The 72,089-nt window shown below is 36.8% G+C and overlaps 5 protein-coding genes and 1 pseudogene across 5 annotated transcripts; 2 read left to right on the plus strand and 4 right to left on the minus strand.

Moving 5' to 3' along the window:
• Window positions 1-15,695: 15,695 nt before the first annotated feature.
• LOC18036481 (multicopper oxidase LPR1) lies at window positions 15,696-19,168 on the plus strand. Its single transcript, XM_006427003.2, has 3 exons — window positions 15,696-15,920; window positions 17,484-18,941; window positions 19,051-19,168. The coding sequence occupies exons 1-3, from the start codon at window positions 15,696-15,698 to the stop codon at window positions 19,102-19,104; spliced, it is 1,737 nt and encodes a 578-aa protein (XP_006427066.1). The 3' UTR covers window positions 19,105-19,168.
• Window positions 19,169-22,685: 3,517 nt separating this feature from the next.
• Window positions 22,686-26,419, minus strand: LOC18036958 (aspartate carbamoyltransferase 2, chloroplastic). Its single transcript, XM_006427004.2, has 6 exons — window positions 25,695-26,419; window positions 24,022-24,609; window positions 23,797-23,936; window positions 23,450-23,623; window positions 23,068-23,304; window positions 22,686-22,989 (listed from the first exon to the last, which is right to left on the minus strand). The coding sequence occupies exons 2-6, from the start codon at window positions 24,578-24,580 to the stop codon at window positions 22,882-22,884; spliced, it is 1,218 nt and encodes a 405-aa protein (XP_006427067.1). The 5' UTR covers window positions 24,581-24,609; window positions 25,695-26,419; the 3' UTR covers window positions 22,686-22,881.
• Window positions 26,420-29,797: 3,378 nt separating this feature from the next.
• Window positions 29,798-31,448, minus strand: LOC18037645 (berberine bridge enzyme-like 17). The gene has a single exon (XM_006427005.2). The coding sequence runs from the start codon at window positions 31,446-31,448 to the stop codon at window positions 29,829-29,831; it is 1,620 nt and encodes a 539-aa protein (XP_006427068.2). The 3' UTR covers window positions 29,798-29,828.
• A 4,988-nt stretch (window positions 31,449-36,436) lies between these two features.
• On the plus strand, window positions 36,437-40,941 carry LOC112096886 (annotated as a pseudogene).
• A 2,941-nt stretch (window positions 40,942-43,882) lies between these two features.
• LOC112096887 (thionin-like protein 2) lies at window positions 43,883-44,319 on the minus strand. The gene is made up of 2 exons (XM_024181088.1): window positions 44,058-44,319; window positions 43,883-43,947 (listed from the first exon to the last, which is right to left on the minus strand). The coding sequence occupies exons 1-2, from the start codon at window positions 44,317-44,319 to the stop codon at window positions 43,883-43,885; spliced, it is 327 nt and encodes a 108-aa protein (XP_024036856.1).
• A 7,688-nt stretch (window positions 44,320-52,007) lies between these two features.
• Window positions 52,008-55,508, minus strand: LOC112096888. The gene is made up of 3 exons (XM_024181089.1): window positions 54,668-55,508; window positions 53,692-54,557; window positions 52,008-52,271 (listed from the first exon to the last, which is right to left on the minus strand). Exons 1-3 carry the CDS (start codon window positions 55,506-55,508, stop codon window positions 52,008-52,010), a joined length of 1,971 nt encoding a protein of 656 aa, XP_024036857.1.
• Window positions 55,509-72,089: the final 16,581 nt, after the last annotated feature.

The raw sequence follows: 72,089 nt of genomic DNA on the forward strand, positions 1-72,089 counted from the left end.
GCTCGAATACTAATCTAAAATTGCTTTTCTTAGATTGATAGATAATACATTGAACCATGAGCTTTAGAATAGTGTTTCCTGAAGTGAAATTTCTAGCCGGTTGTTGGTGCCCAGATTTTCTTGAAATCTTGCACTGGGTCTTTTCTTAACCGGCTAATTCTTTCTTTACTCTTGTAAGCAGGGTTTAAATCTTAGACTTCTTATTTTTAATATTAATGAATTACCAACTTAACTAACAGGTCTTTCCTTGATGTATCCTCTGTGTTTTTCAGATGCGTTGGGTCTTATCAAAATGAAGTTCCCATACTTGACCAGTTCCAGTTAATGAATGATTACATAAATTTTATCATTACGAAATTTCTAGATCTATTTTTCGGGTGGTGTTTTTGCATGCAATATGGGCTGAAGCCTGAATATGATGAAAAATTTGGGTGTGGATCTTTTCGAAATTTTCTAGTGGGTATGTGCCAGGTCAATAGTCATGAGGCCTTAAGCAAAATTTTCAAAATGGGCCTTTTAGATAATTATTATTTTATAAACTGAAAAAAAAGGTTCTATTTATTACTCGAACAAAAATGTTTATATGGATTTCAGTCATCTGCTAACTTTTTGGTATTTCAAAATTGATAATTAATCAAACTTTTTGTATTCCAAAATTTGATAACTTTCTTTTAAAAAAAAAATTAAAGAATTTCTTGAGAGATCCATTTCGATATTAATTAATTTTTATTTATTTTACTGAAACCATATTTGCTTTTCTTATTTCTTTCTTCCAATAAAATTTTGTTCCGAATTGCATGCTTAGAATTATGATGGATTCTCAAATTACCATTCCCTTCTGATACCAACACGCAAATATAAAATAGAAGTATAGGAGTAGAACGATTTTTGTCAATTGGTTTTTCCATTCATCATATATCAAGTAAACACAAACTTTTCCAAATTCTAAGACGGGTGGAATTCTTTGCATATCTCCGAACAACCATCCACACAGCCTCCAACATTCTCTGCATCTAGAACAAGAATAAATGAAAAAGTAAATACAAGTCCAAATGAATAAGAAAAAGAGATTAATGGGTCCACAAAGAGAGAGAGAGAGAGAGAGTACTTACTAGGGTTTACAACATTGGAGCACAGAGAAATTACAACCAATATTGCAGAATAACTGGGGATTTGAATGATTCTCTAGTGGAGTGAGTGGTTGCGTTCAAGCAATCATGAAAACACTTGTTAACGCACCCTTGAGCAGGCTTTTTTGCAAAAACACATGGAAGAAGACAAGCTCTTCATCATTGGCTTTGTAATAACAATTCCAATTGTAGAATTTTGCCCTAAAACCAATGCCAGCACAAAGCAAACGACCACAGTTGACCAAAACTTGGACTCCATTTTTGTAATCTCTTTTCTCTGGGTAATAATAAGGAAATTAGACATGTGACGACCGAGTTAAGATTGTATTTCCTACACTTTTACATAGGATAAGGTTTGGTAATGGTTGGCGAATAATGATGCAATATTTACTTTTAGCTTTTGTTAACACATGCTATAAATGGAAATTGAAACAAATGTGGAAATTAATTGAAATAAATGAAAGGGATTTGCCAGAGAAGAAAACATAAAAAGTAGGCTCTAAATATGGAAGGCGTAATTTATATATTCTTTGTTAATAAGAATGGTCGAGAATATAACTCAGTGCTAAAGACCATTTGTTTACCTAATAAAAAAGATTAAATCTTCCTGTCAAAAAAAAAAATTGTTTAAATTTGTCAACGATGCCAGAGGTGAATCCAACAAATTTTAAAACACGAGAAAGAATGATTAATTTTACCAAATAAATGGAGGCTTTGCCTAGAATGATCAATTTCGTAAAAAAAAAATGGAGATTTTGGTTATCCTAAGTGATGATGTCATTTATCTTTGAATAATTTATTTTCATAAGCTATGAAATTACTTATTTAACTCTATGCTTTGACACAATTGATGAATGTCGTCGAATAATAAATTCTTTTAAAATATCATTTGAAAAATGTATCATTACTCTTTTATCTAATTACACTCTTATTTAAATAAGATAATTTATATAAAAAATCTTTATAATTTTCTTAAAATTCATTTAAGCAAGTAGTCAATAGGGACCCATACATAGTAAAATATGGGTCATCCGATCCATAGTAAAATATTTACAAGCTTTATTGTCTCTCCCTTACGATGACTCTCTTTGAACCAAAATCCTGATTCCGCATGCCATTGTCACTAGGAAGCCATACAATTGAGATAATCCATATAATATAGTAGAACTCCACATTTAATTGTAAGAGTAAAATTGACGCTAGGAAATATATAGTACGTAGAACGATTTTCAGATAAATAGATTTTATACTTTCATTAATATATCAACAAGCATCCATTTATTGCTTGCGCTCAATTACAAAAGCATACCCAAAACATTTAACCAAACAATAACATGCATGCCCAACTAAACCCAAACTTTTCTTAATTAACTGATGGGTAAAATTTGTTGCATGTCCTGAACAACCATCCGCACAGCTTCCAACATTTTCTGCTTCTGGAACAAAAATAATTGAAGAAGTAATTAAGTAGAGTCCAAATGAAAAGACAGAAATTAATGGATTTAATTACCAATAGAATACTTACAAGGGTTTACAACATTGGAGCACTAAGAGTAATCACAACCAAGGTTGCAGAATAATTGGGGATTTTCATGATTCTCTAGAGGAGTAGTTGCATTCAACCAATCATGGAAACACTTGGTAACGCACTCTTGAGCAGGCTTTTTTGTTATAATACATGGATTACGACAAACCTTTAAGCAATCGATAATTGGCTTTATAAAAAAAAAAAAACCACCTGTAGATTGCCCTGCAAGCATCCCCAGCACCAAGAAATAAACCACCACAGTTGGGCAAATCTTTCTTTGCTGCTTCATCCTTTTGATCTCTATTTTACTTGGTAATAAGGAAAGATACGTGAATGTGACGGCCGAATTGACTTTGTATTTCCAACTCTTTTGTATAGGCTAAGGCTGGTAAGAGTTGAGGACTAATGATGGAATACATATGTGTTATTTTAATTAATGTTAGCTGTATATGGAAATTAAATTAAGTTTGAGATTAATTGAAATAATTGATTTTGCGAGAGAAGAAAACACAATTAGCAGGCTGTAATATGGGGCATTATTAATGTACTCTGGTTTTTGTATTTTGTCCTTGAGCATCCAACTTAGCTACAATGAGATGTAATAAAGTGGGGTAGCTACGTGGGGCCCATACCTCCGGCCAAATATACCCTTAATAGTTGAAACTTGAAAGCAGTAGGGGAAAAAATTACTCTTGTACGGAAAAATTAAATTCGGATTTGTAATTATAAAACTTCAACAATAACATAACAATAGGGACGCACAATTGCTTAAATGCAGTGCTAAAACTAAAGAGAATACATATGAGACCACCCATAAGTTGCAGGGCTTATTCAGTAATCACAATGATGGTCATAATTTCAGCAAAATAAGCAATAGTCACCCCTAAGGGCATGCCAAAACCACCTAAATAAGCCTCGTCAGTTCTAGAAGACTGCACCACAAGCAGTATTGTTAGGTTTACTTTCGAAATAGCCATTTGAATTTTCCTTAACGCAGCCAACTAGAAGTGAAAATAAGGTGCCTGATATTTGTTCAAAGGCGTTCGACAGAATGCCTCAATGAAGTTATCTTTCCTCTTAGAGTAGCATACTTTTCAAGTTCTAGGGTTCTATATATCCCAAAGAGGGGTCCGCTTATGTAGATAAGCCAAAAATCAAAACAGCCAAAATTCACCGTTTTGGATTTTGCCGTATCTTGTTGGATTTCTTCTCTCACCGAGTTTTGATAATTGCCCTGCCCAGGAAAAAAATGGAGCAAAATGCCTGGGCAAAGCAGCATTTTCGTAGAACATTATTTAATTTTTCAAAGTCATTTACAATATATTTAAATAAGTTATATATCTCAAACATTTCAATCAGAAGCATATCATTTTTAATTAAATACCTAAAGATTATTGGCCAGCAACCCATAATTCTTGAGATATACCGAAGGATGGATGGGATATAACAGATCCAAGTTGAACATAAACAAAAGATACTCTGAGGTAGATCGTTCTTGTAGCTAAAAGATAAGCTTCAATGCTGATTTGATTTTTGTGTTGACTTTGGGCGAACAGCCGAACCCTTGGAACATACAACAACCGTAGGTGGCGAGGAGACAACATGGAGGTGCAAACCCTTTCCGTCAATGTGAGCTCTTGGGGAAAATCGGCATGTTATCTCTAGAATAATTTCTAAAAGTTTGTGATTAGTTGGTTGATAGATAAGGATATAAAGGTAATTAAATCTCAGCTTGCGGATGCTTATTAAAACATCAGCTTTTGATCTAAATTCAAAGGATTAAACTCCTGTAATGTATAAACATTAGTTTTATTAGATGCTACGGTACATATGCTTCAACAGGCATTTAAGTAGAAAGGGCTAATTGGGCATTGCAACAGCTACTCGTCAGCAAGTGCTAGGGTGCCCGGCATTTCCATGCTCTTGGAGGAGGCAAAGGAATTGGACGACAGTGTTTGAAGATGCACTTTGCACACTTAGCGCTGCAGAAATAATGACAGAAATAACCAGGGACTTGGTGGCTTACGCATAGACAGTCAATATAACAAGTTCCCTCGCAAATCTCCCAATCCTTTAGAGAGGCAGTGGAGTGCCCTGTAAGCACACTAAGCAGTCCCATAATCACCAACCAAACAATCAAAAGCCTTAAATTCTTTCTTCGCTCTATCTTCTTTCTCTCTTTCCTCTGGAATACTGTCTCAAGTTTTATAAATCACAAAGAGGGTCTGCTTATATATTTAAACCTTACTGTCCTTACACTTATGTGAACAAGAATTATAAAGTTTAGGTAAGTACGGACTAGTATTATCTACCCCGAATATATACAAGCTTCTATATATTGCAATGCAAACAATTAATGAGAATATATACAAATTTCTATTTATTGCATGCAAACAATTAATGAGGTCAGATTTTTTATAGCACAAGTAAATCTCTGAGATCAAAGAAAAAGAAAAAAAAAAAAAGAGGACAAATGTGCTAACAAATGAGAAATTTAATTAAAGGAAAATTATCAGTCATATATCCTTAAATGATACCCGTATCAAATGTGCTACAACACTTTTTACGTATATTACTCGTATACCCTAAGTTGACAAAACACTTTTGCCGTTTGCAAGCGCTGACATCATAAGAGTAATCTAGTCTTTTAAGATGGAAGAAACTTATCAGCCATATATCCTTAAATGATACGTGTGTCATTTAAGGGTATATACTTGATAATTTTCCTTAATTAAAAGATGAATGATTTATTTTAATTAATTTATCATATGTATAGGGATCATTATTCTATTGATTTGTATCCCCGATTTTTTCCTCAATTTTGTACTTTTATCATTTTTCTTAAACATCTAGATCCGCATGATTTTCAGTCATGTGGAAATTTGCGTTTATTATGTGCTATAATTAGGTGCTAGCGTGATTTTGCCCATCTTCATAAGATTTTTGGCTCGTGTGTATTTAGTTATTTTCTTTTATTTTTGTTCTAGAGTTTTATACAAGAATGACACACAATTGGAGAAGAGTTAAATACACTAGAAATTTTCTATTGTTTTTTTTTTTGTTGGTAATTGATGTTAAAATCAAATGGCATAAGAGGGGAAAACATAAATGCTTAAAAGCAGTGCTAAAAGAATACGTATGAGACCACTTATGAGCCGTAGGGTGTTAAGGAAGCTCATGTTGCAGTCAAAGGATCAGCTTAGTCAGCACGTGTGAATTAAAGCAGAAATCAGCAGAGTCTGTTAAGAAGCTTTGCCAGCTCAGCAAGTTTGTTGTAGCATGCTTTTCATTCTGTTTTGTAGTTAAGCTTACTTAATAAGTTTAGCTCTCTTATTCTAGCTTTTGTATATAAGCTAATTTTGATTTACTTCTGATTGTAATCGAGAATGAAACAAAATAAACTTCAGAGTATTCCTTTCATTTTCTTAGTTCCCAAACACATTTTACAGTTGCAAATCTTAACTTTCAAACACAGGGCCTATTCAATAATCAACATGACGGTCATGTTATTAGCAGAATAAGCAATAGTAACTCCTACAGGCATGCGAAAACCACCTAAATAAACTCCATCTGAGTTCTAGATGACTGCACCACAAGCAGCGTTAGGATTTACTCTCGAAAACTTGAATTTTCCTTAGCCCGGCCAACCAGAAGTTGAAATTTGGTGTTTGATATTCGTTCAAAGCTGTTCGACTGAATGCCTCAATGAGTTGGCCTTTCCTCTAAATACTTTTCAAGTTCTATAAGTCCCAAAGGGGGTCTGTTTAACTCAGTAATGTAGAATCTAAGAGAAAAAAAAAAAAAAAAACAGAGAAGGCCAAAAACTAAAACACCAAAACGCACCGTTCTGGTTTTTGCCTTCTCAGTAAATGCGGATATATTTTACTGGATTATCTCTCTCACCGAGTTTTGATATTTGCCATTTTGCCTTGTCCAGGAAAAATTTGAGCAAAATGCCCGGGCAAAGCAACATTTTTCTAAAACGTATCTGATTTTTCGAAGTAATTTAAATTTCTTCAAATAAGTTAGATATCTCAAGCATTTCGACCAAAAGCTTATCGTTTTTAATTAAATTATCTTTTGTTTGTGTTCAACTTGGATCTGTTATATCCCATCTACCCATCATTCTTGAGACATATAGAAGGATACATGGGATATAACAGATACAAGTTGAACACAAACAAAAGAGACTCTGAAGCAAATCATTCATATAGCTAAAAGATAAGATTCAAAGCTAATTTGATCTTTGTACTGACATTTTAAAAATTTGTGATAGGTAATTAATAGATGAGAATTTGAAAGATAACTAAATCTCAACTGACAAGAGCTTAATAAAAGATCATCACAAGATCTAAATTCAAAAGATAGCACCCCTGAATTGCATAAATATAGTTTTATTAGATGATATATGGTTTATACTTCAACAAGCATTTGAGCAGAAAGGGCTAATTGGCAATGCAACAACTACTAATCAGCAAGTGCCAGGGCTTATTCATGGCATTTCCATTGGCTTCGAGGAGGCAAAGGAACTGGATCACAATGTTTGAAGAAGCACTTTGCACACTTGATGGTGCAGAAATGATGACAAAGGAAACCAGGGACTTGGTGGCTCACGCATAGACAGTCAACATAACAAGTTCCCTCGCAAAGCCTCCAACGCTTTAGAAAGGCTGTGGACTGCCCTGTGAGCAGTCCCAAAATCACCAACCAAACAATCACAAGCCCTAAATTCTCTCTTCGCTCCATGGTCTTTCTCTCTCTCCTCTGGAAATATTATTTCAAGTATTATATATAAATCCCAGGCAGGGTCTGCTTATATACATATATATATATATATAGACCTTACACCTATCTTGACAAGAAAGCTTAGGCATGTACAGACTAGTATTAGTTAGGTATGTACAGATAAGTATGAGCTACCCCGACCATATATAAACTACTATAGTACTATTTATTGCATGCAATTAATTAATGTGGTGCAATTTTTATTAGCACAATTAAATTTCTGAGTTATACATGCACAAATGAAGAAAATTGGGACAAAAAATACTAACAGGCAAATAATTTATGTAATTAAGTTTATCATATGCAATTATTCTACTGGTTCGTTATCCTCGATTTTGTCCTCATTTTTGTACATCTATTAATCTCTAGATTTGTTTGCTCTTCAATCATGTGAAAATTTACATTTATTATATGCTACAATTAGGTATCACTCTTTGGAGTTTTGTTCATCTTCATACGATTTTTGTCACAGTGTGTATCGATTTTCTTCGGTTATCACTCTAAAGACGTGCAAATGACAAACGCTATTGGGGAGTTTAAATAAACTAGAAGTTTTCATATTCTTTTCTTGTAAGTAATTAAGATGTTGGTGTTAAAATTAAGATTAGTTGAATTAGAGATGTTACTCAATTTATTAAAACCAATGGACAACTGAATTTGTTATAATTTCAGCCACAACTAAAGCTGTGCGTCGATATGGTAATTGAACTACAATGTTGATTGGTTTATTAATTTTACAGACTTATTCCCCATTTGATTCTTATTCAAATTTTGGTCGGAGCACAGGTGGCATCCATGCAAGAAGGGCCAGTCATCTATATAATATATAATCTATTATATTACATATTTTAAAATTTTGAAACGTCACATTTAATTTGTTAGAATATATAAATTATTTGTAAATTTAATTGGAAATTTCTGTTACAACAAGGCAGCTCTAGAAATGTCATGCTTTATTCATTTATGCAAGAACATGACGAGATAAACTGATTATTTATCGGCAATTATGCTTTAAAATCCTTGGTGCATGCCTTTGAGCAACTATCCGCACAGGCTGCAATTTTCTCTTCATCTGAAACAATAACAAAGCAAACAAAGGCTATGAGTGGTGAGTCCAAATTAACATTAGAAAGACGGAGAAGAGAAATAGAGGGATAAAGAGAATTACTAGGATCTTCTTCAGCGGCCAGGCTGGTGCATAAGGAGTAAGCACAGCCAAGCTTGCAAAAATAAAGGGGATTTGATTCGTCTTCTGAAGGAGGAGATGCTGATTCCAACGGTGAGCGGGCGGCGGCGGATTGCCCGACGAGCATTCCAAGCATCAAGCTAACCATCAGAGCTGACGAAATCTTCTTCATTTTTATTGCTTTTGCTTAGTAAAAGAAAGATATGTATTAGTGTACATAATGTGGGCTGAGGGAGTTTATATTGACTTGGTCATAATTAAAAGATAAATTACTGAAGATAGAAGAAATAAATAATTAATTAATTAACTAGAACCCAAAATGGCGAAATGATATAAATGCAAGAGTTAATTTGCCACACTAGATGACACATTTGAAATTAAATGGGCCAGCTAATACATATCTTCTTTTTATTGCATACAATAACTCCTTGAGGTTTTACTAAGACTTGATGATAAGTCTTACTTGTATATGTGTGAACAAGCATCACTAACTTGAGTATATATTTATCAAACTGAAGTATATTACACCCACTAAAGTACAATTTGAAATTTTGAAAACAATTAATACGTTTCATATCATTAATTTATAATTAACTAAAATAAATTTGATTAAGTTAAGGTTTAGAAATTTAAATTGATTGGTTCATCACTTTAAAAATGGAAAAGAATTTTAACAATATTGCAGCTAATTAATTGAAGTCATGTCATTTTAACTATAAATTTTGTAAACGTAACATTATATTATTTATAATAAGGACCGTTTCCATAGCATTGCAATTCCATTTGATAATCGGAGGTAAAAGTACTGGATCATTGTATTTGAACAAGAACTTGCCACACTTAACCGCAGAAATATGGACAGAAAGAACCAAAGTCAATATGGTGGCTCAAGCATGTAAACAGTAAATACAATACTTAAAGACATGTTCAATATTGAGAGATGCCATAACTTTTAACTCACAACTGTTGTAAAAAAAGAAAATTGTAGACATGGTAAAAAAGTTAATTGTGCTTGGCAAGTATGACTCACAAATAACTATTTTTTTTCACAGAATTATTAAATTTTTTTGTCAAATAATTATGAGATAAAATAAATTAGGCTAAAAAAGTTACAGCTGCAACTTCCACAGACTTTGTATCAGTAGTTTCTAAGTTATAACTAGCTAGCCCACGGCAGTATCTAATATGCCCTAAAAACGGGACACCCAAATGCCAAAAACACCGAGCAAACGATTGCAAATGAGAAAAATTCTTTCTTTGAGGTTTAACCACCTAAAAGTTCCGAAAATTGTACTAATTAGTTGGACACACGTCACAACGAATCAAATTATATCTACAAAGTCAATTTGCAATTTAACCAAAAAAAAATCCTTACTAACTATTTGTTCATGCGTAAGCTGGTAGTTAATTAGTTCAGCTGTACGGTTTACTCCAACTTAATGTTGTTTGGAGAGAATTAAAAGGCTCAAATTTGACCATTAATTTTATCATTTTCCTTCTAACGACAGCTTATATATATATAACACAAAACTACCAAACTGAAAATATACACGTATGTACGTGCCTTAATTAGATTAGACTTCTCTATATAAGTTCAAAAGTATCGGCGATGAATTCATCAAATTAAAAATTGCATCATTCAATTTGCAGTTCGACGCATAAGATGAATGTGTCCACGGGGATGATTGTTTTTTGCTTTAGCATGCTTCTAGCAAGCGCATTGCTAGTAACAGATGCAAATGCAGTGTGAGAAAATAGCTATGTGGCTGTTCAACGTGATTCTAAGCCAGCTTATAAAAACGAGCCTGCGAACGAGTATAATAGAGGATGCAGCCACATACATCGATGTCGTGGGGGGCACTAAATAAAAACAAGATATAAGTGCTTATGATCACTTGAAGACTAATTCTCGTGCATTGAATTTGGAATGATTAATTTTATTTATTTTATTCAAATTAATGAATTATTGAAATGGTAACCTCTTCTCTTCTTATCCATATGCATTATTCATGTTCTAATAAAATCATTTTTATTATTTTTTAAGTAATCTCTTGTATTTTAACAATTTCATCTGCACTTCAAATTAATTCTAAGCATTATTATTGTTATATTTTTCTTTTTTCAAAAGGCGCAATACTTCTCCAAACACCATAGTTTGGCAATTTTTCAGCAAAAGACATTTGATTAATAATCCCAACTAAAAGCAATTGACAAGCCCAATATATAACACTGTGATATATATATATATATATATATTCTTTTTTTATTCATATTCAATAAAATTATATTGGAGGCTTACAAGTGGCATATAAAACAGTAATATGTATCCTTTGATGGTCACGACTAGCACCTCTTTGAGCATGAATCCCAGCAGCCTTTCACTTTCTCTTCAGCTGATAACAAACATTAAGCATAAAAATGATAAGATTGTGTATTTGAGAGAGACAGTGAGAGAATTGAGATTTAATTAATTAATTACCAGGATTATCTTGATGCTAAAATGGGTGCAAGAGGAAGAAGCACAATCAAGCATACAATTAATTCTTTCTGGGTTGGTCCAGATCCAAATGGTTCATCGGGAATATGCAGTCACCCATTCACAATACTGCGCATCCAGGCAAATCTCTGGCACTTTCAAGACATAAGTAGAAGCAACCATTGTCGCAATGATTAAAAGAGCCTGAAGCAACAAACACTAAACAGAAAATCAACGCATTTGAATGAACATATTTCTGAATTTTCTCCATTTCGCTTTTATTTTCTTTCCTGTGGCAATAACTAAGATCTAATAAGAAGTTTATATTAAGAGTTTGTAAGTGAAATGAGCGAGTTGTTTTGCTTTTTAAGTGAAATGAGTAAGTTGTTTTGCATCAAGTTCATATCCATATTTTAATGCGAAATTAGGGTGCATGTATTACTCATGAGTAAATTTTATCAACCGCTACAAATTGCTCTATATTAATAAAATAGTCAAATTTTATATATCGTTTCTTCAAATGAATCAAATATTGAACAATTGTGAGCTCTGAAAAAGGTTCTAATTTTAATGCATTCCTGTGGGGTTAATTTTATTAGGGAAAAAAAAGGGTTAGTTGTTATTAGTGTTCCTATTTTCCCTTTTTTTTTTTTTTTTTGGTACAATAACAAGCCTATCTAAAGGCTAAGGCAAAACAGAACGAGAGTATGAAACCCCAGTACAATCATGCAGAAGCCATAAATCAGCCCCTGAAGGAGGAGAATTGAAAATGTGCAGACCAACAGGTAAGGATAGAGCAAAGTTTGCAAGGAAGTCAGCTGCAAAGTTAGTTTCTCTGTAGGCATGTTTGATTTGCACTTGCCAGCCTCTGTTCAACAGATCCTTGATGCTCCTGATAAGCGAGGCATACGCATTTGGCCTAACACTTTCATTAGCCACCAATTCAGTAACGCAAATACTGTCAACATCAACTTGAAGCTGTCGAATTCCTATATTCCAGGCCAAGCATAATCCCTGGTAAAGGCCCCATAACTCAGCTCCAGTTATGAAGCCAACACAAATATCCATGCCAAAACCAATTATCCATTCTCCATGGCAGTTTTGAATTAAGCCCCCAGCACTAGATAAACCAGAACTTTTATGGGTTCCATCTGTATTAAGTTTAAACCACGGCCAGCTCGGGGCCACCCATCCAAAATGTTTTTCAACCTTCATGTCAGCAGGAACAAATAAGCTCTCGTTAATCTTCTGAATTTCCTCAGTACGACACTTAATATCCATCACTATGTTGCTCATTCTGTTGGTTACACCATTGTGAAGGTTTTGATTACGCCAAAACCAAAGCCTCCAGATTGTGACTCCGAAAAGACATGTCCAGTCAAAAAACCCTTCATACTTCCACAAGTTCTTCAAATTATATAACATCAAATCTCTGAGATTCAGATTAAAAAAATTGACACCGGGGCAGTCTCTCAAAGCATGAAGAGTATTCAGTCTATTATGTCCGACCACCCACAGAAAGGTTCTGATACGTTGGGGTCCTCTCTTGTGCCAAACAAAGCTCCAAAAGGAGTCCTCATCATTAACCGTCATTTTTGACAAAGCTACGTAGGCTGATTTAGTTGTGAATTCTCCTGACTTGGAATAAGCCCAGTACATTTGATCATCCTCATCATTAACGTTGGGAGACTTTATCGCAGCAATTTTGAGAAGTAGATGATGAGGCAAAAAACTGGCAAAAAGCCTCCAGTTCCAAGCTCCCTCATCAGTGGTAAACCTCGCTACACACTCATCTACCTGCTCGAGAGGTATCGGCTGTAAAGCGAAGGCATGCAAAGGGTAATCCTCTGTTGCCCAATTATCCCACCAAAATCTAACTCTGTTGCCATTACCAATATCCCATTTTATCCCTTTTAAGACCTCCGGCCAGATTCCTCCCACAGCCTTCCACATGTATGATCCATATTTCGTAGGTGGGACGTTTGGGAGCGAGGTATGATCAAGCTCTGCCCATATTTTGACAAGAGAACTTTGACCCATAAACTATTCGGGGCAGAAATTATGCCCCACCCGATTTTCATAAGTAACGCCTCATTCATCAAACTAAGCTTCGTAAGGCCAAAGCCTCCGCAAAGCTTTGGTTGGCATATGTTATCCCATTTAACCAAGCTAACCAAGCTATTTTCCCTTTTTATTCCCCATACGTTATTGACGCCACTAAATAGTTAAAAGAAATAATAAATATGGTATACGTATAGAATTTTTAATGCACAAATTTGCATTATATTTTGTGATTTTACACTCATGAACTGAGATAAATTTCACAGACCTTCCAATATGTGCAGACATAAAATAATAATAATAATAGTAATTTCCTCCAAAGTTGCATTGCAAGGGAAATCGATCCCATGAATAATTATCCTTCAACCTCTTCATGCTTTTTCGGGGACCCAACTGTATGGAAGAGAGATAGGGAGATAAAAAATGAATCTTTGGCCTTAAACGTATGAATGTCATAAATATGTTCAACGTATAGATAACGTATAGATAACGTATAGATAACACGTCATTAAAATACACAAAAATTAGTAGACATGTCATTTTCATTGACAAAATAAACATGACATATTGTAAGTTTACCATTGCACCTGAGTAAAAGTTGGAATAAAATTTGTAGGACTTGTCATTATAACTTCATAATTTAGACGACTTCGTGTACAATTTACGAATATACGTGGAATATTGTTTGATTTTTCAGCATATAGCAAATATGTTGCAACATTTTACCCTGAAGAATACATTGTATAACGTGTCATTTATAAGTTCATTACATCAATGACATATAAGAACGTTTACAGATCATGTATGAAATATCGTTTATATTTTTACCAAATAATAAAAAAGAAAAATAGAAAATCATGGTTGAAATCCTTTTTTTTGTCTTAAACATGAGGTATCCTGGGGGTCTTAAACACGAGGTATCCTGGGGAAGGCTCCAACTGTAGGAGGCACCTTTAAGCCCGTACCACAACCCAGACTAGAAGTTCTTGCTCAAACCAGGAGGCACAGGTTCTCCCAACAAAGGCGACTTCCCTGCGACTCGAACTAGGGAGCAAACCCAGTCAAGCCACTTAAGGAGACTCTATTGCCAGTGGAGCCAACACTTTGTTGGTATAATTTGGATACATTAATAACTACAACACTTCCAACACAATTTATCAATCTGAGATAATGTGTCATTTGTCCACTCACAAGTGAAACTAATAATGAATTTTTACAAATTATGAAAATTGATTACTCAACAGATGAATTTAAGCTTAATTTATTTAAGCTTTGCATATGCCTACATGGGATGAAAATATATGTTGATATACTACATCAAAAATTTAGTAAATAATAACTTGAATTTTAATAGAAAAACTTGATTGGCAGAACGAGCCTCCTACATCATTATGTCAACATGACGGGACTATCATATAGTTGTGCGATTCACCGCTTGAAAGCAATGGGTTCTCCTCAATTTTGAAATGATAGGTTGTAATCTCTATTTACCGAGTGAATTATTCAATAGTTGGGTGTGATCTTGTTGAAGTAGAAAGTATTTCAAGCCACGAAAAATTCCAGTCTTCTTTATTCTTATTGACCACTTTCGGTAATTAACTCAAATACTTCTAATGAAATCTGGACTAATTACGAAACAGAATCTTACAAAACTAAAGAAAAATATTCGATAGAATTACCCCCATCATTTTCTTGATTTGTTTATTTAATACCTCGCGTTTTAGTTTCTAGGGGCGCCACCCTATAATCTCACGAACATTTTGCTCTTCAATTTGACATATAGATAGACATATTAGGAACAAGTCCAATTAGAAAAAAGTGGCCACCTCATATATTAAGAATCATTAACTTGGTATACTTTATTGGAAAATCATGATTCAGAAAAATGTATAATGTCAATGTCCAAATCATATGAGAAAGGACAAAGAACAACCAACACTAGAGAGAGAAATATTGTAGAATATGCCAAGCAAGTTGTTAAATAGATACTAATAATTTATAAATTACTGTATCTATGACGTTACAATCGTTATTAAGAAAACTAATAGCGTAGCTATCAAGAAAATTCCGCAATATTACTTGTCCAATTAGGATCCTATCAAGTTTGACTTAATGAAATTATAGAATATTTGTAGTGTTATCAAGACCATACCGCAATAGTACTAGTCAAATCACGATCGTACCTTCTAATTTGAACTCACCCAACTTTTTAGAAAACTTTGATTTATTTTTCGGGTTCTTTCTGGACAGATTTAACTGCTAATCTTTCATACACGGATTCATAAAATAAAATAAGCGCAGTAAGAGCATCAGCAAACTACGTTAGCAAATAATAGCCACCGTACGAGAATTACGCCGCGTTTCATTCTCATCAACAATTCCCTTACGTAATATTCAATTATTCTACTCGTTCACATTCTTAATAGTTATTTAAAAGGAATAAAATAAAAATAAATCCTCTCTCCCCCCTTCCTTTATATGTTCTCTCTTTCTTTCTCTGCTTGCAACCAAGAGATTAATTAATTATGCATGGCTCTAATGGAGAGAATTTTAGTGATTCATTTGATGTTTTTTGCTTTGTCAAGAGTGGTGGTAAACTCAGCTGCAACGACAGGAGGAGGGCTAATAAATCCATTGAAATTAGAGATGTTTGTTGATGAGCTTCCAGATATGCCTAAAATCAAAGGGTATTATGCTGCAAATGGTGTTGTAAAGCCAAAGAAACTAGAGATTGGTATGTTCGAAAAGAAATGGGTAAGCACAATAAATTTCATCATTTTCATTCTTTCATCTATTTTCTTTTGACATGCCAGTTTCTTGGGTACCAGCTAAGCTATAGTCGGCCATTTCCTTTATAGATTTCGAGACGTACACTATGTGTTCATCAAGTACTATTGGCTTTTGTGCATGAATTTATATGATATTACATCACTTGGTTTCTAATAAAAGAGTTAAGAGTGTAAAAGAATTGAAAAGCAAAAACAGAAAATCATAAACTTGCAATATATTTGTCTTTGTTCGGCAAATTTGGTTATTCAACTTAGACAATTGCTTGCTCGCTGTGCAGGTAAAAGTTAATGTTTAGTGGATGATATTTCTTTCAAAATATATTAGATATTTATAAATTCTAATATTGATTAATATTTGAAATTTTTATGTGTGTGTGCATATATATATATATACACGTATAGTTGTTTGTGATATTTTATATATTTTTTAAAAAATCACTATATGATAGTTTCTATATTGATGCTTTTAAATAATTCCTCTCCCTTTTTCCCCCTCTAATTTAGATAGATAGTTCACTTAATCAGCTTTTGGTGACACTGAAATAAAACTATTTTAGATCTAATTTTCCGGTTTTTAAAGTAATTAGCAAAGCATTATTTTTTTTTCCTAAAGTAAAACTTCAAATGGCCCATGCAGGACACAAACTTGCAAAGCAAATTTAAACCACGTTTTTTAGACAATCGTCACTCATTTAATTCACGATAATTTTACAAGTATAATATATGCACTTGGGGACCATTTGTGATTGTGAATTACAAAAAAAAAAAAGTGTTGGTTTTTCATCTCCTTTCTTTGTGGGGCTAATAAAAAAATTAAAAATCACCCAATCAGCAAACTATCCTTTTTTACTGGCTTTGTTAGTGGCTTCCCCACTACTACAAGTAGGTTAGGTTTAAGAGCTCTTCCTACAAATCTATAAATCCAAAGTTGAAGCAAATGTCCAATTATGAAAAATTAATAAAAGAAAAAAAAACAAAAAGCAGAAAACAAATTAAAAAGTGCCCTCACAACGTACACGAGAGACTCGAACACTCATTTCACTAAATAATTCATTACCCTCCAATTTCTATAGTCATTGTTCTACATGGACGACTTAGATCGGTCTCATGATCCGACGTTTTTTTTTTTTTTTTCTTAACAAATATAAAAATATTTAAATATTAACCATACATTATCACAAAAAGAAAAAATGTAACAAAATTTTTATAATTAAAATTTTAATTAAATAATATAATTTATTATTCTCGACTTGAAGTTAGCGTGCAAGCTATAATATAACTCGATTGATTAATATTTGTATAGTTAATAAACTTTTCTTAGTGGCAAAGCTATTAATTTATTAAATTAAAATATTTGCATATTTAAAATATTTTTTTTACTATTTGAAACTGCAAAAAGTTAAAAAAGTAAAAACCATCCACTTTATTACGTTTTAGTAAACAAGGGTCGTGACTTATGATGATGTACACGACGTCGCTTGATAGTCAAAATGAGTTTATTCTTTTTACCCTTTTCTTTTCTATACAGAAATTCCACAGAGACCTCCCTCCAACACCAGTGTTTGCCTTCGGTACATCAAGTCTCACAGCAAGCGTCCCTGGTCCAACCATCGAGGCCCTTCATGGCATTGACACTTACGTGACGTGGCAAAATCACCTCCCTCCAAATCACATACTTCCAATCGACCCAACGATCCCAACTGCCATGCCAAGCAACAAGAAAGGTGTCCCTACTGTGGTGCACCTCCACGGCGGCATTGATGAACCTGAGAGCGATGGATACGCAAAATCATGGTTCACCGCTGGATTTGAAGAGAAGGGACCCACTTGGACTAACGAAACGTACCATTATCACAACATGCAGCAGCCGGGGAATACGTGGTATCATGATCATACCATGGGGTTGACTAGAGTCAACCTGCTGGCTGGCTTGATTGGGGCCTATATTCTCCGCCATCCTGATGTTGAGGCTCCGCTTAGACTCCCAAGTGGTGACGTGTTCGATCGGCCGTTGTTCGTCTTCGATCGAAACTTTCTTACCAATGGTTCCATATACATGAATTCCACTGGAAACAATCCCTCGATACACCCACAGTGGCAACCTGAGTACTTTGGTGACGTAATCGTGGTGAATGGGAAAGCATGGCCACGTATGACAGTACGTCGTCGTAAATACAGATTCCGTATCATCAATGCCAGCAATGCGAGATTCTTTAGATTCTTCTTCACCAACGGTTTGAGATTCATCCATGTAGGATCTGATTCAGCGTATCTCGGAAAACCCGTAGTGACCAATGACACCGTCCTGGCCCCAGCTGAGATCGCTGACGTGGTCATTGACTTTTCAGAATCAACGTCTGATGTTGCTATTCTAGCAAATGATGCACCTTATCCTTACCCAGCAGGTAACCCGGTCAACGATGCTAATGGTAAGGTGATGAAATTTATCATATTGAAGAACCGCGAAACCGACCCTTGGCGCGTGCCCGAGAAGTTGATAGAATACCCTTCAGCGGATTTATCCGCTGCTTCGACCACACGCTATATTGCTATGTACGAGTACACGAGCAACACTGGTAAGCCCACTCATCTTCTAATCAACGCAAAAACATTAGAAGATCCCGTGACCGAGACACCTAAGGTGGGGACCAGTGAACTGTGGGAAGTGATAAATCTTACGGGGGATAATCATCCGCTGCACATTCATCTAGGGTTGTTTAAGACGTTAGATCAGACGGAACTTGTGAATCTAGAAGAGTTTAAGGCCTGCATGAACAAAATAAACGATGCGATCAAGTGCAACTTAAGCAAGCATGCGTGCGGCAAGAAACAAGCCGTGCCCGTGCATGAACAGGGTTGGAAAAATGTGTACAAGATAACACCCGGTTACGTGACAAGAATATTGGTGAGGTTCTCTTACGTACACGCGAATGCATCGTACCCTTTTGATGCAACTGCAGAACCTGGCTACGTGTACCATTGCCACGTAAGTAAACCTTCATTTTTTTTTCTTCCCCGTTAATTTGTCTTCAGTTTTTTATCCGACTAATTTTGGTTGTAAAGCTATTGCCTGATTTTCCATTACTCTTATGCAGATCTTGGATCACGAAGACAATATAATGATGAGACCTCTGAAGCTTATCAAGTGAGAGCTGGAATGAAGTCGTGGCCGGTTTTGGATTCTTGTGGGTTATAAAATAATAAAGTTTGGTTGTGCCGATGAAAAGGTGATCAATTGGATAAATAAAAAATAATTAAGTGTGTGATCAACTGTGCAGTTGACAGCGATGTTAGTTTTAAAAATAAAGTACACGTGTTTGTAAAATATCTTATTATCAACAAAGTGTTGTTTTGTCCTAAAACGACAATAATTGCTAGAAATTTTTATACCTGTTATTAATTCTGCTACCAGTAACAATAGCTTATGACAAATAAGCTTACGACCAATTCCCTCAAGTCTTTTTCAACTTTTTGTTGGTGGGAGCAGGCGGCTAAAAGCTTGTAACAATAATTTATATTGTATTTACATTGTTAAATAATTGTGATTATTATATTAGTTAATGATTGAAACCCAGCAACTTTATCGGCCTCCGCTGTTTAACTCCGCAACTCACTAGTCATCTACATGCAAAAATTAACTGTAATTCGGGCTTGTCACATTTCATGAATATTCTAGCACACTAATAATAATAAATGCTTGCTATGCGCCTGTCACCAATTCTTGTCGTCTCAAAAATGAAAGCTCTATACAGCACACACTACGAAAGATCTTGTTCCCGAAAAAATTTAATGAATTTTTATGGTCCCACTGACCTGACCCTTGAAAAGGGCGTAATCCATTGGACATTGTGAATAAATAAGCCCAAAGCCCATTAAGGGATACAAAGGACCGACTAGGCTAACACATACGAAAGGCCCTTAGAGATTTTAAAAGTAAATTTATTGTGTCAACGAAGGACTGGTAATTCCAATTTCATTATGGCTACGGGGATTTGTATCTGATTAAGAAATTTCTCTTTACTATTATAATTGTTCGGGGCAATCTTAGAATTTTCCTGTATTCAACCTGTTGATGCGAGATTCTGGTTACCCTCTCGATCACGATCAAGATCTCTCTTCAACTAACTCTACCACGACCAGGATCTCTTCTCGTAATGCTTCTTCTCCAGAAGTTCCTGCGTACATAGAAACAGGTCAGATATTATTATACCTGTTATTAATTCTGCTACCAGTAACAATAGCTTATGACAAATAAGCTTACGACCAATTCCCTCAAGTCTTTTTCAACTTTTTGTTGGTGGGAGCAGGCGGCTAAAAGCTTGTAACAATAATTTATATTGTATTTACTTTGTTAAATAATTGTGATTATTATATTAGTTAATGATTGAAACCCAGCAACTTTATCGGCCTCCACTGTTAACTCCGCAACTCACTAGTCATCTACATGCAAAAATTAACTGTAATTCGGGCTTCTCACATTTCATGAATATTCTAGCACAATAATAATAATAAATGCTTGCTATGCGCCTGTCATCAATTCTTGTCGTCTCAAAAATGAAAGCTCTATACAGTACACACTACCAAAGATCTTGTTCCCGAAAAAAAAAAATAATGAATTTTAATGGTATCCTGACTGACCCGACCCTTGAAAAGGGCGTAATCCATTGGACATTGTGAATAAACAAGCCCAAAGCCCATTAAGGGATAAAAAGAAACGACTAGGCTAACACATACGAAAGGCCCTTAGAGATTCTAAAAGTAAATTTATGGTGTCAACGAAGGACTGGTAATTCCAATTTCATTATGGCTACGGGGATTTGTATCTGATTAAGAAATTTCTCTTTACTATTATAATTGTTCGGGGCAATCTTAGAATTTTCCTGTATTCAACCCACAATTAATGCATCAGAAAACCCCAAGTATGCAGGTAGTAAGAATCATTGTCATTGTAACACGCATAATTGCGTACATGGTAAGAAATCGTAGTAATTATAGATTAATGAATTTTTTATTTGCGATCATTATTTTTTTTTCATTTGTAAATCACTGATGAATCTCTTTGTATAAGTTATTGAAGTCAATAGTTGAAATGAAATATTGTAAGAAATTGTAAAGAATGGTTATTATATAACTAAACATAGTTATATAATTACTTCTCACGGTAAGAAAATTTAAATTTTAATATATTGCGCGACGTCGTATACATCAAACGATCATTGGGTGGCTCTATTTTACTGATTTCTTTTAGTTACTTGGATACAAATGAATATTTCCTTTCATTTACTCTCATCCCAAACACTTTTAATTAGTTCGTCACACTTACAAACACTACCACTAACATAATAATAGATGATTTCATTGCTTGATATTAGGAGTGATTACACTGGCTTGTGCGTCTTTTGGATATGATAATATTTGTGATCATGTTTTTAGAAGTATTCGTTGTCAGATTCACTCAGTAGCAAAGATTGTTGCAGAAGACATGGTGGATTGTTAAGTGCATGTTCCCCATTTTCAACCTATGACGTGGGTTCAGCTTTCATGCATTCAGCCACGACCTACCAGCTGGATGCATAGTTGGAGTACTTGTCGTTTTACAGGTTATTTTCTAGCTCAAATTTGTATTGAGTAGTGAACATGGGGAAGATGTAGTCTAAAATCCACCGTGCTTTTTGTAGAAACACTTTTTGCAGAGTGAATCCCACAAAAGGATTCATTGGAAAGCAGCAAAGCCGAAGCTTTGCTTGTGAGCTTTTCGCATGTTGATCGTTTCGGACGTTCCCTTATAGCAAGTTGATTCGTATCTACTCTAGAGGTATCAAGAAAAGGTTCTTCCATTTCCATTGATTATTAAGTACTCGGTTTCATGGACAATGAGATCTAAATTGGAAACACGCCATATTTATGTTTTCGGCAGATTCTAAAAGTTGCAGACACGTTCCCAAAACTTTTGAAAATGCTTCATGTGTCTTTTGATTATCACTATTTTTTCATGTAAGTCCAAGTTTTAAAGAATTATTAAGAAAGAAAATAAGCACATTTAAATATTTATCTTAATCACCAACAACCCCTCGGTTGGGTCAGTTAGCATCTTCTCTCTTTCAACTATAAAGTAGAGAGTTTGAATCTCCTCATAATAAGACAGTTTATCATTCTATTGGATTTCGGTGAATTACATTGAATGAACTTTGATATGTCAGATTGATTGTATATTTAAAAGAATTTTATTATATTTTATTTTGATTGGATTTTATATAATATTAAATTAAAAAAGAAAACAAAATCATATCTTGATCACAACTAATACAATCATATTACATATACAATAGTTGGCTTAATGTTAGATAAGAAAGTAAAACGTAAAGTTGATATCCAGTTCTATTAAATTGGATTAGCCTATATAAACATAATAACAGATTGATAAATATAACTATATAAAAATTCACTTAATTAACGATACATGTTTAATTTCAAACAATAAAGTTCGTTATTTACGATTGCTATCAAAATCATGTTCTTTTATTCACTCTCGGGATAGTTAGAAATCCCTGGAATAATGGTTTTGCATGAAATGAGTTCAATGCCTTATTGCTTCTTTATTAGATAACGGTGAATATTCTCTCGCCCCTTAAATGATGAGATGTTAGAGCAGATGATATAATATTGACATTCAGCTGGCTGACAATGCTACAACAATACCAAAGCGTAAATGTTGAAAATGAGGGTATCGAAGACATAATTTGACCTTTGTTGGCCAGAGAATATAAGAAATATAAAAAATCTCTTACAAATTTAAGCCTCTGAGAAAAAAATAACATCAAACACAATATTCTCCCAGTTGTAAGAAAATGTTAACAAGGAAAAGAAAAAAAAAACTTGAGCAAAAACAAATGCTTCAAAATTTCGAAGTGTTGGCAAGGCATTTGTCACCACCCAACAAGCAATAGTTTCAAGAGAGCCATCCGAATATACAGACCATTCTTTGCTTGTCTAAAATAGGCAGCCCTAGGATCAGCATCAACGTCTACTGTTATCTGTTAGCATAAGAAGCCATATTAGAGAAAACATGAGAAGGGCCACACCAGCATTCGTGACAAACAATGGTTGCTTACCTCATCAAGCCTTGGGAGAGGGTGCAACACCACAGCGTGCTTCTCCATCACTTGTAATACATTCTGATCCACAATGTACTTGCCTCGAGCTTCTTCGTAAAGGTCAGTTCTCTCTCCAAAGCGTTCCCGCTGTATGCGAGTTTGATACACCACGTCACATTTCGAAGCCACTTCCATTAAGTCTGCACTTTCTTCCCATTCTACACCTTGTGATGTAAGATAGTCTTTGATATCATCCTGAGATGGGCAAAATAAATTGAGCAACCAAACTTACAGATTTCTGATTCAAGTTCTAACGTGTCATACCCAATATCTAACTGATCCATGTCAATTTATTTCCAAATCACGTCAGAGAAGCCCAATTGGTTAATCAATACACTACCTTCATTTTTACTACACCAGGAGAGACAAAGTAGATCTTCACATCTTGGTATTTGGCAAGCAAGTAAGCAAGCGAGCGGACTGTTCTTCCATTAGCTAGATCTCCCACAAGCCCAACTTTAATGCCATCCAGCTTGCCTATTTCTCTTTCAATAGTATAGACATCTAAAAGAGCCTGTGTTGAGTGTAAAAGCAAGAGCAGAGCTTTGACTCAGTTTACTCCCGAATAGAAATCAACATAAGGAAAACTCTAAGACATCAGGAATAGAATGCTACATTTTATTTATGTACCAAAGGAAAACTATAACATCTCCCAAACAGATGCATTAAGGAAAACTCAGTGCATACCTGAGTTGGATGCTGTCCAGGACCATCTCCAGCATTTATGACAGGAATGACAGCTGTTGTTGCAGCTCTTCTGGCAGCTCCGCTTTCAAAATGCCGCATAACTATTATATCAGAGTACCCCTCAACAGTCCTTATAGTGTCTGCAAATCAAGCAACTATATCAGAACCACATTACAAGGAAACTACTTAAGGGAATCCTGGATGAATGATCAAAATGATATTTACCTTCCAGTGTCTCCCCCTTTGCTGCAGATGAAAATTCCCTAGCATTTTCTGTAGTCAAAACTTCCCCACCTAACCGCTTCATAGCAGACTCAAATGAAAGCCTAGTTCTAGTAGAGGGCTCATAAAACAGAGTAGCCATTAGGTAACCTTTAAGAATTTGGCTTCCAGGTGAATTCTTTTCTATCTTCTCCATTTCACGCGCAACTTCAAATATAGCATTAAGAATGTCTCTATCAAACTGTTGTGCTTCAATCACGTCATCAAGTTGAAACTTCTTCCCGATGGTAAATGAGGGGGTACTTTGAGTTTCTACTGCCCAGCACTGGATTGAATTCCTTAAAGGCAACTGCTGGGTCTGCTTCCATTTCACTGATTTTTCATGGGATAACAACAATCTTGATTTTGAAAAGTCAGCAGATAGAGAAAATGAATTTCTATGAACTGGTAATTTATCCACAAGACTTGAATAACTAAACATCAACTCTTTTTTGCAATTTATCACTCTTGGAGCAAATGAGCTCTTATTCATCATACATGTAGAGCACGACGATGAAGCCATTGAGTTGTTTTCAAATTGCTTTGACCCTCCTATGAAAAGGAATAACAACAATATCAAAATTGAAAAAAAGGAAGTAACTAAAACAACTTAGCATGCTAAGTTTACAATTCCCTATATAAAGATTCAAAAGAAAAAAATTTGATATAGTGTTAAGAGGTGTTTGTCAGCAAATTATTGGGATAGGACGGAAATGAACTCATATTCTTGAAATAGAACTAAGGACTAACAACCAATCTTGTTCAACTCCATATCAAAAACTCTAACCGACACTACCACACATTTTGTGAATGCACACAAGAAAGTTATGAGACCAAATGAAAAGTTACATACAAAAGCATATCAGAGTAGCCATCAGGCTGCACTTGGCAGCAATGGACTCGGCCATATAATTGGAATCAAGTGAGATTGTAGGCCATCTCTTTTGCAAACAAGAAAGATATTCAAATCCATTAATTTCAAAACCGTAACTACATGCTAGGCTAGCGAGCACAACTTCCAGATTTTCATTATATTGTATTCCTCCAAGATTTAGTTAACCATGCCTAATATCCATCTCATTTCCTTTAAAGTTAGTAAATAAAAGGAATTTTAAGATAAAGCTCATGTTATATCAATGTAAAAGAAAAAACAGTATCACAAAAAAAGTTAAAGCCACAATTAAGCCATGAGTCCTTTCATTCATTAACATAGCAAAATACTTTATCATTCAACCAATATAAAGACCCTGGAAATAGATATATGAGCCAAAAAGATATACAATTTCCTATATCATTGCTCACGCTGTCACATACCAAATACAGCTAAAAAACAAAACAAAAAAAGACATAACAGGGCAAGCAACTTTAAGCAAACAATGAGTTTCTTTTTTCCCTTTTTGTTCTTTTTAACGAAACCCAAACAGGAAATATGCCACTGTAACTTCTCTTAGCATTCAAATATCGATGCTTCAATCAAAAGCTATCAATACAAACAATTCAAAAAATAAATTGCATGAAAAAAGAAACTTCAAGGCAGCCTCAAACTCATCAAATAAAAACAGAAAATAATATAACAAAAATGGATAAACATGCAAACCCAGATGCGATTTTAAAGAGAAAAGGTGGCGAAAACTGACCTCCAAAAAGAACCAAAGCAGCTTTGTTTTTCTTCACTGGTTGCTTAGCAACTAAGCGGCAAAAGCATATAGGCAGTCTCTTATAGAGGCGATCGAGTTCGGATCGGGTTCGGATTCATCCGATTGAATTTCGGATTAATCGGGTTGAAAAACACCCTATGTTAACCCGAATCTTATATACAATCGGATCGTATTAGGATTCGGATCGGATCGAGTCTATAATTCGGGTTGAGTAGGATCAGTTCGGGTTTGGATGAGAGAGGATGGCAGTCGGGCTGCGTCGGATCACGGCGGCGCGTCACGGACTCGCGATGGCCTCGCCCGGTTCCGTTGTGACTGCGTCTACCGTGCCTGCCGTTTCCTATCTGTGTGTGTGAAAAGAGGGCCACGATGCTGCCACGCCGCCAACGATGTGCTGCCGTGCCGTCTACGATGTGTTGCCGTGCGTGTGTCGGTATGTGTCGTGTGATGCTGCCGCTGTTTGCTGCGATGCACGTGCAAATTTAGCAATTAGGTTTTGTTTGTTAATTATTTTTCACTTTCTTTTTATTTTTTCATACCAATTTACCAATTCGATCGGATTTTAAGATCGGATCGGGTTCAATTCGCTCCGATCTGAATCCCTTCGGATCCGATAAATTCCACCGATCGGATTGGACTAGTAATCCAATTCCGTCAAAATTATTTCAGGGTCGAGTCGGGTTCACTTCGGATCGGATCTCTAGTATCTCCTTTTTTAATATTTGAGTTTTAATTTCGTTAATATTTTTAACATTGGCATTTTGTGCAATGAAGGATTCTTCGGCCTATTGGGCTGAACCACAACACTGTTTTGAGGCCCAAAAAATAGCATCTACCTATTATGGCTATAGTGATTTTGAAAAAGTTAATTACTTTTGACCTTTATCATTTCCTTAGTCTAATTTTTTTTCCTTTTTCAAAATTTTAGTATGACGAGATTTGATTTCAATTCGAACTTCAGCCTAATCAGTCTCATTATGATAGCAAATGTTACAAAATCATATAGACATTAATTAAAAAAAATCAAATCAAATCAAATCAAACTATAAGCTATAGATGCTTATGAGCTCATGTTAGCGTTAAAAGTATATGTTTAGTTTATCAGATCGGGAATGTGATCACATGTTGTTAATGGTGTTGAAGTAAGAATTCATTTCAATAAATTTTAATGTAAAATTAATGTTAAAGAATTGATGTGTTTTCTAATATATTTTTTTCTTTTTGTTAAAGAATTGATATGCTCTCTGATACTTTTTTCTCTTTATAAATTTTGCATTGAAATTGAAATAACATAGAACCTATGGATTATATATATATATATATATATATATATATATATATATATATATATATATATAATTGCACACTCCTAAAAAGTCTAATTATGTTGTTAATAGTCTTAAAATATGAATTTCTTTAAAAAATTCTCACCGCACTTCTCTTGTCATCAACATTTGATGTTAAAAAATTGATGATGCGTCTTCATTTTTTTTTTTTTGTGGTTGTATTTTTTATATTTTGATATGAATTTTAAATAACATATAAAACTCGGACAAACTATGAACCACAATATGCAGCAAGGAAATGACATAATTTATTGATTATGGTAACATCTCATTACATTTTTTTTTAATCAAACTTATTATATGACTAAATTTTCATGTTGCACAGCTTGGAGCAGCCTTTCACACACTTCTTCACAGCCTCCGGATCTGCAACAGCAAAGAAACATATATGAAGAAAAAAAAAAAAAGTAGAGTCCATAAATTAAAGTATATAAAAGATGCTTGCAAATTTAAGGATCATAATTATTTGTTTATACCCGAGCCAATTTCAGCACACTTAAACTTTGAACAAGTGTAAGTGCAATTGCAGAGATTATCAGGGATTGATTTTAAGTTCTTGCATTTGCCAATGCACAATGTGGCACACCAAAGTGGCCGAGGGACGTTGCATTTTGGGTAGCAATTCGCCAAGCAAGTGTCGAGCTTAATATGATGCTGACCGTGCCCTTCAGCTGCGGCAGGCAGCAGCAGCAGAAACAACACCACCATTGATGTTATCAGAAGCCGAAGACCAGTGATTCCTTTTCCTTCCATTGCTGCTGTCTAATTAGATAATTTCTAGTGATTTTTAATTTTGGGAGAGGTTCAATTTATAGAACAAGAACATATTATCAAATAGGGCTCGAGTGTGAGTCGGTGATTATTTATTGGTGGACTCTATTTTGAGGCTAAAAATACAATTGCAATAAGTAAATGTAATTTCAATTTATGATGTTCTAAATATGGAGTCATGGTGTTAATGTTTGTGGCCCCTTGAGTTTGTAAATGGGCCAGGCCTACTGCATCGTGTCGGGCCTTTCAATTTTTTATTCAATTGGCCTGGCACAACAGCATGTAATTTGTTTCTAAAAAAATGCAAAGCAGGCATCTCGTTTTCATGGAAATTATATATTGGTTCTACTTTGGCCTTGTGTTAGTCTCATACTTTTCCTTCTCTGATTAGCAGATACTCGTTCATTCAAATCTCAATTATTTATTTTATTAAGAAAACAATCTAAGTGATTTTACCAGTTAATGGCTGTTTAATTACTAATACCGGAATCTCTATTGATTTTAAGTTTCTAAAATGTTTGTAACCTTGTGTTAAGTACCACTTGAAGGTATTTTATTAATAAGTAGTGTTACACATTCCCATTTTTTCCCAAAAAACTATATCAAATAATTTGATATTCATCAATTAGTTGGTGAGATAATACAATTAATTTATTTGAATTTTGTATAGAATTATCAACCATTTAATGAATAACATATCATTTTGAGATCAAATTTGGGATAAAAAGATGTCTATTATACTATTTAAAGAATTAAAACTGATAAATTAAGTGCAATATGTAGCATTTAAAGAATTTAAATCAAATTTATTAATCAAGATGTATTTATTACTAAAATTACGCGTATACGTTGAGTGCGTTCCTTAAATTTTTAGCTTCAAATGACAATTTAATTTTTCATCCATAGATTTATTATTAAATGATGTCTTGGATGCCCTTTTATTTTTAAAAGAAAAACTTTGAATAAACTATTGGATTGAGTGATACGAAATTCATGCGTATAAAATTAACACATCTGTTGATGCCGAAATCTGCTCGTCCTTAGACCGACCAGATTCTTTCACCAACGTTTAAGTTATCGACTGCTGCACGAACCGCTAAAGCTGGAATCACCCTCCTTTCTCTCACTAGACCTGCGTTCACCGAAAATGGATCAGAGACGCCGGTGGTTTTGCCGGCGTAAACTCTCCGATGCCTAAGTTAGCACAAGGTGTTTACGGGAAAACAGTGTAATTTGGATTTAAGATGTTTGTTAGAAATTTGTAAGGAAATGGCCTGGTTGCAATTTGGTAGCGTTTTCCCTCTCTCCAGTTTTTCTGTCCCCTTCTTCGTCGATTTCTTCTTCTTTTATAGCCGCTGTCCCCACGTTCCTGTTTTCCCTTCATCCCACCTTTTTCGGGTAGTGGCAGCCCCTCATGGGACTCTAACTGCTGCATCATGGGCAAACGTGGGATCTCGCATCTCCCGCAACGGTTCTGGGAAAGCGCAACTACCGCGATTCTGTGAGATCGTGTTTCCGCTTTTTGGGGTACGAGTACCGGCTCGGTATATACCTCTGGTCAGTATTCGTCTCGGCTCGGCTCATGTTGCCCCTGTTCTGCTCGTACCATTTGGCTGAGGTGATTCATGCCGGGGTGGAAATAGTAGCATGACCGACCTGGTGCTTTTATTTACTTAACAACATCATTTAACATAAAAAATTTAGTTTGAGAAAATCCATTCTTTTATAAATTATAATTCATGTTTTAGGACACATTAGAAAACATTATTTTTTTCACACATTAAAAAACATTATTGTTTTCAAACTTTTCATCAATAACATAAGACATTAATAATTTAAAAATCAAGATAGATTTCTTACCCCCAAAAAAAAAAGTCATAGATTTCTTGCCATTTACCAAGAAATAAAATATTCATTAATTTTTATTTTCTTACTAAAGTAAGATCCATTCTTGCTGATATCTTCCCTTACATTGTTACACTTTCTGATTCTATCATCAAAAGTTGACTAGGCCTGGTGGAATACTTTGTTCATTCTTGAAGAAATTGAAAGGGTCGACCTTGGTTTTCACTTCAACTAACCTCTTGTAATTGCCTTTGAAATACTTAGCCCCATAAACGTCAGCATCCCTTAATAAGCTTGTTTTATGGCTTGGATAACTGTTGCCAATATCAAGATCTCTGTAGTTAAGAAATGCCTCTCTCGGACTATTTGATACATAAGGAGCCATTGAAGCATAAAAGTCTCTGATCTTACTTGTGTAAAGATTAGTTGAATTAATCCCTTCTTCTTCCCACAATGCACAATACTGAATCTTGAATAAATTTCCAGCTCTATGAGGAAATGCAGTTTCGGATTCTGAAATCTCACTCATTCTTCCCCCATAAGGATTCCATTGCATCCACATGTTCCCAAAATTAATCATCTTTGTCCATATTTCTTCCAAAGCCTTCTTTGGAATCACGTTTTTCACATAATCAGATTTGTTTTTGGAGGAGAATTTTACATCTGTTGATCTGTTGAGTAAAACTTTTATGGATGTTCCAATCCGATATTGATCCCAAAAAAGTGTTGATTCAACCCAACTCATCTCATGGCAATCTTCTGCCCGTAATCCCAATTCCGGAAATTGTTGATTCATCAATGGAATTAGACTACTTATTTGTCCGAGAAACATACCAATGAAAGAAACCATAACTGTCTTCTCCAAGGGCCGGCTTCCGTTAACAACCTTAGGCATTGCCCTGATGAAAAGCTCTTCAGGAAGCTTGGGAGCAACCTGTTGCCATTTGTATATAACATCTGTTGCACCCTGAGAAGTTGCCTGATCGGTTGTTTTACCAACATTGAAAACGGTAACGTTCTCTGGAACAGAGACGAGCTTGATTTTCCAAGCTAATATGACTCCAAAACTCTCTCCGCCGCCTCCTCTGATGGCCCAAAACAAATCCTCTCCCATGGATTCTCTGTTCAGGATTCTTCCTTCAACATCAACAAGCTGTGCATCGACGACATTGTCCGAAGACAGGCCGTATTTCCTCATCAGATTCCCGTAACCGCCACCGGTAATGTGCCCGCCGGCGCCCATAGTGGGGCAAACACCGGCTGGGAAGGCATGGAGCTTGCTTACGTTGGAGATTTGATAGTATAATTCTCCAATGGTAGCACCAGCCTGAACCCAAGCAGTCTCGTCTGCAATATTAATATCAATTTTTCGGAGATTAAACATGTCAAGAACAACAAATGGGACTGTTGATGTATACGAAAGGCCCTCGTAATCATGGCCGCCGCTACGGATTCTGAGTTCCAAACCGGCTTGATTTGAACATTTTATAGTTGCTTGGACATGGGATTCATGATTGGGCGTTACAATAGCAAGGGGTTTTGGTGTTGAAGCTGTTAAGAACCTGCGGTTTTTGATGTATGCATTCAGAACAGATTGGAAAGATGAATTGTTTCGGGTGTAAATTAGTTCAGAAATTGGATTAGAGGGCTCAATGTGATCATGAAGCAGACATTTGAGAAACAATTCAAGATTGGAATCTTGGATTGAACAAGAAACTGAAAGAAAAAAGGTTGAAACCATAACGAGTGAAAGAGAAATCGAAGCCTTCATTTTGAATGCTAGCTATTTGTTAATTTGTTTCAAGTATTTAATTATAATATGAAAGAGGAATCTAAGCTGGATGGTTTCTTAGATATGCACTGCGCTTAATAAAAAAGAAGATACATGGAAACTCAATGCAAAATACAAACTGCTAATGAACCATTAGTAAATTAAGATTAAGCATTTATGGTATGGGATATTTAGTTTATTACGAAATCTAACAGTTCATATAATGTGAAAATTACCAATAAAGGCGAAGCCATTTGTCTCAAAATTAAATAAGGAGTGGATACTTGACTTTCAATTTGTCTCATTTACCCATGCATTTACAGAATTACTGTTATTTATCTCTTTTCATCACTCTCGAAATAGCAAAAATACTAGTACCGATTATTCGTTAGGACTGAAAAATTATTGAAACATGAATTAAAGATTATCCTTCATTACTAATAGAACATATGCATCGATATTAAATAGAACTTTCAAAAGTTAATCATATTTCATCAATTACTTGTTTGTGAAGTCCATCCAATATATACCCACTAATAATTTCAGGATGCCATTTTTGCTTCCTTATAAGTTCCTCCATTCCTGCATTTAGTTTATCGATATCTCCAGTAGTCTCAGTTTTGGAGGATTAACACGCGACAACTATCCCATTACATGATTCGGTGAAAGAAGTAATTAAACAATAAATCTCAATCATACAATAGTTGAGATTTCTTCTTTGGCTCCTATCCCAAACCTGTTCCTAAATTTTAGATATCTTTGATTATTTTCCTTTTTAGCACACATTTTTATTTAAGCTTTGACTCAGATTCATGTGTCTTACTTCACATTTCAAAATTTCTTTGTTCAAGAAATTAACCTTTCATTATATATTTTTGGAATTCATCAACATATAGATAGTTGCAAAGTAGTTTTGTCCGTTTAGAGAGTAAATGGCTTAAAGAAAAGATTTACTAAAAGAAAAGGGCAAAAAAAAAATTCGGAAGTTTGCCTCCTTGATTACATCAAAGTTCTTCACATTAACAACAAAGCCATTTTTAATTGACTGAATTTGAAATAAACTCTTGTCTTTGCAATTGCCATGGCCATCCATGGCTAAAAAAGTTTATGAAGAAATTGGTTGCCAATTGCCATGGCCAACAGAAAAGTTTAGGGAATATCAGTTTTTTCATATATTCATATGTTGAAAATCATTGCTTATGATAGAGTATTATTGATGTTAAATGCTTGGTTGAGTTTGATTCTTCCCCATTTTTGAAGAGATAGAAGTGAGAGGTGTTTTTTTGGGACCAGTTAGGATAAACGTTAATGAATTTAGAAAGTAAAAATGATATTTCTTGAGAGGTCCAGCTATCCTGCCCCCATGTTTGTCTTTTTGTGATTCAATAATTAGATTTAGATCAAAGCAGGAGTTGCAAAAATTAATGATGTATTTTTCTTGGTTTTTAACATTGTAGTCCTTATTGTTTTGCAAAAACTCAAAAATGGTAAGGGTTTCAAAATTTTAACACACAAGTTCGCTAAAATGTTGTGTTATCTTAAGGGTAATTTAATAAATAAACATATTTAATAAACATCATTGTTATTTAATTAGGGTTTATATGTTAAAATTTTGAAACCTATAACTTTAATTATATTGCAACAAACATTAGGGACTTAGCAAAAAATGCCAAAATTTGGGGTATGATTTAAAAAAAAAAAAAAGACTCACCTTAAATTATATTTAATGTAATTTACAATCATCAAGAGGAGGTTAAAATAAGATATTGGACTCACCTCACCTACTTGTATGTTATTTATTTTTATGTTATTTTTATTAGTTGAAGTTACAACAAATATAACTTAGAGATTACCATAAATAAATAAATAACTCTTGCTTATATAAAATTATAATTATCCCATTTTATTTTTAATTTTAATTTTTTCTTGTCACATTTCATTAACTCCTCTCAACTTTTTTTTTTTTAAAAAAAATTAGGTTAAGAGGAAATCTGAATTCCTATGAATAAATATCGTTTTAGTATGCGCTTGTCCAAAACATGTGTATTAGGATTAGTTGCTGGCGGGTAAATTGGACACAGAGTTTTAGTTGACTCCGTAAAATAAAGTGAATAACACTAATTTTTAATTTTTCCCGAGAAGTCAAAATTTAATGAAAACAACCAAATCAATTAAGATAAACTAAGGCAGGTACAAACTTCTTTCTCATCACACATTAAAGATATTATTTAGTATTGAAGTATTATAATTTTTAAGTTATAATTATTATAAAAAATACTATAATTATAAAATAAAAATTAATAATCATAATAAATTTAATTTTTTTAAATAATAATTTTAATAAAATAATAAGAATATTATAAATTTATATGAGATCAACACATTTTAGCTTTTAAATTAAGGTAACTATAAAATTAGTACCACCTAATCTCAATATTAAATTGGACCAAAGTCATCATTCTCTCCTCAATAGAATTAATTATTTCAGGAACTTCAATAAATCAAGCTAAGAAAGCTAATCTTAGCTGTTGAATCAAGTATCTGCTCATGATCGTAGCGGGAGCCAAAAATAAATAAATAAAATAAGGCTGGCGCTAAGTTACGGTAAGCGTAACTTCACAGCAACAATACCCGACACCACCAGTGGTACTGTTGCTGTGAGCCAAAAATAAATAAATAAAATAAGGCTGGCGCTAAGTTACGGTAAGCTAACTTCACAGCAACAATACCCAACACCACCAGTGATATTGTTGCTGTGAGGAGACTGTAAGCTTTAGCGTAACTTAGGGCCTCCCAACAAATAAATGTAAAAAGAAAAGTCTCTCCCTCTTAAAAAACAATTTGCTTGAGAAGGAAACAACGACGAGAAAGGACACTTACAAAAAGAAGGGTTTTTTATTTAAATATCCTCAATTTACCCTTAAATGCCAAATTTATATCCTATTACATAAATATACCTTATGAAGATAGGAAAAGTCAAAAATAACCTTAAAACAACTAAGAATTTACATCTCTCTTCTCCCATTGCTTCTCTTTTTTGGGCTTCTCTCACCATTCTCTATTTTTCTTATAAGTGTACTTCCTAATGATTTATGAATTTTAGTAGTACATTATTCATTTTTTGTGCTTGCACACACACACACACACACTATTTCAATGTAGGGATTTAAGACTACATTTAAGTTATGAGTGATTGAAGAATCAGTGCAGGAAGAAGTCGGGTACGAAGTCGGGTAAATCGAGAATTTAGTCGAGTAAGAATTAGAGATAAGTAAGTCGAGTATATGGTCGGGTAAGAAGTCGAGTAAGAATATTAAATGAGTCGAGTAAGTATATTAAAGAAGTCGAGTATATGGTCGGGTAAGAAGTCGAGTAAGAATATTAAATGAGTCGAGTAAGAATATTAACTAAGTCGAGTATATGGTCGGGTAAGAAATCGAGTAAGAATATTAAATGAGTCGAGTAAGAATATTAAATAAGTCGAGTATATGGTCGGGTAAGAAGTCGAGTAAGAAAATTAAATGAGTCGAGTAAGCATATTAAGTAAGTCGAGTATATGATCCGGTAAGAAGTCAAATAAGAATATTAAATGAGTCGAGTAAGCATATTAAGTAAGTCGAGTATATGATCCAGTAAGAAGTCGAGTAAGAATATTAAATTAGTCGAGTAAGCATATTAAGTAAGTCGAGTATATGGTCGGGTAAGAAGTCGAGTAAAAATATTAAATTAGTCGAGTAAGCATATTAAATAAGTCGAGTATACGGTCGGGTAAGAAGTCGAGTAAGTATATTAAATAAATCGAGTATATGGTCGGGTAAGAAGTCGAGTAAGAATATTAAATAAGTCGAGTAAGCATATTAACTAAGTTGAGTATATGGTCCGATAAGAAGTCGAGTAAGAATATTAAATAAGTTGAGTAAGCATATTAAATAAGTCGAGTATTTTTATTGAGGTTATTTTTGTATTTTTCCTGATCTTTTTAAGTATATATGTGTAAAGCTAACAATTTTAATATATGAAGGTATATTTTGGGTATTTTGAGGGAAAACAGGTATATCCCACGCAATTCGCTCCAAAAAGAAACACTCCCAGCTTCTCGGTTTCTTGTAATAACAACAGATAAACTCACACATTCTCAGTCTCTCTCAAGTTGTACTGTCGATCGCCATTCTCAAGGTAACCGCCGTTTCCCTTTCTAAACATTTCACTTGGTTGGTTGGTTTTTCTGTTTGATTCCCGAGAAAGAGTGGGAAAACTGAATATAGAAACTGCGCATTTTGTTGTGTTTTTGAAATCAAGTCCCGAAGTTCGAATCTTCTACATGCAGATGACTTTTATGCCGAAATGAATTAAATTATATGAAACGACACTATTTGTTGATCTTTTTTTTCTTATTTGAAGCTGATTGGTCTTATAAGAGGCAAAATGTAACTTGTATTATATGTTTTGATCCAGAGCAATTGTTACTGTTGAAGGCAATTCGTAATTTTAAATCGATACAGGTATAATTTTGAGTTAGGTCAATATTATCTTCTCATTGATCGAGTGCAGTCTTATATTTGTTATTATTGGGCTTGGTTCATCTAAGTTGCCGTCACTGAGAAACAACTCAAAAGTGAATATAATGAATTTTATGCTTTTGTGTTTTAAATGCATTTTGCTTCCGTTAGCTTGCTATAAATGAATAGTAATGAGCAGGGTAATGGTCTATTGGGCTACGGCGATCACCTTATGGTAACGATATTTGGTTAATTCATAGTTTAAATACTATTCACAGGGAGTCACCATGTGTCTAGATGTGCACCACATGGTGGGCACCGGTGCAATAATGAGCATACTATTTTGTTATATAAGCTTACTGTTCTTAGCAATAACTTTGTTATCTGTTGTATTTTAGCCTCATTTGTTGATAATTAAAACCAATTAGATATAATATTAAATCCCCCTAAAGTTTTCTATTGTTTTCATCAATTATGCTGTTTTATTCCATGGTTTGTATTGACTCTGGTGTTGAATTGGAATGTATTGGTGAAAATATCATGATAACTGGTTATTATCAATACTTAATAGTTTTTGTGCCAGGTTTTCATTTGAAGAGTTTGCTTTATATTATATTTGTCAGTCGAACTTGAATTTTTTTGGAATAAATAGAGCCAGAAGAAAGAGAAAAGACATCGGTGGATACTCAAGTTAGTGTTGGTGGATTTGATAGAGATATCAAAGCAGTAGATCTTGTCAAATACTTGGAAAATTAAGTTGGAGGTGTGTGGCGTTGTAGGTTGAAGACTTCTTGCACCCCTTCAGAGTCATATCCTAACTTTTTTATAGAAAATGTTGCAGAAGTCCAAAAAACAGATGATTATGAAAAGGTGGAGCCCCATGCATTTGTGCATTTTGCCACATCTACGTACATAACTCGTGCAATGGATGCTGCGGAGCATATGGAGCTTTTTCTGAATGGCCGAGCATTGAAGGTCAGTTTGGGCCCTGAAAATCCATTCCGCTTGAATCAGAGAGGGGGAACTTCAGCTCCCTTGAAGTTACCTGATGTGTATGTTGAAATTGGTTCATTAGTTACCCAGGACGAATTTTTTGTTTCATGGCGAGGACCTGCTTCTGGGACTGATTTTCTGGTGGATCCATTTGATGGAACATGCAAATTTTGTTTTACAAAAGACACTGCCTTCGCTCTCAAAAGTTCTGCTGAGCATGCAGTGATTAAATGTGAATTTAAGGTGTTCTTGGTAAGGGAAATCGATATTGTCAAGCAATATTCTGAATTACCACGTGTAGCAATTTTGTTGTGGCTGGCTTCTTCACCTCGGATCTGCTACAGAACTGCCAAGGATGATATAGAGGTGCTTGTTCCTTTTGATCTGTTGGATGATGATGATCCTTGGATCCGAACAACAGATTTCTCACCTAGTGGAGCAATTGGTCAATGTAATTCGTATTGAATTTCCATCTCTTATCTTCATCATGGGATGTTGAATGAGGTCATGAGTTATCTTAGAAAACAAAGGGTGCAAGAGGATTGCCTGAGCCAGCCAGTCACAATTAGAGAAGAACCTGATTTTGAGGTGCCCGTGGAAGATCCCTTTTTCTGTATGCATTACAAGGAAGGGGTATCCTTTGAGATAATGTTTCTGGTGAATGCAGTCATGCATAAAGGCATTCTTAATCAACATCAGTTATCAGACAGCTTCTTTGATCTGCTAAGGTGTCAACCTAGGGAGGTCATTGTCACTGCATTGAAGCACATCTACTCTTATAAACGTCCGGTGTTTGATGCCTATGAGAAGCTGAAAGATGTGCAAGAATGTTTAATAAAGAATCCTAAGCTGAATGAGGGTCCTAAGAATATAGATGACATTGCTGAAGTCAGAAGGTTGGTTATTACTCCAACTAAAGCGTACTGTCTACCACCGGAAGTTGAACTCTCCAACAGGGTTCTTAGAGAGTAAAGATGTGGCTGATCGCTTTCTAAGAGTTACCTTTATGGATGAGGGCTTGCAAACAATGAACGCAAATGTTCTCAGCTATTATGTTGCTCCTATCGTGAAAGACATCACGTCCAACTCTTTCTCGCAGAAAACAGGAGTGTTTAAAAGGGTGAAGAGCATTCTCTCCGATGGATTCAATCTATGTGGCCGGAGATATTCTTTTCTGGCCTTCTCCTCCAATCAACTGAGAGACCATTCTGCCTGGTTTTTTTCTAAAGTTGGAGAGACTAGTGTACTTGACATAAAAAATTGGATGGGGGAGTTCACTGCCAAGAATATTGCAAAGTATGCTGCTAGGATGGGTCTTTGCTTCTCTTCTACTCATGCAACAGTTGAGATACCGCCAACAGAAGTTGATCATGAGCTTCCAGATATTAAGAGGAATGGATATGTATTTTCGGATGGTATTGGAAAGATCACCCCTGATCTTGCTATGGAAGTAGCCCAGATATTGAAATTGGATGGGAGCCCTCCACCCTCTGCTTATCAGATTAGATATGCTGGTTACAAAGGGGTTGTGGCGTGTTGGCCTGCAAAAGATTATGGGATTCGAATGTCTTTGAGGGGAAGTATGAAAAAATTCAAGTCCTGCCACACGACTTTGGAAATTTGTTCTTGGACTAGGTTTCAGCCTGGTTTCCTGAACAGGCAGATCATTACATTGCTATCCACATTGAATGTTTCAGATGCAATTTTTTGGCCTGTGCAGGCTTCTATGGCTTCTAAACTGAATCTAATGCTCGTGGCCTCGGATGTGGCATTTGAAGTTCTCACTGCATCCTGCACTGAGCAAGGAAACACAGCAGCAATAATGCTGAGTGCTGGTTTCAAGCCCCAAACAGAACCTCATCTACAAGGCATGCTAACTTGTATTAGAGCGGCCCAGCTTTAGGGCCTTAGGGATAAGGCAAGGATCTACGTACCTCCTGGGAGGTGGTTGATGGGATGTTTAGATGAGCTTGGGGAATTGAAAGAATGCCAATGCTTTATCCAAGTGTCAGAGTCATCTCTGGAAAACTGCTTTTCCAAACATGGTTCTAGGTTTGCAGAGACAAAGAAATTGCAAGTTATCAATGGGTTTGTGGTTATAGCGAAGAATCCTTGTCTTCGTCCTGGAGATGTAAGGATTCTGGAAGCAGTTGACCGTCCGGAGTTGCACCATTTATGTGATTGCCTTGTTTTTCCTCAAAAAGGTGATAGGCCTCACACAAATGAAGCTTCTGGAAGTGATCTTGATGGGGACCTGTACTATGTCACTTGGGATGAAAATCTTATACCCCCTAGTAAGAAGAGCTGTCCTCCTATGGAGTGTACTCCTGCCGAGGCCAAACCCTTAACATGCCATGTCAATCATCAGGTTGCTATTTGCCTCTGGATTTTCTAATTTATAATAATGATAATTATTATGATTGTTATTTTTTTTCCATTAGTATTAATTAGTATTGTTTCATAAAATTTTCCATTCTCCACCAAGGCAATTAAGATAGCACCTGCAATTGTGCATGTGTATGTTGGTTAAGATAATGTCAGCTTCCAATTGTTTCCGTATTTATATTCACAAAGCATGACAGTGTTAGGCTAATATCTACCCCCCCCCCCCCAAAAAAAAACAAGGACTTGTTTGAAATTATTAATTTTGGACACACCAACTTGTCTCTGGTGCATCATTATGCGCATACACGCTGTTCTCAAAATTGATGTCAAGATGCTGCTAAGTTCTGGACTGTTGTCTGACGTTGGGATTCTAAGTTCAGAAACAAATTCATATTGATGAATTGGTGAACAAATTCATTAATTACAAGAGATGAATTGGAATTTTAATTCATATTGCTGAATTGATTAATTCGAAATTCAATTAATGATATAGATGAATTGGTGATTTCTGGAACTTAAAAAAAAAAGTAGCAAAAGCTGGATTACGGTCATTCTATTATTTTTTACAGAAGCTTTCAGATTATGGTTTATCTTGTTTTTAGTAGATATAGAACTCCAACTTTTTATTGTCTTTATTTTACAGGACATAATTGATTTTTTTGCTAAACACTTGGTGAATTAGAACCTGGGGCAAATCTGCAACGCGCATGTTGTTCATGCTGACCGCAGTGAATATGGAGCTTTTGATGAGAACTGCATCCTTCTAGCGAAGTTAGCTGCCACTGCGGTTGATTCTCCCAAAACTGGGAAGATTGTAACCATGCCTTCACATTTGAAACCGAAAAAATACCCAGATTTTATGGAAATAGAAGAATACCAGACGTACAAATCGAATAAAATATTGGGAAGGCTCTATAGGCAGATTAAAGGTGCTTATGATGAAAACATTTCTGTTTCATCTGAGGTAGATATTAATCCTGTTGACATCCATTATGATACTGATCTTGAGGTCCCTGGATCAGTTGATTTCACTGCTGATGCACGGAATCAAAAGTGCTCTTATGATGGCCAGCTGAATGGTCTTCTGGGACAGTACAATGTGAACAGGAAAGAGTTTAGGCACATTTGGTCCATGCCAAAATACAATAGCCGGAAGCAAGGAGAACTACAGGAGAGGCTCAAGCATTCTTACAGTGCATTGAGGAAAGAGTTTAGGCAAGTTTTTGAGAAAATGAATTCTGATTTTGAGCTCACTGACAATGAAAAGAATGTATTATATGAACAAAAGGCATCAGCGTGGTACCAGGTTACTTACCATCGAGAATGGGTGAAGAAGTCACTTGATTTGCTAGAGCAAGGTAGTGCTAGGAGTGTTGTGTTATTGAGTTTTGCCTGGATTGCAAATGATTATCTGGCTCGGATCAAAATTAAGTGCCGGGAAATGGCAAATATTGGCAAATCTAAGCCAGTCAACAATCTAGCCAGGTATGTTGCTGACAGGATTTGACTAGTTTTCGAAGCTGTTTGGAGCTACTTTTTGTGGCTGTAACAGGCTTCTTATAGGCTGCAAGCCGCTCCACCATCGTCAAAGGTAAGCTGTAATGTGATTTTACTATGGCCGCACTTGCCTTAACAACTGTTATTCAAGGATGCTATATGATATATACATGTTTATCTTTTATAATCAAATGTTATTATAACTATAGTGCTTCGTTTTGAAATTTGGATGCTACCTTATATTGTTCGTTTCTCAGGAGTATGATTATTTTGTTGATTGCTGTCTTCTCCATTTTTAAGCTTCCTGCTAGTAGCTTAGCTGTATCAATGTTTTTACTGGTTTTGCAGACTCAACTTCTAAAGGCATAATATATGTATAAATATATTAACTGTCATGTACATGGATTGCTGACGGATAAATTGGACACAAATTTTTGCACTCTTTGAAGAACAAGGTGAATGACCCATTAATTTTTCTCACATTTACGACCTAATTAGATCTGTAATTCTATTTAATCACCCATTTCATCTCTAACCTTATAATTTTAACGTTTAAATTTGACCAATTTAACAAAGAGACTTTGGTTAATATAATTTGTTTCCTTATTTTTAAACCCCCAACACCAACATTTTACTTTAAAATTCTCGATAGACTTAGTTAGCTCTTCAAATTACAACACTTCTTTAAAATAGAATTTTAAAAAATTATGGAGGAGAATAAGATCAAGATGGTCACAGTCAACAGACGTCTGAGATCAAAGCGTTCTGCTCGAGAATTTTTTAATTTTATTTTTTAATCATTGTGGTGTTTCTAATGAAAAATAATATAGCCACAAATTTTGTACAATTTAACGTGCGTTAATTTATGAGCCATTATTCCATTGGTTAGATAAGTATATTTTATGACCCACAAATTATTTTAACCAATGCAACCATACTTCGTCTATAAAAATATATTTGTACAAAAATTTATAGTTCTATTTAATTTAACAACTCACAGCATGGTGAATAAAAATATCGATTTCCATGTATTTATTATTTCTTACTTTTTAACCTTTGCAATAAAAATATAAATTTCATGTTCATTTAATAATATTAATAATCCATATAAAATATACTTAATACATTGTTTAAAAAAATAGTGAAAAATATGTTTTAATATTCATTTGATATAGGGGTGGGTATGGGTTGGTTTGGGTTGGATTTTAAGTCAACCCAAACCAAACCATAAAAATTTGGATCCAACCCAAACCAACCCAAATATTTTTAACCCAAACCAAACCAAACCATTTGGGTTTGGTTTGAATTTTATTATCAAAATAATTTTTATTTTAATAAAATTTAATTATATCAAAATTATAATAATTATTAATTGTTATTAATTATTAAATTGATATTAAAATATAAAAAAATATAGTGGATAAAAATGATAAATTTTACAATAACTTAGTCCTTAAATTAAAGAATACTAGAAAATCAAAATAAAGTTTAATCACAAAAATTATTATTTCTCAATAAATAAGAACGTACACTTTAATAATAAACTTTCACAAACATGACATTAACAATCTAATAATAAATTTTGCCACTTGTTATTTATTTAATTATGTAATATTTATTTTTATTTATTATTTTAGTAGTTTTGCGTTATGTTGTCTACTTATATGTTTAATTTTAGGGAGATTGCCAGTTTCCCCCCTATAGTAATCAACGTATATTATTTTTCCCCCTTATGCTTTTATAATGGTCAAATAAGTTATTTTCAACTACTCTTTTATTTATATTTATTCTAAATTAAATAAATCACATGAATAGAAACTAAATAAAAAATAAAGCATTAAAAACAAGAAATATATGTTTTGATATGAACAAAAAAATTAATAATAAAATTTTTTTATACTTATTTATTTTGTGAAAATTTTCTTATAATAAATATATAAGAAAATTATTAGTCAAATGATAAAAAAATTATTATAAGAAAACTTGAATGACAAATAAAAATTTATTATAAGATAAATAATAAAATATTTTACCTATACTTTTTACATTTAATTTTAAAATATTATAAAATATTTATTATAAGAAAATGTTCACAAAATAAATAATTATAAGAAAAAAATTTTGTAAATAAGAAGAAATTTATGTTATTTCTTCTTAATATAGTCTCCTGTTCTTTCTATGATAATCCTTCCATGTCGGAGGAATTATTTTTGTAAATAAGAAAAAAAATTTATGTTATTTACAACAATATTTATTTAATTTAAATTTATTTTTATTGTTATTTTTATTTTCTAACTGTTGACAATTGATCACGCCGTAAAAAATTTAATGGTGGTCTTTCACTTATTTGTGTTCATTTATTTTGTGTTCATTTATTTTGTTTTCATTTATTTCATTTGAAAAATTTGAGTGTTGGAGTTTTGTTCATAACCCATGGGTAAACCATACCCAAACCATAATGAAATGGTTTTCTACATAAAACCCACATCTAACCCATTTTCATGATTTACCCAACCCAAACCATTTAATTTGGTTTGAGTTTGGATAAACCCATGGGTTGTGGGTTTATGCCCACCCCTAATTTGATATTTAAACAAGAGTTCAATAACAATACCTCAAAAGTAAAGTATTCCACAAATTGAACACCATTAAATGGTAAAAAAATCAATAAAATGGTCAAAAAAATCAACAGAATCTTATCATCCGTTGATATCCAAACAATGAGATATGATAACTCTAGAATATGGTAATCACAGCCTTTAAACATTAATATTTCATGTATTTTTGTTCGGCCTTATGCGCTTGGTGCTTAGGCACAGCACGATTACAAAGCCTAGTCATGACACTTCGCGAATGGGCTAGACTCATGCTGTTCCTCTCAATTTTTCTAGTGTTATTTATAGGAAAATCCATGCATTCTGTAAAAACAATCTTATACCATGAGAATGAAATACAAACACAATCCATACACCGAATACTTGTTAATGTTTTATTTTCTTCAACTGAATGACTTCATTTTCTCTCATGGGTTGACACAACTTATCTAGAATTAATGGAATTTCAAGATATCGCCTTGCAAGTGTTGCTAGAGCAATTGTCAATGCAACCAGCCATCTTTTGTGCATCTGCAGTGTCACATTAGAAAACATATAAGGATACACATATCTAAAATTTATAAAACATATTCATGAAGAAATTTATAGAGTACTGAACTAAAGAGAGAGATTTAATATACCATCAACGTTATTGGAGCAAGAATCCATTGTGCAGCCGATGTTACAGTAATCAAAACTCGTAGAAACACCGCCATGAAAGAGGCAGTGCTTTAAACATTTCCAGGCACAAGGCAAGAGTTTCTTTGGAACATATGGAAACCTACGCTTCATATCTAAAATGCAATCGAAATAACATGCGGCATAACATTTATCGAACCTCGCCGTTGCTTGCCCTATGAACAACAGCATCAGCATCACAGCAAAGATGACTTTCTTCTCCATTGTTAGGCTAATTCCCAGAAGCTAGCTGTCTCAATGGCTTAATTTGCTGGTTTGGCAGATACAATTTCTAAAGCATAATATACATACTAGTCTTGTACATGAAATGACATTAATATTATTATCACACAATTACTTGTTATCTTTTCCATGTATGGAATGTATGTGAATGTGAACTTAATTGACATTGGCTTGTTCACATAAAGTAGTAAGACATTTATGAAGCACTAAATAGAAACAATGTGTTAAGTACATAAAAGCACCAGGTCGGCCATGCTACTATTTCCGCCCCAGCACGGATCGCTCAGCCAAAGTGATATGAGCAGAACACGTGGGCTAACATGAGCCGACCAGAGATGAATACAACCAGGGAAACATACCGACCAGAGGTATATACCGAGCCGGCATCATCCCCAGATAAGCAGGAACACGATCCCACAGAATCGCGGTAGTTGCGCTTTTCCCAGAACCGTTGAAGGACACGCGAGATCCACGTTTGCCCACAATGTAACAGTTCGAGTCCCATAAGGGGCTGCCACTACCCGAAAAAGGTGGGATGAATGGCAAACGGAAACGTGGGGACAGCGGCTATAAAAGAAGAAGAAATCGATGAAGAAGGATATAGAAAAAAAGAGAGAGGGAAAACGCTGCCAAATTGCAACCAGACCATTTCCTTACAAATTTTTAATAAACTCATAGAATCTAAATTACATTATTTTCCCGTAAACACCTTGGGCTAACTTAGGCATCGGAGGGTTTACGCCGGCAAAACCACCGGCGTCTCTGATCCATTTTTAGTGAGTGCAGGTCTATTGAGAGAAAGGAGGACGATTCCAATCCCAGTGAACGAGCAACAGTAGATAACACAAACGTTGGTGAAAGAATCTGGTCGGTCAAGAGACGAGCAGATTTCAGCATCAACATTTTGGCGCCGTCTGTGGGGAGCTGGATAAAAAGCTACCACCGAATTAGTAGTTACCGGAGAAACATCGAACGATTAGACATGGATTTGTCAAGGAAGGATGCTTTGAGCGAGGATAACGAATCTGGGGAGACAATCACCCTTCGGGAAATTACAAATGAAGCCCGAGAGAGGGTGATGCAAGATCGATTGGAGCGGATGGAGAAACAAATGGAGACTCTCACAGCCATATTGTTTGAGCTGAGGGACGAGCGGAGAATGGATTGTGAAACCCCCGTGGGAAGTGACGAAGTTGGAGCAGAACCCAGCATCCGAGGGCGTAGAGTCGAGGAAATCCCTCCACCCCCAGATCAACCTAATGGGGTGCATCCCCATGGAAGTACTGGTCGGGTCCCAGGGGAACACGTGGATGAAGGGAGAGACCAACCTCGCCCCGTACGGATACTGAGAATTAATGGCCGAGGGGCCAGTATTGATGAAGGAGAGCTCAGACAGCGATTGCAGAACGTCGAGCAGGAGCGAGACCAGATAGCTGCACGTGATCCTGATCGTGCTATAGAATTGGAGGGGGATGTGCGCAGATTGGCGCAGGTGATAGAGGAGATGCAGGGCAAGAGAAAGCCCCCGAGCTAGAGGATAATGCTAGATGAAGAATCTCCGTTATCAACTGAGATCATGAGTACCATAATCCCAAGAGATTTCCGCTTCCCCGACCTCAAATACTCCGGGCAAAGTGACCCGTTGGTGCATATTGAGCGTTTCAACGACATGACGGGTGTGTAGGGGCTGACACCAGCTCAGAGGTGTAGGATGTTCCCGTTGACACTAGAGGGACGAGCCCGAGAATGGTACCGCAAGCTACCCCGAGGAAGTATAAAGGGGTATGAGCAGATGTGCCAGGAGTTGGCCGAGCAGTTTCGAGGGGCAGTGGCCCCAGAGGACGACATGATGGAATTGATGGGGATGAAGCAGGAGGAGCATGAATCCCTTCGGGATTTTGTAAAATGATACCATCGAGCCGTGCTGGATTTGGGAGCTTTTAATCACCCGCAGGCGTTGAGGGGATTAAAAGAAGGTGTAAGAATCGGCCGATTGTGGTATAACTTAAGAAGCCCCCTCGTACAGAATTACTCGTCGGGGTATAAGCAGGCGAGACGAGATATAGAAATCGAAGAGGAGAAATCAGCAAGAATTAAAAGTGAACAGCTGGAAGAGCTGAGGCGAAAAGAGCGGAGAGCCCCGAAAGGGAGTGGGTTGGGAAAGCGAAATGGAGAATCTTCAGGGATGGGCGGAATATCAGCTCGGTCCCGCCCTTACCCCATAGCTCTGAGAGCACAACAGTTCCAACACAGCCGGGCTCAACCTCCGCGCCCCCCGATCCTAGAGCGGCAACGAGAATTCCAGCAGATGGCTGCCCACCCCTACCACAACACTCCCAGAGCATTACATGCAACCAATTCCAGGGCTAGTCGACCAGATCAGTTAGCAACTGGGACAGCCCGAGGTGACATTCATGATAGCCGAGCAGTTCAGCTAGTAGACCAGAGCTCGGCCTATAGACAGTACACTCCATTAAAGATCTCTATGGAGGAATTATATGAGAGGATCGAGGGACGAGGCCTGCTATACCCTCCAGCCCCAATAACAAAACCGGCTCATCGATGGGATAAGGGCAGATTCTGCAAATTCCACGACACTTACGGTCACACTATCAGCCAATGTCGTGACCTGAAGATTCAGGTGGAAGATTTAGTAAGGAACCGATACTTGGATGAGTATGTAGACGGAGTGTCCCCTATCGTTGAGTCAGAGTATACACGGGATGAAGGAGTTGAGAGGGGTCTGGAACGAGAACAGCCGGCCATCCGTGTGATAGCAGGAGGGTCAACATTAGCCGGGGATTCAAACAGAGCACGGAAGAACTATGGGAGATACGTCATGACTGGTAAAGAGGTGCTTCTAAATTTGCCGGTAGCCAAAAGAGCAAAAGTGCGGCAAGTTCCCATTATGTGGATGGAGGATGACGAAGAGGGTATTCTGTATCCTCATGAGGATGCCTTGGTAATTAAGGCAAAGGTGGCCGGTACAGAATTGCAGCGAATACTGGTGAACACGGGCAGTTCAGTCGATATTTTGTTTAAGTCGGCCCTAGATGATATGGGGATTTCAGACTTAAAGCTGGAGCAGACGAATACATCCTTGAAGGGATTTGGAGGGGGACGACTAACTCTCATGGGGGTCATTGAACTCCCGATTACTGTGGGGACAAAGCCATTTGAAAGAACGATGATGCTGGACTTTGTCGTGGTAGAGGAAAGAAGTCCTTATCAGATGATATTGGGGAGACCGTTCATGAGGATAAGCCAATGTGTAATGTCCACGCATTATCTGGCGCTGAAGTACAGAATAAATGGAGTTGTGGGTGTAGTAAAAGGCGACCAGAGAATGGCGAGGAGCTGCTATGCTACAGCGGCCAAGGAAACACTGCAGGTGACCTCTCTAGATAGCCGAGGGGATTCAAAAAATGGTCGCCAGGAACCTGTTGAGAAGCTGGAGGAGGTTGTTGTAAGCAGGAATGACCCTAGCAGAGTGGTTAAGGTCGGATCAGAATTGGACGAAGTAATAAAAGGCGAGCTAGTGAAGTGTCTACGGTCCCATGCATATATATTTGCCTGGTCTCATGAGGATATGCCAGGAATTGATCGCGGGGTAGCTTGCCACAGGTTGGCCATAAAGAAGGGGGCAAGGCCAGTGAGACAGAAGAGGAGATGCTTTAACCAGGAAAGGTATGAGGCCATAAACACCGAGGTGGAGAAGCTGTTGAAAGCAGGATTTATAAGGGAAGCCAGGTACCCAGAATGGATTTCAAATGTAGTCCTGGTAAAAAAGGCCAACGGGAAGTGGAGAATGTGTGTGGACTTCACGGACCTCAATAAGGCATGCCCAAAGGACAACTTTCTCCTACCCAAAAGAGATCAGCTGGTGGACTCAACAGCAGGTCACGGTCTGCTCAGTTTCATGGATGCCTTTTCTGGATACAACCAGATACCCATGGACGAGCAGGATGAGGAAAGCACTGCCTTTTTAACTAACATGGGTTTGTTTTGCTATAGGGTAATGTCTTTCGGCCTAAAAAATGCAGGAGCCACCTATCAAAGGTTGGTAAACAAGATCTTCAAGCCGTTGATTGGACACACTATGGAGGTATACGTGGATGATATGATTACAAAGTTCAAAGAGCCGAGGGATCATGTGAAGCATCTTGAAGAGACCTTTGAATTACTGAGGAAGTATGAGATGAAACTAAACCCGGAGAAATGTGCATTTGGGGTCAGCTCGGGCAAATTCCTGGGATTCCTGGTAAGCCACCGAGGGATTGAGGCCAACCCCGAAAAAATACGAGCGGTACAGAAATGAGATCTCCGCGGACAGTTAAGGAGGTGTAAAGCCTTACAGGGAAATTGGCAGCATTGAACCGATTCATCTCGCGGGCCACAGATAAATGCCACAATTTCTTCCAAATCATAAAGAAAGGGAGAAAAATGAAGTGGACATTAGAGTGCGAGGAAGCATTTGGGCAGCTGAAGGAATATCTGGCCCGTGCACCGTTACTGTCAACTCCGAGAGAGGGTGACCAGCTGTTTCTGTACCTGGTAATCTCTGAATGGGCTACCAGCTCGGTTTTGATCAGAGAAGAGGAAGGAAAGCAACACCCGGTATACTACACGAGCAAGGCCCTGGCAGACGCAGAAACCAGATATCCATTGATGGAGAGGTGGGCACTGGCTCTAATAACGGCAGCCCGAAACTCAGACCGTATTTTCAGGCCCACCAGATTGTTGTGATGACTGACTAGCCTCTTCGACAAACACTTCAAAAACCAGATGCATCTGGTCGGTTAGTAAAATGGTCTGTGGAGCTAAGTGAATTTGACCTCGCCTATAAACCCCGAGGAGCAATCAAAGCCCAAGCACTGGCAGAATTTATGGTTGACCGAGCGGAGCCAGTGGAAGAAGTTCGGGAGGAGCAACCAATAGAGCAGGAGAAAACAGAGGGGGTATGGTTGATAATGGTTGACGGATCATGTAGTGAGCAAGGATCCGGAGCAGGAGTTGTAATACGGAGCCCAGAAGGGACCGAAATAACATATGCAGTGAAGTTCGAATTTCAGCTCACAAACAACCAAGCTGAATATGAAGCCTTTATCACCGGGCTCGAACTTGCACACGCTTTAAGAGCAGAGAGGATAGAAATTCGAGCAGATTCCCAATTGGTATGTAATCAGCTCAACGATCAGTTCCAAGCAAGAGGAGAGAAGATGGGTCTTTATTTGAAAAAGGCAAGGCAGATGGTCGGGCTTTTCCAAGAAGTGGAGGTAAAGCAGATATCCCGGAATGAGAATTACCGAGCGGATATGTTGGCTAGGATGGCCGCAATTGCAGATCCGAAATTACCTAAGTCGGTCCCACTAGAGGTAAGGACCTCGCCGAGTATAGGAGAGGAAGTGAAGGTGATGAGAGTAAGCACTGGAGAATCCTGGATGGACCCGATTCGCGCATATATCCGCGACGGAGTTTTACCAGAGGACAAAAGGCAAGCAAGAAAGTTAAAATACCGAGCAGCGAGGTACACGCTACTAGATGAAGTGCTGTATCGCCGAGGGTTCACCTTGCCCCTTTTGAGATGTATAGATGAGGAGGAGGCAGATTATGTACCGAGGGAGATTCATGAAGGAATATGCGGCAATCATTCGGGGGCAAGAACTTTAGCCTTTAAGGCACTTCGGCAAGGATACTTCTGGCCAACCATGCACCAGGATGCGAAAAGGATGACAAAGAACTGTAAAACCTGCCAAAGCTTCTCTGAGGTTCCTGCACAACCCCCAGAAAAGCTGACCACTATGACATCCCCGTGGCCTTTCGCTCAGTGGGGAATCGACTTGATTGGTCCGTTACCTAAGGGCCGGGGAGCTGCGACACATGCAATTGTGGCAATAGACTACTTCACCAAGTGGGTGGAGGTGGGGGCCTTTAGCCAAATCACGGAGAGAAAGACAACTGATTTCATTTGGAAGAACATCATCTGCAGATACGGGATTCCCTATACCATCATTACAGACAACGGGAAGCAATTTGACAACGGCAACTTCAGGAAATTTTGCCAAAATTTGGGGGTGGATCTGAAGTTCTGCACCCCCGCTCACCCCCGGGCAAACAGACAGGTGGAAGCGGCCAACAAAGTGATAAAGAAGCTCCTGAAAACTAGGTTGGGAGAGAAGAAGGGAGCCTGGGTTGACGAGCTACCAGGAGTGTTATGGGCATACCGAACAACTCACAAAACCGCCACGGGGGAAACCCCGTTCGCTTTAGCTTTCGGTCATGAGGCGGTAGTCCCAGCAGAAATTGGAGTGGGGACACATCGAACGGAATATTTCACTGAAAAGCAAAATGACGAGCAGATCTGCTTAAGCCTGGACCTACTTGAGGAGAAATGGGAAGGGGCCTCGCAGAAAGTGGCCCAGTGTCAGCAAAGGGTTATGCGTTATTACAACAAGAACGTACGCGTGAGGCAGTTCCGAACAGAAGATTGGGTGCTCAGGAAGGTGAACCAAAACACCAGGAATCCCAACCATGGAGCTCTTGGACCGAAATGGGAAGGCCCGTACAGGGTGATACGAGCAACTGGACCAGGAGCCTACAAGCTGGCGTATCCAGACGGACGAGAGGTGAAGAGGTCGTGGAACACCGAGCACTTGAAAAAGTACTTTCAGTAAGCAAAGTGCTCTATTAGTTTTCATTTGGATAAGTTATTTCTGTTACAAGCACGGCGATTTGTGACACACACATATATTCCATGTTTCTGTAACGCATTCGAAATTCAATAAAGATGAATTCAGTATGGAACTTGTCTGTTAGCAAACCCATTAAATTCTACTAAGGCAAGAAAGTGTCTGCTTCTGCTCGGTCCAACGAAAGACCAGCAGCTAATCTAGTAAGGCAAGAAAGTGCCAGCTTCTGCTCGGTCAAACGAAAGACCAGCAGCTAATCTACTAAGGCAAGAAAGTGCCTGCTTCTTCTCGGTCAAACGAAAGACCAGCAGCTAATCTAGTAAGGCAAGAAAGTGCCCGCTTCTGCTCGGTCAAACGAAAGACCAGCAGCTAATCTACTAAAGCGAGTAAGTGCCTGCTCCTGCTCGGTCAAATGAAAGACCAGCAGCTAATTTACTAAGGCAAGAAAGTGCCTGCTTCTGCTCGGTCAAACAAAAGACCAGCAGCTAATCTACTAAGGCAAGAAAGTGTCTGCTTCTGCTCGGTCACCAAAAGACCAGCAGCTAATCTACTAAGGCAAGAAAGTGTCTGCTTCTGCTCGGTCACCAAAAGACCAGCAGCTAATCTACGAAAATTCTACGAAGGTAAGAAAGTGCATGCTTCTGCTCGGTCAAACGAAAGACCAGCAGCTAATTTATGAAAATTTTACTAAGGCAAGAAAGTGCATACTTCTGCTCGGACAACGAAGGGCCAGCAGCTAAATTTATGAGACTTTTACTAAGGCAAATATGTGTATGCTCCTGCTCAGTCACCAAAGACCAGCAGGTGATTTTGCGAAAATTTTTACCAAGGCAAACGGATGCCTATTCCTGTTCGATGCACTAAAGAACCAACAGGCGAAACCAGATAAGAAAGCCAATAGAGAACATTTAAAAAATTTTTATATAAACGTTCAAATGTTTACAAGGCAAACGAAAAACTACAGTCTTCACAAAAATAGACTTAAGGATTAGGAGGATCAACGGCCTCAGCAGGTGAAGGGTCAGCTACCTCGGGAGGTGGAAGATCAGCAACATCGGGAGGAGAAGGCATGGACCCCTGCCCCACTTCAAAAGCACGCTGCCCAGTTTTACCCTCCTGCTCCCCATTCAAAGAAACCTCCACCTGCTCTTGCTCATCCTGCTCCTTATCTCCTTGGCCGGCCCCAGTCATACACCTCTCCACCCCAGATTCCAGCTTGCTCATGTTGAGCTCGGGGTATTCTTCCTTGAGTACAGACATGATGCACTTATAGTTGAAAGCAACCCCGGAGTTATACTCAGTGTTGAGTATTAGAAAATGCATATTTATAAAGGAGAAAACCGTCATTTTACATTTCAAGTCTTACTAACAACCCTTACTTTTATGTATTTAACATTCTTATGATTTAATTACGTGTGTTTTATTTTAATTAAGTAATTTATGTATTTTAGGGGCATTATAGTCATTTCACAATAAAGGAGAGATCAGACGGCAAAACGGACATCACTTTTGAACTCAGGACGGTCGAAAACCTTAGGAGGAGCATAAAAGGAAAAATGACACTATTCACATGTACGGTACTATTCACGTGTACGATACTGTATACGTTACTGTTCACGACACTGTTCACATAGACGGATGATGACGTGGCATTGACCGATGATGTGGCATTGACTGATGAGGTGTCACGATCCTGTTGGACTAAAATTCTTATGTACTGTTGATGGTGACGTGGCAGCATATCAGTGGACGAAAAATCTCGCGTACGGTGCATGCATCACACAGGATTATTTTCAACCAAACCGCGTTACTGTTCATCCGGGTCAAACCGCGTTACTGTTCAAAGTCGGGTCAAACCGTGTTACTGTTCATCCGCGTGGTCAAACGTGGACTGTTGACTGATGACGTGGCGCAATCCTGAGCGTCCAAACTGTTTTTAATCCGATGGCCATGATTTACTCCATGTATCTATAAAAAGGGGGCCTCCCCCCCCTAATTGGAGATCTCTGAATCCATTTTTGGGATCCATTTTCTGTAATTCCCTCTCCATCTTGTATTTTCTTCGTATTTTAATAAATTCCCATTTTGCCCCTAGTTCAACTATGAGTGGCTAATTTTCTTTCAAGCTTGGGTTGAAGGTGAAGTCTCAACATGTGTCATGGGCTTAATTTGGTAAATTTATTTTCTCTTCCCCTCTAGTTTTTGTGGATGTTCTGACTTCTCGTCGACAAATAATAATAGTCTTGTCTAGATACCGCCTTGGTTACACCGGCCCTCTAGTACAAGGTTATTATTATTTGGCACGATAAGCCCTTAGCACCATATTGATTAGAGCGTGGTTCATGAGGTGTGGATTCCCCCCTCATGATTTAATTGGCATTAATACGGATTATTTAGCCCATGATGCATGTTGATACGGATCCAGATACCCAAGTACGTCATTTCAATAGAATTCTCTTCAATTTATTCTCACCATTTCAATACCAATTTTAGAATTTATTCTCTCCATTTTAATTTAAGTTTTAGCATATTCCAATCATTTCCACCACAAATCCAATCACCCATTCACAAAATTAATTCTACACAATTAAAATCCACCTCCTCGTGGGATCGACACTCGTCACCATTAATCTATACTACAACAGATTCGTGCGCTTGCGAGTACATTAAAATTTGCACAACACTCAGCATCCAACCGATCATCCACATCAGCGGATTTACCTTTCTCTTCAGCCAGCTGGTCACTCAGGGATTTGATCTCTCCCTCAAGGGCGGTCCTTAGAGTATCTCTTTCACTTTGAGTAGCCTGAAGATCGGATTTCAGATCACCCAGCTCACCCTCAAGCTTGGAAGAAGTGGCCTCAGCAATCGTAACTTTCTCCTCAAGCTCCGTAAGCTGCTTGTTCAGCTCGGCCAGCTTCTCCTTGGACCGATCAGTAGATTCGGCTTTCTTTTTCAACTCCTGGTTATCAGCTTGAAGCTTCCTCTCATGACGCGCGGACCCGGTCTTGTAACACGAAACCATTGTGGCCAGCCTGAAAGAGACTCTTTGAACAGAAGCAGCTAACTCGGAGAGGTCCATGCTCTCGATGTCCTTCACCATCTTGGGCCCAACCGATCTTTTGTAATCTTTCTGATATGAGCTCAGGTAGTCACCTTGATCCCGAGATGGAAGAGGAGAAGATCGGTCCCCAGACTGCAAGCTGACCTCAGGACTCTTGTCGGAGGTTTTCTCCCCACCACTTTTACGGGGTGGGGGAGGGGGCAGATCAGGGACAGGAGCTTTGGAGGGGCCGACACTGCTCTTCTTTGGAGGAGGAGGAGGGTTGCTGGAGCTGCTTGGAGCCCGACCACGCTTTCGGGACAGAGCGCTAAGAATCTTGTTATCCATTCCGGTAGCTATGTCCACCAAACCCGAACCAACCAGGGCTGTCGGTGACAGGAGATCTTGGCAGGTATATGCGTTCACCAGAGCAGTTTCCACCTGGAGCAGAGGTCGGTCTTCAAGCCCCTTTATCAAACCCCACGACTCTGAAAGAACAGATAAGGTTAAAGAACCCAATAAGTAACACGTCGAGAAAGAGTATAGGCAAAAAATGAACGACCTGGGGTGACAAAATGTGTTGGAAGGTAAATATCACCACCCAATGAATGAGCTGCTGGACACCAAGCTCCCCCAGCAAAGAAGAATTTGTTCTTCCAATTTTTGCACGAAGAGGGGAAGCCGGTGATTGGTTTCCTCTTCACAGAGCTCGACATGAAGTAATACCAGCCTGCTTCCTTTGGGCTACTCCTCAGCTGGTATAGATGCTTCACTTCAACGAGGGAGGGCTCCTCTGATCCACACCTCTTCCACAACACATACATAGCCGAGAGAACCCTCCACCCATTGGGGTGTAGCTGACCCAGGGCCAGGTGCATACCACCCAATATCTTGACAAAATAATGTTGAAGGGGTAGCCGAGCTCCTAATTTGAAGCTCTCCAGGTGCATCGTCACATACCCCCGCAGAGGCCGATTAGGGACATCACCTTTTCCTGGAACTATCAGGAGAATGTCCGCAGGAATGCCGTAAAGGTTCCTCAGCTTGAACAGATCAGTTTGGGTGGTGGCACAAGCTGTGTAGTCAATAGGGTAAGAATCTGCCTCTACCCTATGACCAAGGTGCCTTCTCTGAGGAGGTCCGCTCGGTCCGGAGCTTCTCCTCTCACCATCACCAACTCCTTCAGGGATCCCAACCCCATCAAAGCTGTGGTTCTCACCAGAGCCTGACGTAGGTCCACCCCTATTCCCTACAAGCTCTAGTTCGGGGGAGGGAGAGACAACCAAAGGGAGTGGGTACTCAAGGGTATCCCTGCCATGGGAAGGACCTACACTACTGGAGGGACCTAAGAAATCGGTGGATATTGACACGTTGAGGCCCGAATCCCCTGATTCTTCCTCGTCCTCATCAACAATTAACTTCCTTTTCCAATTTGACATATCGGAATCTCGAAAGAAAGCAAAGAAAACTCGAATGTACGGATACAAAAGGAGGCAACACGGAACCTGTTGTGCAAATTTTAATGTACTCGCAAGCGCACGAATTTATTGTAGTATAGATCAATGGTGACGAGTGTCGATCCCACGAGGTGGTGGATTTTAATTATGTGTAGAATTAATTTTGTAAATGGGTGGTTGGATTTAAGGTGGAAATGGTTTGGAATATGCTAAAACTTAAATTAAAATGGAGAGAATAAATTCTAAAATTAGAATTGCAATGGCGAGAATAAATTGAAGATAATTCTATTGAAATGACGTACTTGGGTATCTAGATCCGTATCAACATGCATCATGGGCTAAATAATCCGTATTAATGCCAATTAAATCATGAGGGGGGAATCCACACCTCATGAACCACGCTCTAATCAATATGGTGCTAAGGGCTTATCGTGCCAAATAATAATAACCTTGTACTAGAGGGCCGGTGTAACCAAGGCGGTACTAGACAAGATTAGTATTATTTATCGACGAGAAGTCAGAACATCCACAAAAACTAGAGGGGAAGAGAAAATAAATTTACCAAATTAAGCCCATGACACATGTTGAGACTTCACCTTCAACCCAAGCTTGAAAGAAAATTAGCCACTCATAATTGAACTAGGGGCAAAATGGAAATTTATTAAAATACGAAGAAAATACAAGATGGAGAGGGAATCACAGAAAATGGATCCCAAAAATGGATTCAGAGATATCAAATTAGGGGGGGGAGGCCCCCTTTGAAATATAAGTGTGCAACCCAAGAGGGGGGGTGAATTGGAAATTTAAAAATTATCCTAGCAAATCCACACAACAAGTAATCTAATGCCTTAATCAATTCGAAAACAATAAATTCAATGAAAGCACAATAATAAATGAGCAAGGGAAGAGAAAGCAAACTCAAGGATTTTTACGTGGTTCGGCAATCCCCGCCTACGTCCACGCCTCCAAGCACACCGGGCTTGAGGATTTCACTATCCAAGCCTTTCCAAGGCTTCAACGATTACAATTGACTTCGAGGTGTCAATAAACCTTTTCAACAAGAGATTATATCTCCAATCTCTTTACCCCAAGTGTTTCCCACACTTGTACTCTCACAATTTGATAAGAAATGATAAATACAACAATGAATCTCTCTTTAAGAGTGGATATACAATTGAAGAACAAAGATGATTTAAAGAATGATGATTCACGAAGTTGAAGCTCAATATATGTTGTGTGCACTTGTTCTTGCTTGTTGGAGATTGTTGGAGGGCTTCAAAAAGAGTTGGATTTGAGTTTTTATAGTTTGAGCTCGAAAACTAGCCGTTACTCACATTTTGGTTGTAACCGGATTACCGGTTATGGACATCCGGAATTCCGCTTAATGTTACCGTTACAGCCACAAATTTGAATTTCTGAACATCCGGATTTCCGCTTTGTCACATCCGGATTTCCGCTTACGCTCAGTAGCTTACTGCCCAACAACCGGATTTCCGTTTGTCAGGATCCGGATTTCCGCTTTCAATTCGGATAGATGCTGCCTAACATTCGGACTTCCGTTTGTCAGAATCCGGAATTCCGCTTGCTACAGTAACTGCTACAGTAAACTATTTTCTAAAATTATAGTTTGACCCCAAAACTTTATAAAACTGTAGTACGGCCCAAAACGTTATGAAACTTTTCAAATAGGTCCAATTTCAGAACTTCCCAAGAATAGTTAATTAGTTATCTTTCCCAAACTTTCTAAAATTATGATATGGCCCCAAAGTTTTTATTGTTTCGCTCAAAGGTCCTTTTCAACATAATACCTATATTTTTCAAAGTTCTCAAAACCTTTCACTTTAGTCCAAAATATTCATAAATTATGGTATGGCCCAAAACATTTTAAATGTTTGTAAAAACGTCCAACTCTGAAATTTAATTCTTATTAAAATCAAAGATTTCAAATCTTAACAATTAAGTCCAAATTACTTAAATTTACAAAATACTTTTCTTTATAAAAACAAAAACTTTTAGTTTATGAAAAGTATTTAATTAAATCAATTTCTTGAGCTTCTCAAATGCTAAATCAAACATTAATTAAATCATACCGGCTTTACAAGAATTTATCTCACTAATTTGTTCGTTGAGCTTTAAACAATATTCTTGATGTCGCCGTTGTCCGTTGAGTGTCTTCAATCTTGATTTCACTTGCATAAATATTATCCTTAAAAAACTAGTGAAAATGTGAAATACAATATTTATTAAATCACTCAATACATATGTTTGTTATCATCAAAACTACATTATGTATAGCCCTTTAGGCTAACAATCTCCCCCTTTTTGATGATGACAAACGTTGCATGTATTTAAACAATCATTTTTCATAAAATCATTTTTCCATTAAATATAAAACATTTACAATGTGAAAATAATGATTTATTTAAAAAATAATTTGAGCTTAAAAAATTAATCATTTTTAATCTTGTTTGTTATCATCAAAATCAACATTATGGAAACATATATGTTAACACCCTTTTTATAGATACATGGAGTAAATCATGGCCATCGGATTAAAAACAGTTTGGACGCTCAGGATTGCGCCACGTCATCAGTCAACAGTCCACGGTTTGACCACGCGGATGAACAGTAACACGGTTTGACCCGACTTTAAATAGTAACGCGGTTTGACCCGGATGAACAGTAACGCGGTTTGGTTGAAAATAATCCTGTGTGATGCATGCACCGTACGCGAGATTTTTCGTCCACTGATATGCTGCCACGTCACCATCAACAGTACATAAGAATTTTAGTCCAACAGGATCGTGACACCTCATCAGTCAATGCCACATCATCGGTCAATGCCACGTCATCGATCCGTCTATGTGAACAGTGCCGTGAACAGTAACGTATACAGTCCCGTATACGTGAATAGTACCGTACATGTGAATAGTGCCATTTTTCCTTTTATGCTCCTCCTAAGGTTTTTGACCGTCCTGAGTTCAAAAGTGATGTCCGTTTTGCCGTCTGATTTCTCCTTTATTGTGAAATGACTATAATGCCCCTAAAATACATAAATTACTTAATTAAAATAAAACACACATAATTAAATCACAAGAATGTTAAATACATAAAAGTAAGGGTTGTTAGTAAGACTTGAAATGTAAAATGACGGTTTTCTCCTTTATAAATATGCATTTTCTAACACTCAACACACCCCCCAACCAGCTTATTGCTAGTCCCTAGCAAATGAAGCGAAAACAAAATTCAAATTCAAAATGATTTTTTTTTTTTTTAGAAACACTTGTGTTTATTCAATCAGATTAATGATAGCAATCAAATAAAAGTATAAGCATTATCTCCAGTCTAAAGCAACATCACACCCACATCAACCATCCACATGAATCAGCCCAGTAGACTTTGTTATAGCTACTTTCAAGAATGACATGTCAAACCCCAAAATCTCACTGGAAGTAGTGACACTCTTACAAATAAATTAAACCCAATAAAAATAGTCACTCCAATGAATGGTAATTGAGAGAAAATAATGAAGAAGTGATATCACATGCTCTCACCAAGATGAAATAAATATGCCCTCAGCTTAAAAATAATACGATCTCAAGTCAAACAAAAACTGTTAGTCAACCCAATTTATTTATTTATTTTTTTTATATGCACCACTACATCTTTTTAGCCCATATAACTAGCTTCTACTTCAGATTATAGTTCCCTAAAATTAGGAAGGACTTTTATTAGGATGTAACGTAGGCTAGGGACATGGTTAACAAAGAAAGGAAATAAGGAAAACAAAGTGTATGTTTGAGAAAAATGCAAAGAATTTTTTTATTTTTTTATTTTTTGGAAGTTGCAAGGTGGATTTCACCTATTATTGTTATTTTTATTCTTTTGAAACAACAACTTTTGTTTTGTTGTTTTTTTTTTTTGTATAACTTCACTGAACAACATAATTATTTACATTTTCTCAAACATAAATAGGTGATGGAACTTATAAGATATCGGATAATACTCCAAATCGGAGTGGGTCAAGATAATAAGTTGACAAAGAAAATGTTTTTTTTTTTTAAAGGCTCAAAAGGGTTAACTATGGATATTTAATAAAAGGGATGGCTAGAAAGGCTCAAACGGATCAAAGATGGCCTTTCCATCGTCTTTTAGGGCTCTAAATAACCTTCCATATCTACTAGTTAGATGGGCCTCCAAATGTAGCAACACACTTTTTTTTCTTTTTTTTTTATTAAGGGTTAACTCAAAAGAAATCTAGAGATCGTGTATACAATAATAAACTGTTAAGCTGTATAAAGAATGGGCAAAAGGGTTACTCTCCAAGAAAAATGATAGGCTCAAAAACTCACTTGGTACTTATTATGACATGTTCATTCCTTCAAGCAACGCATATTTGTCTCCGACATCAACATGTAGAGTAGCAAACATAATGTAAAATCACTTAAGACCCAAGATAATACAAATACTAAAATTTAAAATTAATCATGTCACCCAATGTTAAAACAAATCACACAATTTTTTTTTTTAAACAACATTCTACCCCCCAACCTATTCTAAACATGAAAGGAAAATATGCATGCAGATATGTGAAAATGATGCATAAAAACTAATTAGAAAAGTTACACGTAAAATGATAGAAAACGAAAATAATTTTTTATTTTTTTTAAAGAAGATGCGTTTCTAGAGGAACTACACTCCATATTCAGCCATCTTCGACTCAAAAGTTGGAAAATGTATATTGATAGAGGAGAAATTAAAAAGAAGAACAATAAACATAAACACATAATAAAGAAAAACAAAATGTCTGAATTTTTTTTTTTTTTTACGATGAAGATGCGTTTCTAGAGTCACTACACTCCATATTCAGCCATCTTCGACACAAAAAGTTAGCAACAATTAGTTTCTACAACAAAAATTAGTAAAAACTTAACCAAAATTCCACAATTGTCGACTATTCCCTCCCCCCAACCAGAACGAAACATTGTCCTCAATGTTTGAAAGGAAAGAAGTAGAGTTTAGAAGACATCACCTGGGTGGTGCAACACAGAAAACAATATTTACAAGCGAAGAGTTAAATCTAATTTGTACTTCTTACTGCGGCTACTGTTACCATCATTATTTGGGCGCTCCAACACAAAGGTCCAGGGGTCTGGCTCCGGTTTATAAGCTTGTAACAGATCAAGTAGCTCATTAGCAGTGTGAGCACAAATAAAGAGTTTTTTCACATTAGCAGAAATGAAATAGTTTTTTATTGCATGGTTAAGAAATGCGATAAAGCCATCATAAAAGTTATTGACATTTAACAAACCGATGGGTTTTTGGTGGATGTGCAGATGGGCCCAAGATGCTAGCGTGATAAGTGCCTCTAGTGTTGCAAGATCTCCTGGAAGGAAAATAAAAGCATCAGCATGATTAAGCATTTTAGTTATTCTTTCTTGCATACCTGAGACGACTAACTCTTCTCCAGTTGATGAGTCAGACGAACTGCCCAATGATTTTAGAACTCTTGGGATGATGCCTAACACTTGACTTCCTCTGATAAAAGCTGCTTCTGAGACCATTTTTGATAATCCTCGGTTACCTCCTCCATACACAAAGTGTAATTTTCTCTCTGCTATGCTTCGACCAAGATCTATGGCTGCCTCTGTTGACCGATGATGTGGCATTGACTGATGAGGTGTCACGATCCTGTTGGACTAAAATTCTTATGTACTGTTGATGGTGACGTGGCAGCATATCAGTGGACGAAAAATCTCGCGTACGGTGCATGCATCACACAGGATTATTTTCAACCAAACCGCGTTACTGTTCATCCGGGTCAAACCGCGTTACTGTTCAAAGTCGGGTCAAACCGTGTTACTGTTCATCCGCGTGGTCAAACGTGGACTGTTGACTGATGACGTGGCGCAATCCTGAGCGTCCAAACTGTTTTTAATCCGATGGCCATGATTTACTCCATGTATCTATAAAAAGGGGGCCTCCCCCCCCTAATTTGATATCTCTGAATCCATTTTTGGGATCCATTTTCTGTAATTCCCTCTCCATCTTGTATTTTCTTCGTATTTTAATAAATTTCCATTTTGCCCCTAGTTCAATTATGAGTGGCTGATTTTCTTTCAAGCTTGGGTTGAAGGTGAAGTCTCAACATGTGTCATGGGCTTAATTTGGTAAATTTATTTTCTCTTCCCCTCTAGTTTTTGTGGATGTTTTGACTTCTCGTCGACAAATAATACTAATCTTGTCTAGTACCGCCTTGGTTTCACCGGCCCCCTAGTACAAGGTTATTATTATTTGGCACGATAAGCCCTTAGCACCATATTGATTAGAGCGTGGTTCATGAGGTGTGGATTCCCCCCTCATGATTTAATTGGCATTAATACGGATTATTTAGCCCATGATGCATGTTGATACGGATCCAGATACCCAAGTACGTCATTTCAATAGAATTATCTTCAATTTATTCTCTCCATTGCAATTCCAATTTTAGAATTTATTCTCGCCATTTTAATTTAAGTATTAGCATATTCCAAATCATTTCCCCCATAAATCCAACTACCCATTTACAAAATTAATTCTATATATAATTAAAATCCACCTCCTCGTGGGATCGACACTCGTCACCATTAGTCTATACTACAATAGATTCGTGCGCTTGCGAGTACATTAAAATTTGCACAACAAGTTTTTGGCGCCGTTGCCGGGGAGGTAAGTAATTTTAATTCATAGAATTAATTTTTGTGAATAATTTCTTTTATTTGTTTTCTTGTATTTTTTTTAATTAAAAAAAAAAGAAAAAAAAAGTGAATCTACATATAAAGGTTAGTATTTCTTTTTTTTTTTCTCTTCTTTAACATTTTGTAATTTAATTTTCAATTTATTTTTCTTTGTAATTTATTTTATTTTATTTTAATTTAATTTTTAGTTAATTTCTTTCACGTATTTATTTTTGTGTATTTTTATAGAAAGGTTTTAATAGCGCAATAAGGTTAGTATCGTAATTTCTCTCTCTTCTTTATTTTTATTTATTTTGTTCCCATCTTTATTTTTATTTTATTTGTTTTGCATGCATGGTCGAAGGTCATTATTACCCAATCTTGAACCTATAGACCTTGAACTTGAGAAAACACTTCGCACACACAAACAAATTAAAAATAAAATGGATTTGCAACCACAGGAGAGGCCATTTAAGGACTACTTCAGTCCTTTAGCTAATTTGAGCACATCATGCATAAGATACCCAAATGTAGCTGCTAGGAGCTTTGAACTAAAACCTAGTGTGCTAAATTGTCTTCCCACATTTTATGGCCTAGAAAATGAGGATCCATATAATCATTTGAATGATTTTCATGCCATTTGTCAAACATTCAAATATGAGAATTTTTCAGATGATGATGTTAAACTTAGACTATTCCCATTTTCTTTAAAAGATAGAGCTCGTTCATGGTTAAATACTTTACCTGCTAATAGCATTTCATCATGGGAACAAATGGTAACAAAATTTTTGAATAAATATTTCCCAGTGCATAAAACCAATGCTATTCGCAGGGAAATCTCGGAGTTTGCCCAAAGAGAGGACGAGCAGTTTTTCGAAACATGGGAGCGATTCAATGGGCTACTCTTGAAGTGTCCACATCATGGGTACGAGAAATGGCACCAATGCCAATACTTTTTGGAGGGATTATTGCCGAATGTGCAAGAATGGCTAATGGCAACAAGTGGAGGAGAGCTAATGTCAAAAAGTGCGTCAGAAATTTGGGAATTCTTCCAGCGACAAGCGGACAATTCCCAACAACGGAGTCGATCACTCAGGAATACTAGAAGGATTAAAGGAGTGAATGAGGTTCACATTGGCGAGTCAACTTCGGGAATCAAAGAAGTCAAGGAGATGGTTGAAGGTCTTGCTCGACAAATAGCATCATTATCGACTGCTAAATCAACAGAGGCACATGACCATGACTCATACTCAGATCAAGCCAATGCCATAGGTGTAATGAGAAAACCATCGAATTACAACCCATACTCCAACACATATAACCCTGGATGGAGAGACCACCCCAATTTTTCATGGTCTCAAGGATTCCAACAGAATGGACCAGCAGCTCCAGCTCCACCAATGCAACAAATTGCTCAAAATTCTCAAGCCTCTCAGCCCCCATTTAGACCATACAATCAAAACCAGAATTACTCTCAACCCAGACCATGGGAGGATTCATTCCAGAATCTCAAGAATCTTACTCACTCCACGATTGAGCAACAGAACCGCACCATTGATGGACTACGAAATGAGTTGAGAGCAGGCTTCAACTCACAAGCTCAATCAGTTTCAAGCCTCGAGAAGATGGTGGGACAACTTGCTTCTTCAGTTCAGACCTTGGCAATGACCGTTGAGAAAGGTAAGTTTCCAAGTCAACCAGTGCCTAACCCTAAAGGAGTGCATGAAGCAAGTACCAGTTCACCACAGCAGCATGGAGAGGTCAAAGCAGTAATGACCTTGCGAAAAGGAAAGGAAGTCGACAACAAAGTGGAGATGCCGGTGACAAAAGAAAATCAAATTGTACATGTGAATGTTGAGGACTCATCACCGGAGGAGAAAGAAGAAACTAACCCACGAGAATATGTTCCGAAAGCTCCATTTCCTCAGAGGTTAGCTAAAGGAAAAAAGGGAAAATCCACAGGTGAGATTCTTGAAATCTTCAAACAGGTAAGTGTTAACATCCCTTTGCTTGATGCTATTAAGCAAGTTCCATCTTATGCCAAGTTTCTTAAAGATTTGTGTACTAAAAAGAGAAACATGCATGTTCAAAAGAAGGCATTTTTAACAGAAAACGTTAGTTCTATACTCCAACATAAAATTCCTTTAAAATGCAAAGACCCAGGCTCCCCCACTATCTCATGTAGTATAGGGAACCACACAATTGAGAATGCTTTGTTGGATTTAGGAGCTAGTGTAAATCTTTTGCCTTACTCTGTATTCGTGAAACTTGGATTGGGAGAATTACACCCAACTCCAGTGGTGTTACAGCTTGCAGATCGGTCCACGAAAATACCTCGTGGTATTGTGGAGGACGTGCTTATCCAGGTAGACAAATTTTATTGTCCTGTTGACTTCATTGTAATTGACACTCAACCAATACAGGATTCAAGGAAGCACATCCCCATTATTCTAGGCCGACCTTTCTTGGCAACTGCGGATGCTCACATTCAATGCAGGACTGGAAATATGCAGTTGTCTTTCGGCAACATGACTATGGAGCTGAACATCTTCAACATTGCCAAACAACCTCACAGTGCAGATGATGGAATTGTTGATGTGGATTTAATTGAAGCATTAGTTGATGATACTTTTGTTTCAAACCTTAGTGATGATCCTTTACAAACATGTTTAACTCACTTTGGTTTGGATTTTGATGTTGACAGATCGGTCGATGAGGTCAACGCCCTGCTTGACTCAGCACCATCTATGGATACTAATAAATGGAAGTCAAGAGTTGAACAACTAGCACCATCAGAGAAGCAACTCATTCCATCATCAGAATCACCACCGAAACTCGAGCTCAAACCATTGCCCAACACTTTGGAATATGCATTTTTGGGAGAAGAAAGCACTCTGCCGGTAATCATCTCATCATCCCTCAATGACGAACAAAAAGGTAAGTTGTTAGATGTTTTAAAAGAGCATAAAAGGACATTAGGATGGACCATAGCAGACATAAAAGGTATAAACCCAGTAGACTGCATGCATTACATTCACCTTGATGAAAATGCTAAAACTACTAGGGAGATGCAACGTCGGTTAAATCCTAACATGAAAGAAGTTGTTAGAACAGAAGTCCTTAAGCTATTAGACGCAGGTATCATTTACCCCATTTCTGATAGTTCATGGGTCAGTCCTGTACAAGTTGTCCCCAAAAAGTCAGGAGTCACAGTAGTTACGAATGCTGATAATGAATTGATACCCACTAGAGTAACTACATGATGGCGTGTATGCATTGATTATAGAAAATTGAATTCTGTCACACGTAAAGACCATTTTCCTTTACCATTTATTGATCAAATGCTTGATAGATTAGCAGGCCATGAATTTTATTGCTTTCTAGATGGTTACTCAGGATATAATCAGATTCCCATAGCACCAAAAGATCAAGAGAAAACTACTTTCACTTGCCCTTTTGGCACATTTGCATATAGGAGAATGTCATTTGGATTATGTAATGCACCTGCTACATTTCAACGATGCATGTTGAGCATTTTTTCTGATATGGTTGAACGATTCCTTGAAGTCTTTATGGATGATTTTTCTGTCTTTGGTGACTCATTTGATCAATGTTTACATCATCTAACACTAGTTCTGCAGAGATGTATCGAGAAGAACTTGATCTTAAATTGGGAGAAATGCCATTTTATGGTAAAACAAGGTATTGTTCTCGGTCACATCATTTCGAGCAAAGGTATTGAGGTTGACAAAGCCAAGGTGGATCTCATTTCTAATCTTCCTCCACCTAAAACAATCAGAGAAGTAAGATCTTTCCTTGGGCATGCTGGTTTTTATAGACGTTTCATTAAAGATTTTAGTAAAGTTTCTAGACCCTTATGCAATTTACTTGCTAAGGATGCACCTTTTGTCTTTAATGATTCATGTCTTGTGGCATTTGAAAAATTAAAGCATTTGTTGACATCATCACCCATCATTCAGGCCCCAAACTAGAGCTTACCATTTGAGCTAATGTGTGATGCATTTGATTATGCAGTAGGAGCAGTATTAGGACAAAGAGTTGATCGAATTCCCCATGTTATTTACTATGCTAGTATGACATTAAATGATGCACAGTTGAACTATTCAACTACTGAAAAAGAAATGCTAGCAGTAGTGTTTGCATTAGAAAAATTTCGATCGTATCTCATTGGTTGTAAAATAATTATATTCACGGATCATGCTGCTCTTAAATATCTTCTCACAAAGAAAGATGCAAAAGCCAGACTAATTCGTTGGGTGTTACTTTTGCAGGAATTTGACTTGGAATTCAAAGATAAAAAAGAGACAGAAAATGTTGTGGCGGACCACCTCTCTCGTCTCCATTTTGACACAATTATAGAACAATTACCATTAAATGAGTCATTTCCAGATGAACAATTAATGAGTGTGGAAGTATTACCTTGGTATGCTGATATAGTTAATTATCTTGTTACAGGTAAACTTCCAGAGCATTGGACCAAGCAAGACAAGGCTAAATTCTTTGCAGAGATAAAGAATTTCTTTTGGGATGACCCGTATTTGTTCAAGTATTGTGCGGATCAAATTGTTAGACGATGTGTCCCAGAAAGTGAAATTCAGAATATCCTTTCATTCTGCCATGAACAAGCTTGTGGAGGCCATTTCAGTGCTAAGAAGACAGCGACTAAAGTTTTACAATGTGGTTTCTATTGGCCATCTATATTTCGAGACGCTTACACTTTCTGTTCTTCATGTGATAGGTGTCAACGAATGGGAAGCATTACACGAAGGAACATGATGCCACTAAATCCAATTTTAGTGGTTGAGATTTTTGACGTATGGGGTATCGACTTCATGGGACCCTTTCCCCCGTCTTTTGGCCATCAATACATATTGGTTGCTGTTGACTACGTATCGAAATGGGTAGAAGCAATTCCATGTAGGACCAATGATCACAAGGTGGTGATAGCATTTTTGAAAAGCAACATTGTTTCACGCTTTGGATTCCCACGAGCGATAATCAGTGATGGTGGTGCCCACTTTTGTAACAAAGCATTCAAAGCTCTTTTGACAAAGTATTCAATCACACACAAAGTGGCAACTCCGTATCATCCGCAAACCAGTGGCCAAGTTGAGATATCCAATCGAGAAATAAAGCACATATTAGAAAAAACGGTGAGGCCAGACAGGAAAGATTGGTCATTAAGACTTGATGATGCATTATGGGCATATAGAATGGCTTTCAAGACCCCGATTGGGATGTCACCCTACAGGCTAGTGTATGGAAAAGCTTGCCACCTACCTGTGGAACTCGAGCATCGTGCGTATTGGGCCATCAAGAAATTCAATTTTGACATGCAGCAAGCCAGCTCAGAAAGAAGATTACAGCTGGCAGAACTTGAAGAAATTCGCAATGACGCGTACGAAAATGCCAAGATTTACAAGCAACGAATGAAAGTCTTCCATGACAAGCAAATTATGAGAAAATCTTTCACTCCAGGTCAGAAAGTGCTTTTGTTCAATTCTCGCTTGCACCTATTTCCAGGTAAGTTACGCTCTCGTTGGTCTGGTCCATTTATTGTTCATACTGTTTTTCCACATGGGGCAATTGAAATTAAGGACTCAAAGAACGGTGTCACGTTTAAAGTTAATGGTCAAAGATTAAAGCCATATCTAGAATACCAATCACATGGAGAAGACACCGAAATAAATTTGAGTGACCCACCAGATTTGAATTGAATTTTTTTTCTTTTCATTGATTTAATTTTTTTGCTAATTGAAATTATTTTTGCATAAGTGTGTTTGTTTAACTATTAAGTTTTCTTTTATCGTTTTTAATCATGAGTACCTTACTTAGACTGTTCCTCCTGAACATTCTTAAACCACTTCAACGTGTCAAAACTCATCTCAAAAGACAAATTCAATTTTGTAAAACACAACGCATTTGGGCTCTACAACCACCAGAGTTAGTAGCCTATGTTGAGGGTTTAGAACGCCAACTCCGAGACATTGAGAGAAGTGTTTACGACATCCAGTTGGAGCTTGAGGTAAATTCAATAAGAGGACGATTTTAATTTTCTTTGTGTGTTTTAATTTGTTTTTCTTTTTGTGTGCTTTAGTTTGTTACCCCGGTGAAGTGGCGGATAACGGTACTCCGTGACAATCAAGTCGGTTACTTCAGTTTCCCATAATAACTGATATTCTGAGGAGAAGGTATGGACAGAAACGAGATTCTAGCGAAGCTTCACAAGCGATTCCCTTCACTTCCTCAGAATGCCCTCCTTACGATCTATAAAGCTCGGTCCGAACGCATGCGATTACTCATGAGGAATAACATACCTGCTGACATCCGTTGGTTAATCGAGGCTAAAGTACGATCGGCAGGTGAGTTACCTCCAAAATTTATTGCATACATGCCTGGTTGTGGTAAAGGAAATTATGCAAGAAAACGACGAGCTCGAAGAATTTCTGTTGCTTGTCATAAGTGTGCCAGAATGAGTTGTAATAAAAACCCATGTTCTTTAGGAATGATGTCTGATAACAGGGAAGATAAGATTCAATTCATTAGGGATGGCTTGAATAAGGAGTCATTGGATGATATCCTTTTGTCTCTTGAAACGCATCCCAGTGGATATGTGCAAGGAGCGATTCTCCAGTTATGGCCATTATTCCAGAAAGAGCATGCACGATATAGTCTCGGGAATCTGACTATAAACGACCCTGTTTGCCTGTTTATAAGAAAACTGGATGGGAAGCCTATCCTCGACCCATAGAGGGCGTTCAAGCCGTTTCTGGACGTAAAACCAGAGGAAGATGTGAGCCACAGTCGCAACTACGTGTAAATATCCTTTTACTTTACTGTTATTTTATTTCATTTCACTGTTGTTTTATTGTTTGCATTATTGTCTTTAATAATTTTATTACTGTTTGCTTTTTCCTTTTTACTGTTTTCTTTTTGACTCGCGAGCCATGTGCTTCATGCGTTATTTGACACTAACATGTTACCTCATTCACAGCTGTGACCCACTATCACCAAGACTCTTAAATGTGATTTCTTTTGTCAAACACTCACAAATTGTTTTTGAGAAATATTCCAATGGCAGCTACTCCCAATAGACAATTCAAGAACATTTGTGTGCTTTCTGGATTTACCTATGGCAAACATAAAGAGTTCGTTGAGGCAGCCATAGATCTTGGTCGAAGCATAGCAGCGAGAAATTTACATTTGGTGTATGGAGGAGGTAACCGAGGGTTATCAAAAATGGTCTCCGAAGCAGCTTTTATCAGAGGAAGTCAAGTGTTAGGCATCATCCCAAGAGTCCTAAAACCATTGGGCAGTTCGTCTGACTCATCAACTGGAGAAGAGTTAGTCGTCTCAGGTATGCAAGAAAGAATAACTGAAATGCTTAATCATGCTGATGCTTTTGTTTTCCTTCCAGGAGATCTTGCAACACTAGAGGCACTTATGACACTAGCATCTTGGGCCCATCTGCACATCCACCAGAAACCCATCGGTTTGTTAAATGTCAATAACTTTTATGATGGCTTTATCGCATTTCTTAACCATGCAATAAAAAACTACTTCATTCCTTCTAATGTGAAAAAACTTTTTATTTGTGCTCACACTGCTAATGAGCTACTTGATATGTTACAAGCTTATAAACCGGAGCCAGACCCCTGGACCTTTGTGTTGGAGTGACCAAATAATGATGGTAACAGTAGCCGCAGTAAGAAGTACAAATTAGATTTAACTCTCCGCCTGTAAATATTTTCTTCTGTGTTGCACCACCCAGGTGATGTCTTCTAAACTCTACTTCTTTCCTTTCAAACATTGAGGACAATGTTTCGTTCTGGTTGGGGGGAGGGAATAGTCGACAATTGTAGAATTTTGGTTAAGTTTTTACTAATTTTTGTTGTAGAAACTAACTGTTGCTAACTTTTTGTGTTGAAGATGGCTGAATATGGAGTGTAGTGACTCTAGAAACGCATCTTCATCGTTTATAAAAAAAAAAAAATCAGACATTTTCTTTTTCTTTATTATGTGTTTATGTTTATTTTTCTTCTTTTTAATTTCTCCTCTATAAATATACATTTTTCAACTTTTGAGTCGAAGATGGCTGAATATGGAGTGTAGTTCCTCTAGAAACGCATCTTCTTTAAAAAAAAAAAATCATTTTCGTTTTCTATCATTTTACGTGTAACTTTTCTAATTAGTTTTTATGCATCATTTTCACATTTCTGCATGCATATTTTCCTTTCATGTTTAGAATAGGTTGGGGGGTAGAATGTTGTTTAAACAAAAAAAAAAAATTTTTTGTGATTTGTTTTAACATTGGGTGACATGATTAATTTTAAATTTTAGTATTTGTATTATCTTTGGTCTTAAGTGATGTTACATTATGTTTGCTACTCTACATGTTGATGTCGGAGACATATATGAGTTGCTTGAAGGAATGAACATGTCATAATAAGTACCAAGTGAGTTTTTGAGCCTATTATTTTTCTTGGAGAATAACCCTTTTGCCCACTCTTTATACAGCTTAGCAGTTTATTATTTTATACACGATCTCTAAATTACTTTTGAGTTAACCCTAAAAAAAAAATTGTAAAATAAAAAAAAAGAAAAAAGAGTGTGTTGCTACATTTGGAGGCCCATCTAACTAGTAGATATGGAAGGTTATTCAGAGCCCTAAAAGACGATGGAAAGGCCATCTTTGATCCGTTTGAGCCTTTCTAGCCATCCCTTTTATTAAATATCCATAGTTAACCCTTTTGAGCCTTTAAAAAAAAAATATATTTTCTTTGTCAACTTATCATCTTGACCCACTCCGATTTGGAGTATTACCCGATGTCTTATAAGTTCCATCACCTATTTATGTTTGAGAAAATGTAAATAATTATGTTGTTAAGTGAAGTTATGCCAAAAAAAAAAAAAAACAAAAACAAAAACAAAAACAAAAGTTGTTGTTTCAAAAGAATAAAAATAGGTGAAATCCACCTTGCAACTTCCAAAAAAAAAAAAAAAATTTCTCTGCATTTTTCTCAAACATACACTTTGTTTTCCTTATTTTCCTTCTTTGTTAGCCATGTCCCTAGCCTACGTTTCATCCTAATAAAAGTCCTTCTTAATTTTAGGGAACTATAGTTTGAAGTAGAAGCTAGTTATATGGGCTAAAAAGATGTAGTGATGCATAATTAAAAAAAAAAAAGATAAATAAAGTGGGTTGACTAACATTTTATTTGACTTGAGATCGTATTATTTCTAAGCTGAGGGCATATTTATTTCATCTTGGTGAGAGCATGTGATATCACTTCTTTATTATTTTCTCTCTCAATTACCATTCATTGGAGTGACTATTTTTATTGGGATTAATTTATTTGTGAGAGTGTCACTACTTCCAGTGAGATTTTGGGGTTTGACATGTCATTCTTGAGAGTAGCTAAAACAAAGTCTACTGGGCTAATTCATGTGGATGGTTGATGTGGGTGTGATGTTGCTTTAGACTGGAGATAATGCTTATACTTTTATTTGAGTGTTATCATTAATCTGATGGAATAAATACGAGTGTTTCTATTAAAACAAAAAAAAAATTATTTTGAATTTTGTTTTCGCTTTATTTGCTAGGGACTAGCAATAAGCTGGTTGGGGGGTGTGTTGAGTATTAGAAAATGCATATTTATAAAGGAGAAAACCGTCATTTTACATTTTAAGTCTTACTAACAACCCTTACTTTTATATATTTAACCTTCTTGTGATTTAATTACATGTGTTTTATTTTAATTAAGTATTTTATGTATTTTAGGGGCATTATAGTCATTTCACAATAAAGGAGAGATCAGACGGCAAA

This window comes from Citrus clementina, unplaced genomic scaffold, assembly GCF_000493195.1.
Source record: "Citrus clementina cultivar Clemenules unplaced genomic scaffold, Citrus_clementina_v1.0 scaffold_7, whole genome shotgun sequence".
Taxonomy (NCBI): domain Eukaryota; kingdom Viridiplantae; phylum Streptophyta; class Magnoliopsida; order Sapindales; family Rutaceae; genus Citrus; species Citrus x clementina.

What these genes read in the sequence shown, in the direction of transcription:
- LOC18036481 (XM_006427003.2), top strand. Translation starts at nt 15,696, where the DNA reads ATGGCTCTAATGGAGAGAATTTTAGTGATTCATTTGATGTTTTTTGCT. An exon ending in GTATGTTCGAAAAGAAATGG is followed by an intron (nt 15,921 to 17,483) that starts GTAAGCACAATA and finishes TTTTCTATACAG; the next exon opens with AAATTCCACAGAGACCTCCC. An exon ending in GCTACGTGTACCATTGCCAC is followed by an intron (nt 18,942 to 19,050) that starts GTAAGTAAACCT and finishes ACTCTTATGCAG; the next exon opens with ATCTTGGATCACGAAGACAA.
- LOC18036958 (XM_006427004.2), bottom strand. Translation starts at nt 24,580, where the DNA reads ATGGCTTCATCGTCGTGCTCTACATGTATGATGAATAAGAGCTCATTT. An exon ending in CTGGACAGCATCCAACTCAG is followed by an intron (nt 23,624 to 23,796) that starts GTATGCACTGAG and finishes CACTCAACACAG; the next exon opens with GCTCTTTTAGATGTCTATAC. An exon ending in CTCTCCCAAGGCTTGATGAG is followed by an intron (nt 22,990 to 23,067) that starts GTAAGCAACCAT and finishes TTATGCTAACAG; the next exon opens with ATAACAGTAGACGTTGATGC.
- LOC18037645 (XM_006427005.2), bottom strand. Translation starts at nt 31,448, where the DNA reads ATGAAGGCTTCGATTTCTCTTTCACTCGTTATGGTTTCAACCTTTTTT.
- LOC112096887 (XM_024181088.1), bottom strand. Translation starts at nt 44,319, where the DNA reads ATGGAGAAGAAAGTCATCTTTGCTGTGATGCTGATGCTGTTGTTCATA. An exon ending in TTGCTCCAATAACGTTGATG is followed by an intron (nt 43,948 to 44,057) that starts GTATATTAAATC and finishes GTGACACTGCAG; the next exon opens with ATGCACAAAAGATGGCTGGT.
- LOC112096888 (XM_024181089.1), bottom strand. Translation starts at nt 55,508, where the DNA reads ATGTCAAATTGGAAAAGGAAGTTAATTGTTGATGAGGACGAGGAAGAA. An exon ending in AGCAGCTCATTCATTGGGTG is followed by an intron (nt 54,558 to 54,667) that starts GTGATATTTACC and finishes CTGTTCTTTCAG; the next exon opens with AGTCGTGGGGTTTGATAAAG. An exon ending in AGTGTTGTGCAAATTTTAAT is followed by an intron (nt 52,272 to 53,691) that starts GTACTCGCAAGC and finishes TCTGTACTCAAG; the next exon opens with GAAGAATACCCCGAGCTCAA.